At 44.0% G+C, this 72089-nt stretch overlaps 1 protein-coding gene across 2 annotated transcripts; it reads right to left on the bottom strand.

Moving 5' to 3' along the window:
- Positions 1–13857: 13857 nt before the first annotated feature.
- Positions 13858–61324, bottom strand: LONRF2 (LON peptidase N-terminal domain and ring finger 2). Of its 2 annotated transcripts, XM_037898272.2 has the most exons (13): positions 60506–61324; positions 37022–37140; positions 35861–35983; positions 31628–31771; positions 30620–30842; positions 26643–26742; positions 26143–26257; positions 25228–25389; positions 24381–24502; positions 23110–23268; positions 20164–20326; positions 18443–18592; positions 13858–18087 (listed from the first exon to the last, which is right to left on the bottom strand). In XM_037898272.2, exons 1-13 carry the CDS (start codon positions 61173–61175, stop codon positions 17929–17931), a joined length of 2409 nt encoding a protein of 802 aa, XP_037754200.1. In that variant the 5' UTR covers positions 61176–61324; the 3' UTR covers positions 13858–17928. The 2 variants fall into 2 exon arrangements, with proteins under 2 accessions (XP_037754200.1, XP_027686929.2); XM_027831128.3 differs by lacking the exon at positions 25228–25389 and having other exon boundaries at positions 60506–61320.
- Between the last annotated feature and the right edge of the window lie 10765 nt (positions 61325–72089).

Raw genomic sequence — 72089 nt, 5'->3', positions numbered from 1 at the left:
CTGTGCGGCCACCTGAGCAGCTGGCTTCAGAATGGCTCCAGCAGCAGCCGGTTTGGCTGGTCCCAGGGCCACCTGAGCAGCTGGCCCTGGAGCCAGCTGCTTGGGCAGCCCTGGAGTCAGCCACACTGGCTGCTGCAGAAGTCACGGAGGTTGTGAAAAGTCACGGAATCTGTGACTTCCGCAACCTCCATGACAGACCCGGAGCCCTACTTATGGCTATTCCTGAATGGCAAATAAAAAGGAGCGTACCCTGGGCTGAACTAAACAGTCATTTGAATCTGTGTTCATGAGCACTCTTTTGGCAGTATTCCACCAACTCTAGTTAGTAGCTGGAGGTGAACAATGTGAGATCTGTACCACAATTCAACAACCTGTAGGGCTTGGACTAGTGCATATTAGACATAAGGAGCTGGAACTTGTGGCACTGTACTCTTCTTTTTGATATTCAGTTCTGTGCTTTTTCCATTAAGACTAATAATTTTACAAAATGAAGCAGAGTGATGCCACCCTCATTTAAAAAAACAAAGAGAAACAACTAATGCAATGTATTAACCCAGTGATGTTGACTATTTGCTGTGGCTTACTCCAATACTTCATGGAATTGAATTGACTGGTAATAGATTTTTTCACTGCTGAGTAACTTTACAGTGAGAACAGCATGTATATATAAATGCATATTCAGTAACAGCAGATAAACTGTTTCTGATCAAGAGAAACAGCATAATTAACCAACAGCTTGCTTGTACTTGTTTTTGTGCGCATTGTACTGCAGATTGTAGAATTGGAGCATTATACTACATGTAAGAGAGCATATTACATTACTGTTTCATGTGGCTAAACACTGTTCATTTTGCTTGGTTTTCCATCACAGTGATTACCTTTTTACATTCAACACTTAATATAATTTCAAAACCTTCAGGGGTTTCAAATCTCCCAGGTATCAAAGTACAGCATTATGGCATCAAGTGTCCTGGTAATGCCTCTTTTGCAGCTGGGGGTTTCAAGCATTGTCAGAGGTAATGTCTCTAGCTTCGCAGCCTCTGATTGTGTCTTCTTGGCACTCATGAAATACAAAATTATTAATAATAGTAAGGCCATTACTAATTTCCCTGAGCCATTCAAGCCCCTGGCCTTCAGATATTTAAATACTTTTTTTTAAAGAAAAGGTGATTGTGACATTGGCAAAGCAAGTACCAGCTCTTGTCAAGGCTTTAGACCTCAACCCAGGACTGACAAAGGAAACCAGTCCAGCTCACCTGTGTGGTAGTAGGGTTAAGATGGGTATTGGGCTTATCGCACTGTGTTTAGACTTTATGAAATGCTTGTAAGACACTACATGTATTAATCCTACTTATAAGATATGTATCCCATGCTATAAGGTAATACTAAGTTTTTGCTTTAAAATGGTGAAAAAATGTTCACCCTGTAACTGTCAACCTGTCAAAAGGGCTTGAATTCTGGAAGAAGGAAAAAGATAGTGAACAAGAAAATTTCTCATCTCTTTTGCTGTTTGGACTCTCAGAGGGCAGGAGCAATGAAACAGAAGAAGAGATTCCCCAGGGTCATAGAATGGAATCATAGGACTGGAAGGGACCTCGAGAGGTCATCTAGTCCAGTCTCCTGCAATCATGGCAGGACTATGTATTTGTGAGATCATCCCTGACAGGTGTTTGTCTAATCTGCTCCCAAAAATCTCCAATGATGGAGATTCCACAACCTTCCTAGGCAATTTATTCCAGTGCTTAACCACCCTGACAGTTAGGAAGTTTTTCCTAATGTCCAACCTAAACCATCCTTGCTGCAATTTAAGCCCATTGCTTCTTGTCCTATCCTCAGAGGTTAAGGAGAACAATTTTTCTCCCTCCTCCTTGTAACAATCTTTTATGTACTTGAAAACTGTTATGTCCCCTCTCAGTCTTCTCTTTTCCAGACTAAACAAACCCATTTTTTTCAATCTTCCCTCACAGGTCATGTTTTCTAGACCTTTAATAATTTCTGCTGCTCTTCTCTGGACCTTCTCCAATTTGTCCACATCTTCCCTGAAATGTGGCGCCCAGAACTGGACACAATACTCCAGTTGAGGCCTAATCAGCGCAGAGTAGAGAGGAAGAATTACTTCTCGTGTCTTGCTTAAAACACTCCTGCTAATACCCAGAGTAACGTTTGCCTTTTTTTGCAACAGAGTTACACTGTTCACTCTTATTTAGCTTGTGATCCACTACGGCCCCAGATTCCTTTTTGCCATACCCCTTCCTAGGAAGTCATTTCAGATTTTGTATGTGTGAAACTGATTGTTCCTTCCAAAGTGAAGTACTTCACATTTGTCCTTATTGAATTTCATCTTATTTACTTTAGACCATTTCTCCAGTTTGTCCAAATCATTTTGAATTTTAATCCTATCCTCCAAAGCTACTTGCAACCTCTCCCAGCTTGGTATTGTCCACAAACTTTATAAGTGTACTCTCTATGCCATTATCTAAATGATTGATGAAGATATTGAATAGAACCAGACCAAGGACTGATTCCTTCAGGACCCCACTCATTATGCCCTTGCAGCATGACTGTGAACCACTGATAACTACTCTCTAGGAATGGTTTTCCAACCATTTATGCACCCACCTTATAGTAGATCCAGCTAGGTTGTATTTCCCTAGTTTATTTAGGAGAAGGTCATGCGAGGCAGTATCAAAAGCCTTACTGAAGTCAAGATATACCACACCTACCACTTCCCCTCTATCCACAAGGCTTGTTACCCTGTCAAAGAAAGCTATTAGGTTGGTTTGACATGATTTGTTCTTGACAAATCCATGCTGCCTTTTACTTATTACCTTATTATCTTCTAGGTGTTTGCAAATTGATTGTTTAATTATTTGCTCCACTATCTTTCCAGGTACTGAAGTTAAGCTGATGGGTCTGCAATTCCCCAGGTTACCCTTACTTCCTTTTTTATAGATTGGCACTATATTTGCCCTTTTCCAGTCCTCTGGAATCTCTCCCATCTTCCGTGACTTCTCTAAGATAATCGTTAATGGCTCAGATATCTCCTCAGTCAGCTCCTTGAGTATTCTAGGATGTATTTCATCAGGCCCTGGTAACTTGAAGACACCTAAAATTTGTCTAAGTAATTTTTAACTTATTCTTTCCCTTTTTTAGCCTCTGATCCTACCTCATTTTCACTAGCATTCATGATGTTAGACACCAAATCACTACTAACCTTTTTGGTAAAAACCGAAACAAAAAAATCATTTAGCACTTCTGCTGTTTCCACATTTTCTGTTATTGTTTTTCCCCTCCTCATTGAATACTGGGCCTACCCTTACCTTGGTCTTCCTCTTGCTTCTAATGTATTTGTAGAATGTTTCCTTATTACCCTTTATGTTTCTAGTTAATTTAATCTCATTTTGTGCCTTGGCCTTCCTAATTTTGTCCCTACATACTTGTGGTATTTGTTTATATTCATCCTTTGTAATTTGACCTACTTTCCACTTTTTGTACGACTATTTTTTGAGTTTCAGGTCATTGAAGATCTCCTGGTTAAGACAGGGTGGTCTCTTACCATACTTCCTATCTTTCCTATCCAATGGGATAGTGTGATGTTATCTGTTTAAAATATGACCATGTAAATCCTTGTTGCAACCACTGTTATATATTTGAAACAAATCTTGCATAAAATCTGGCATGTAAGATGTCTAGGAAAAGGTTATAATTCGCTCATTGGTGGCGGGTATCATAGGAAAGGGGGAAGCTGCACCTCCCTAAACAGCCTACTGCGGACCTGCCCCCAGGCCAGCGTGCCTCCTGCAGGCCTCGGGGCTGCTGAGGCGGTTGGTCCTCAGTGAGATGTCCTTCCCTTGTGTGACTCACACAAGCTTATTTAAAAAAAAAAAAATGAAGAGCACTGTGCAGCCAACTCTACACCAGTTAACCCTTTGAAGAGTCTCCCATCATAGTTAATGCATGTCGAAGCACCAGCAGTGCTGACACAGAGTGCTAGCAGAGACCAGCATCCAGAGAATCATTTTACACACGGTGTAGATTAGAGCTGCTCTGAGCAGGGTTAGATGACCTGGTGCTAAGACCACTGGTGGACAATCTAGCCCTGGTCTTTACCTTCACTGCTAAAAAAAAAAAAAAAGGTGTGTTTAACATGCATTAGCGAAGCTGCTATAAAAGCCAAATGGAGACAAGATACTGTAGTTTTACTAAAAAGAAAAGGACGACTTGTGGCACCTTAGAGACTAACCAATTTATCTGAGCATAAGCTTTCGTGAGCTACAGCTCACTTCATCGGATGCATACAGTAGTTTTACTGCAAGGAAAACTAGGTGAGGTCAGCCATGTTGACCTCACGTAGGTACCTCAAGGTAAAAATTATAGTGCCCCATCTGTATTATGATTTTGCACTCAGATAACTATAATTTATTATCTTGCTATGCCCCCCTCCCTCCGAACCTTTGGCAGTGAAGACAGAGCAGTACAACTCACTCTTGCTAGCACTGCTCAGCTAACCAGTAGTCACAATGGTTAGAATCCGATAGACATTGAGAGGAATACATTGTTTCACAGGCTGATGTCTCAAACCTATTATATTTTCTCCGCAGGCAAGGTATCCTATCCAACCAAAAAATAAGGCACAGGAATAAGTTTAACTGAGTGTGGCTAGCTAGAAGTACTCACAGACCACACTTCTATTTGCTGCAAAGTGTTTGGATATGGGTTGATGCACACTGCAGTTTTCAGTCAAATTCTAAAGAATTCACTTTAGGTGACACAGAACTAAAATCCCTGAGGATCAGAGAAGAATGTGTACAAAAAACAAAACAAAAGCCCCTCTAAATTGATGTAGGTGTTATTTACAGACAGTAAAGAGAATCCTCTAAATAAACCAGTGTAGGATAGACACTGGCTTCCTTTCTACCTACAGGCTTTTGCTCACAAAGTTATTTGGGTATTTTAAACACTATTTAAAATGCTTGGTTTGTATTAAATATACTTTTTTTTGTCTACAAAGCAATTGTGTGGTTCATTTTGACAATGATTGGGAGCCTTTTAAACCTAAATCCAGAGTTAGGCCTGGGTTTGGCTTGGTGTAGTGCTTTCTCAGATGATTGAAACCTGGCCAGCACTTTAGTTAAAAGCTGAGGTGAAGGAAGGGGAGTGTATTAGCAGATTGTCCTGATCTTCTGGTTAGACAGGCACATTGATGTGTTAAATAACATTCAGCAAGAGGTGATAGGTGACCCACAGTAACCCAAACAAAGGCTTAGTAGAGTGAATAAATGTTAGTACTCCTGTTTATATACAAATGAATGACTGATGTACAGAATCTTGACATTACCTACAAGATAGCAAAACCGGAGTTTTGGCTCTGGAGTGAATTACTAAGGTGGTTTTGTACATAACCCTTCTGCCCGGTGGAATCAGCAGAAACAAGGGCAGAGTTCAATATCTAGGGGTTCTTCTTAACACCACAAAACAGAACCAGCTCAAGACCCAACCAGTACTCTGGGAAAATTAACCACGACCCCAGACACCTCTAAGAGGCAATTCTTCCTCTTTTCCAAGCACTGAGTCTGTGTATAGCAAAGGAAAGATTTAACAAAAAGGGTGAAGGACCCCAGAATTGGGGAAAACACCACAGCCAAAAATCAAAAGCATATGACCGTGAGCAAAACACCCACCCCATAGTATGCTAGGCAGCGACCTTTGCCTCACTCTTTCAGTTTGTGGTGTGTAAAGCAACAAATGTTCCTCTAACACGCCACTCCCCCTCTCCCTCCACTGCAGCCCACTCCCAGTTGCTGTTCTTGGTCAGTGAAGACCCAGAGTTCAGAGGTGTGTTCATGTGAATTCACCTCCTACGCGGGGGTGGAGGGGGACAAAGGGAGTGTTGAGCAACACCTCAGCTACTGCACCATCGCAACTGGCTCACACGTGCTGTGTTCACTCTGCTACCACCGGTGCCACTGGCTGCGGCTGCTGCCCCCATCCCCCACTGTCTCTCTGCTGCGACCTCAGGTTCTGAGGTTCCACCACTTAACCAGCTCTCAGTGATTTCAGCAAGTAGTGGGGAATCTCGCTTGTTAATACAGGTTGTGCAGCATCTTTCACTGCAACACTGTCCCACACCATGTCTAAGGCTCAGCACCTGGTTATCAGTGATTTCAGCTTCAACAAGAACTCTCACTTGAGTCTAATCAGCTCTGTCTTTAAACAGTGGAGGGAGGGTCAAATGGTGTTTAGGATTTCTTAGGCAGAGTCCGCACCATCCGAGAGGAACATCTCTCCCCAGTCTCTCTCTCCTTCACTGGGATTTGGTATCCCCACTCCTGCTTAGTGAGTGCAGTTCAGTTTAGGGTGACCCCTTCAGTAAGGGCAAGCTAAAGGGCAGCAGAACTGTGCTTACTCATATAATAAGGAGAACGTTTCATTACCCCTGCATTCAATTTTATTAAAGCTAATGTTAAAAGATTATATAATACAAAGGTTAAGAAGAGAGTTGTCTGTACATCTGGGTATAGTATTTAGATTATTTACAAATACAAAGTTTGTTTTAAAAAAGTCATAAGATACATATCATGCATAATCAGCAATAATTTAGATAAATTTAACGATATACAGTTTAGATATTAGAATCCGGATACTTAGGTACATCACTCATGCAAAGTTACACAGAGTTGGTAGTAGAAAGCAAATATAGGAATGAGTGTAGATTTCCCCTCAGTATTTGAGAAATTAGGGTAGGTTGTCCTTTAGAAAATACAATCCATCAGGGAACAGAGTAGCAGCTGCATTACTCTGTATTCACAAAAAGAAAAGGAGTACTTGTGGCACCTTAGAGACTAACAAATTTATTTGAGGGTAAGCTTTCGTGAGCTACAGCTCACTTCATTCCACTGAATGCATCTGATGAAGTGAGCTGTAGCTCACAAAAGCTTACGCTCAAATAAATTTGTTAGTCTCTAGGGTGCCACAAGTACTCTTTCTTTTTGCGAATCCATCAGGGAAGTATTTCAGTTACTTTCCTGACTGCGCTTCACATCGACACTCCAGCTCATCTCTCCTGGTATTGCCGATGTCCTCTAGATAGTGATTTGTAACCCAAAACCAGCCAAAAGTGATCATTTCGGAAAAACAACTCCATCACACTATCCATCTAGGCAGAGTAGCATGTCTGTGCAAACATGGTCTATTCCTGAGGTCTTCTCCCACAGCTCATCACTAGATGTCAGGGGAGAGCTCATTCAGACACTGCTTACATGTATAAGGTGGTTAAGTTTGAATAAAATTAGATGCATGTCACTGAGACAATACAGAAGCTTCACTGATTCCCCTCAAAACACTTCACACCACTGTGAATCCAAAGATTTTAATTCTTTCATCTCTGCCCCTTCCTTCTCTTGAAAGGAGTGAAAGTGACCCCATTCCAGCAGAGCAGCTGTTAATTATGTTTTGAGCTGGTAGGAAAAAATTTTTTGCTAAAACATTTGGGGAAAAAATTGTTTCCCTCCCCCGTCTCTCCTTTTCCATCTTTTACCTACAGAAGAGAAGGGGGGGGGGGGAGGTGGGAGAGAAGGATAAAGGAGAACCCCAAAAACCCACCCACAATATTTTCATGAAAAATTTTCTGTGGAAATTCTCATTTCCATAAAACATTATTCTTCTCTGAAAAATGTTATCCAACAGAATAGTGTGATCAGCTGTAGTTATGACAAGCTTTCTATCTAGGTTTTTCTAGTGCACTCATGACTGTGGTATCAGAATGGACTCCAAAAAAGTCAGACAAATACTAAGTGTCTCTGTTAGTTCTCTCTCCCATGTCCACAAACATTTTTCTCACTGGCACACACCAACAGTACAGTATCTGTAGGACCAGTAGGGAATTTGACTCCAAGAAGGAGGTAATTGGCAAGAATCTGGAGCTGGCAGCAGTAAAGATTTTGAAGCCATGGGGAAAGAGAGCTGAAGGAGTGGGTACGTGGGAATGGGCATGGAGCCAAGCTTGAACTAGGGAGGTTGTGATGAAGGGGATTGGGTGTGTCTGAGACACCTTTCCAAAGTTTCTTTGGACAAAATGGCACATAATGCTTATGCATCACTGTAGTGACTGAGGGAAAGGCTGCTATTGGTCACTACAGTAAATAGTTCTCTACTGGTGTAAATGCATTTCCTACCTCCAGAGGTTGAGAGCTGATAATTCTCAGCTACCGCCTTTCCATTATGATCTAAAAGAGTAAAGGAACAGCTATAATGAGTCAGACCAAATGTCCATCTAGCCCAGTATCCTGTCTTCCAACAGTGGCCAATGCTAGGTGCCCCAGAAGGAATGACCAGAACAGGTAATGATCAAGTGACCCATCCCCCCTCGCTCATTCCCATCTTCTGGCAAACAGAGGCTAGGGACACCATCCCTGCCCATCCTGGCTATTAGCCATTGATGGAGCTATCCTCCATGAATTTATCTAGTTCTTTTTTGAACCCTGTTATAGAGTTGGCCTTCACAACATCCTCTGGCAAGGAGTTCCACAGGTTGACTGTGCATTGTGTGAAAAAATACTTCCTTTTGTTTTAAACCTGCTGCCTATTAACTCAGGGTTTGATCTGAGCAGTGTCTGTACTGCAGGCACCTCCCTAGTAGGGACTAGAGATAGATCATTTCCCACCACTTATTCTGCTCTATTCCCCATATGGTTCTCTTTTTAAAGACACCTCATAGTTCACATGGGGAAATCAAACAAGGACAAATGTAAAACCTTGCACATTGACTTATATAGGGACTGCCTGCTCCTCCTCCTCTCTCCTTTTCTATATTGACAAACAATATAGTACCTAAGCATACCTGACCTTTAACACTAATAGGTACAATGTACCTAGAACTTCACCTCCACCCTCCAAAAAAGTGCAAGGGAACAAGCTGTCCTGAGATAATCCTGAATGAGTAAGCCTGTGTCCCTGTTTCTTTTTTGCAAGCAAAGGGCCCCTACGTCTTTTTATTTGCAGTAGCTGTTTCTTCATTTCTCCCTGAGCTGTGCATGTCAGACGTGAGCAGGGAGCTCCTATTCCAGGAACCACTCCAATCTAATACGTGAGGGCAAGCAGACTGACTCCCAAAGCAGGGACAAATGATTCATGCTAGAATTAAGAAATATTTAACTCCTTGGCACCAGTAGTCAGGCTTTCCAACACTAAGCAGAGTGTCAGAAACAGGATAGTAGACTAGACAGACCTCCATGGCAATTCATATGGATATTGTTCAGAATCACGCCTCATCACAGACGACTCATGTCTCCTGATACTGCGGATGGGGAGGAGGAGGAAACGTGACCACCCCACAACTCTTCTGCCCAGTGAACCCTCCACACCCATCCCAGGGCCACCACACTCTCTCCACCCCATCAGAACTACATGTGAGGGGGAGGGGCTCTGTCCTTCTCCTGCTGCGTCCCCTGACACGGTGGGCCCCTGTCCCTGGCAGGCGGGCGTGGGCAGGACCAGGAGAAAGCTGCTTCTCACACCAGCTGAAGCTGCCTGCTCCAGGTCACTGCTCTGTGCAGTGCAAGAGCTGCCCAAGAGACAGAGCCCGGCCAGGGAGATAGGCCATTCCCCTGCTTGGGCCCGGCTGCCAGGGACAGAGGCCCAGTGAACCAGAAATATGGAGAGTGGACTCTGGCTCGCTCGGCCCCTGGCCCCAGCAACCGGGCCCAGGCTGGGAGCAGCCTCCCAGCGTCACCTCCTCAGGTGGGCTCTCTCTCAAGCAGACGCCACGCTGCACAGAACAGCAAGCTGGCGGGGCCTGTGAGAGAAGTGGCTGGTCCCTCCCCGTCCGCTCTCTGCCCAGGCCTGGCTGCCAGGGGGCAGGTGTAGCAGCACAATGGAGACCCTCCCCTCCCCTCCCCCTAGCAGGCCAAGCAGAAATCTGGAGGTCATGTGACCTCACATATCCCCCATGCGTCATCTATATACCTCACTGCCTGGTCTTGTATATGCTTAATGTGAACTTTAATATTAAGCTTTTAAAAAAAATGTTTAGGTGTCCTTAACAGTAGTGTAACAAAAACAAAAACACAAAAGCTCTGGCAGCCAGTTGGCAATTTTTTTTTTTTTTTTTTTTTTGTAAATTGCACTCCCCCATATGCCTGTTCCTTGAACTATTCCACCTCACGGATTGCATGAAGAGACACTCCTACAGTTCACTGACATGGTATAAACCAATGGCTTGCCTGCTTGTGGCAGTTCTTAAAGCACCATTAATCTGCAAATGTGGACTAATGCTAAATACTAAAAAGCCGGAGTAGAATTTAGATGAAAAGCTGGGTACTTTGTGTGCGTGCTAGCCACTTTTAGCTAGTTTAGACTTTTCAGAAACCTCAGATGCATCAGGTAAATAGTAAATGGCATTTCTTCCCCTGGAAATAGGCTGCATAGTCCCATGGAAAACTCCCAGAGAGAAGGTAGTCTGAGATTCTCTTGCCTTTATTGGTTTTTGGCAACTCATTCTACGGTGGTGATACGTTGCTCCTCTCTGGAACGAAGACACAGTTTGCCTCCAAAACCCAAAGCGCTCTCAGGACACATCTCCACTGCATTGGATCTTGGGCCCCAGCCTCTCATCGGGGGCTCAGCCATCATAGCTCTAATAGGAAGATGTTGCTATGCATCTGAACAAATGAAGAATGAGTCACATTTAAATGTGACGTCATTTCCCTTCTACAATGTATTCAAGTTTTATCAAGCTCATTCAGAGAGCAAAATGCCAGACCACGCTGTCAGAGAGTGAATTTTGATTTAGAGGTAACACAATCCACAGCACACAGAATAGATCTAATAAAAAAGCCACACCCAAGCTGTTAATACTGTACGAAGAAATTGTTCCATGAATGTAAAAGCGCTGCCATTGAGAGAAGTCATTCACAACTAATCTACTCAAATTGCTTTTTACTGTGCATAGATTATAATCTTCTCACATTTGTTATTCTAGTTTACTCACTTGTTTTTTTACTCCATGGGTTCATAGCGAGCAGCAGTGAGTATTCAGCACTCCTGTTCAAAAGCGTAAGCTGTGCTGGAAAGACGCAATTGCCCACTGGTAAGACGGCATCATTGCTGTTCCTGACTGAGTGATGGCAACAAGCCACCACTGTGGTTTTCAGTCCAAGGGAGGTATCGTGGAAGATTGACAGAATTGGAGAAAACTCTTAGCTTTTCCTTTCTAGGCCACACAACAGCGTCAGCAGAGAAAAGACTGCAAGAAAAACCTCTTGCTACGGTGAGAGATTTACTGGTTGTGTAGAGCTTTTTTCCCCACTGCCATTATACTCGCACAAAGTAATTTTGTGTACGGTCTTAGCTGTGAAAGGTGCAGTCACAGATCCTTGTCTGGCTCATTTATTTGCCTCTGTGCCGGGACAGTAGAGAGATTTTGGAAATCTTCTTTAGTGTGTTAAAGTAGCATTGTTTTAATATACTTACATATAGATGGAATTACTTGAATAAGTGATCTTTACTTTCACTCTACACGAGCACTACCACAACTGAAGCTCAATTGCTCAAGTACTCACAGAAAACCTATATAAAGGGAGCACAAACCAGGCTGAAATCAGCCCATTTTATTAAAAAAAAAATATATTATTTTCAGAATACATATTTCCATTATTAGGTCAACTATCATGCCAGACATTACCCTCCATGGCAAGAGCTACAGATATATTCTACAATCAATATCCTCCTTTAAGCCTCAAAATTGCATTTATATAATTTAACATAGCTCCTAGGCAGAAAAACAAAAGCCAGTCTGAGTAGAGAATACATTTTTGTAAGTTACATCTACTGATTATTTCAAACCAAAGAATAGGTGTGGGTAGCTATGAATGTTAAGAGCCAATAAACCAGTTCAATATTTGAGGGGGGAAAACTAGTTCGGAAATGTATTTAATTATAAACCAGTCAGGTTAGGTTTGAAAATCAGTAATCCAAGCTCCCAGTGCTGGAACTTCTGAAAAAGAGACGGTAACTATGTAGCCTCCTTCCTTATACCTACTCCATTGCTTCCCACTTTTTATTTTATGTATTCATCTCTAACTCCCCCTTTCCTTCTGGTCTCATGTTCTTTACTATCCTCCCACCTCATCAGCGCAGCCTCTTCCCATTCACAAATCTCTCACTGCTAATTCCTTCCCCATAGCTGGCTACATATCTGAAACTCGTCCTCTCCCAGATGCTACAGCTCTTGCCCTCTCCCTGAGGCTCTGTATCAGTTATCTTTTGGCTCAATCCCATTGTAGTAAACAGCAAAACCCATTGACTTCATGGCACAGGATCTTGCCTTCTGTTCCCATTCACTACCTGCTCTCTGCAGTGAGCTCCCCCTTGCTCTCTGCAGTGAGCTCCCCACACACTGGCAACACAGTTAAAGATGGGTGGGCTGGCAGCAGAAGGCCCGAGTTTATTCTCGGCTCTGCCACGAACCTGCTGAGACCCCTTGCCACCGGACTCCTCGTTTTTGTGGATGCAGACTAACGCGGCTCCCCTCTGATACTTAGTAGATAGTCCTGCATCTTAGAAAGCTTCTGGGTTAGCCTCTCTTTAGAAAAGAGACAGCTTCACAGTGGGCATAGCTAAGGATGCGAGTCTGTCACGGAGGTCACGGATTACGTGACTTTCCGGGACCTCCGTGATTTCTGCAGCAGCTGGTGTGGCTGGCCTGACCAGCTCGGGCAGCCCCTGGGCCAGCTACTACTGGGGCAGTCTTGGGCCACCATGCCCCCCAAGCAGCAGCAGGAGTGAGTGTGGGAAGGGGCTCCAGGCTGAGAAAGGGGGTTGGGGTGCAGGAGGGGGTGAGGGCTCCAGACAGTGCTTGCCTTGGGGGGGAGGGGAGCTCCCTGGAAGCAGCAACATGTTCCTTGGCTCCTAGGTGGATGCGTGGTCAGGTGGCTCTGCACACTACCTCCGCCTGCAAGTGCCGCCCCCGCAGCTCCTATTGGCCACGGTTCCCGGCCAATGGGAGCTGCGGAGCCAGCACTTGGGGTGTGGGAAGCACGCGGAGCGGCCTGGCCATACCTCCGCCTAGGAGCAGAGGGACATGTTGCTTCTTCCAGGGAGCCATGCTGGGAGCCTGTCAGCCCCCCTCACCAACAGAAGCAGGGGTCCCCCACCTCTCCTTCCCCACAATCCGTGGGACCCCTGAGCCATCCCCTTCCCCAGACCACCCAACTTTTAGTTAGGGCTATATAGTACAAGTCATGCACAGGTCACAGGTCGTGAGTTTTTGTTTACTGACTGTGACTTTTACTAAAAATACCCATGACTAAAACGTAGCCTTAGTCATAGCTACTGAAGAGTGTGATAGACTCCTACAGCTGTAAAGCAGATCTCATGAGGGATCAACTGGGAAAAGAGGTGCTTAAGTGCCAGAAAAGACTGCAAAGAGGAAGAGAAAAAGGAAACCCGAGTGTGCCTTTTGATACAGGAAGTGTAATACATTCTCCCACAATCCTCTCACTTGTGATCTGTAATCACCAGGACCTCTTATAAAGAGCTTCAGCCTTTAACAGTAGAGTCTGTTGACCCCAATTAAATAAAAATTCCAACCCCTACTCCACATCATGTTAAAGCAGCATTCTTGGGAAAACACACGTATGTTGTCTGAGTGGTCTGCCCCAAAACAGATTTACAGAAATTAAGGCATTTAAAATTACAAGACGTGCTAACAGAAACGAATTACAAGGGCCTACAGCCCTAAATCCAAACTAACAGCAACAGATACACACATGCACACTTAAATTTAAGTTCTAATTAAGAAAACTTCCAAGTAACCTTAACATTTCACATGATGGGTTTTTGTTAAGAGACAGACACTGCTAAATGTGATCTGTTTATTCAAAATGTCGCATAAATTAAGTACATTTCCCATGAATATTGCAAATATACATGAAATGAACATTGCTATTTTTAAAAAAGTTTGGCTTTGCTTATGCAACAAGTACCAAATGTGGCTAGAACATGGACTTGTCCTGAATTTACTAAATACAAAATGGCGCAGTTTAATTTATATTTATACATATGTACATACAGTTTCATAACTAGCTTTAAAACAGTAAAAAATTGTTTCAAGTTTATCTACATTACACATACTTGTTTTAATCTGGTCACAAGCCCCAGATGAGATTTTGTTATTGATACAATCATTTCACAACTGTAAATGTAAGGCGCTACCAAATACCAATTCCACCAGTGTGAAAGGTAATATGAATCAAGTGTATAGCTTTTTGAACAATAGCTTTATATTTCAGTTTCAAAATGGACTGGAACATAAGAAAGGGAAGCAGTAAGAAACTGATCATCAGCATGTTAGAAGTCCAAAGCAATCGATGAAATGAAACACAGACTGGACATGTTAAAATACAGTCGATAACAAAGGCTTTGATGGCAAACAATTTACAGGCTTCTTGAAAGGTGAAGTTAAAAAATATTTTTTTTTAAGTCTTACAGGTGACCCATAAGGGGAAAAAAAAAAATTCGATCTGGACATTTTTGTTTCTTTATGACGTATAAAGGATCTCACCAAAGCGGAGACTTTCCTATCACATTGCCCAGGCTAGGAAGCAACTACGAAAAATGTAATGTGTTAAAGGGCAGCAAAACACCTGTCTTTTCCAGCTGCTTAGCTCATGGTTTCAATACCGTACCATGGGGACAAGAATGAAGTAAAGATGTAAGATAGCTGCAATATGGACATTTGCCTCTAATCCAGAGAAGAGGCAACTGGTTTCTCCATCTATTTACTATTTGCTGCTGTACAAACCAGGACAGGAGAACTTGGTAGGAAAAAAGTCTCTACCCCTAGAGACTCTGTACGTGCCCATGAAGAGCGTTTCTCTTTAGCTTTGCTGTATGATCCAGTATTTCATGTTTTGGAAGAAACAGTGAGTTTGGGTTGTTAGTTTAACATTTGCATACAGATACTGATTATTTCATATTATGTATCCAAAATGTCAGTCACTTAAGTGTTTAAAAACAAATATTAATTATTTGTATTAATGTAACACCCAGGAGCCCCAGTCATGGACCAGGACCCCATTGTGCTAGAAACAGTTTAAAAATTTACCAAAAATTCTGTCACTCAACTTTCACTCAAGCGAGGACATTTCATTAGTTATCCTGGCATCCTTAGACAGTAATGTAATTTAATGCAAAAAAGCTAATTAAAAAAAAAAAAAAAGACACTCTTACATCTTCATTATTGCTTTTCTATGATGTATTACAGGGAATACTTTGTTTTGTAGTGTCACTTTTAAAAGTACTTAAAGGACAGACATCTTAAATCACTGGCTTTTGCAAACAGGAGAAATTCACATTGTCGTCAGTAATTAGAATCAAGGAGACAGCAACTAACATTTCAATTCTAAAAGGATATATATCTGTGTAAGGTTAAGCACATATGTAACACTCTGCAGGTGCAAGGCCTAGGACTGTATGATTCTGTCAATGTCCCTTTGCCGCCAAAACATTAAAACTCAATGCATGGACATGGAAAGAGTCATGGAAGAGGGGAAGGGTAAAACAAAGAGAGCAAGGACAATGATGGCAAGAGTGGCATACAGAACAAAAAACAAACAAACAATGTGAAAGTTCACAAAGAGAATTCACAAAAAGAAAAGGCGTACTTGTGGCACCTTAGAGACTAACCAATTTATTTTAGTCTCTAAGGTGCCACAAGTACTCCTTTTCTTTTTGCGAATACAGACTAACACGGCTGCTACTCTGAAAAGAGAATTCATTTTCCCAACTGAAAATGAGTTGGGTTGCCAAACTGAAGCTGAACTACCTAAAGTGCTGGTAGTCTAAAATGGATTAACTGGAAAAAACACTGGGATGAAGTATGAGAGTTACTAATGCATGGTTGGAGGGGGAAGTGCTCCAAAAGACTTCAAGCGGTTTTGTTTGCAGCTTTGGGGCTCTGATGCCTTCTCCACCCTCTCAGAATCTCATATAGCTTTTACTTTTAGTACTCTTATGACAGTAGCAGAACTTGCAGCAAGGCTATTGTGGAGATTACAAAATCATTGGTTGTACGTTATGCACTTCACAATTCAAAGGATAAATTACAAATCACTATTTAACTAGAAAAGGCGCGTTCAAGGTAGAGGCAATTACAGTACATTCAGAGCAGGTTACAGAAACCACTTCTGGTAACGATTTGCTGAAAGAAAAGTTAACTAGATCACGGGTTTTCAACCTGTGGTACGTGGACCCCTGCAGGTCCACAGACTATGTCTAAGATTTCCAAAGGGGTCCGCACCTCCATCTGAAGTTTTATAAATGAAAAAAGAAAAAGTTTGAAAACCACTGCACTAGATACTTTAGCTTCCCAGACCACAAAGGTTGTAATTACAGTATCCAAGAAAGCAGTCAATATGTGTTAATTCATTTGTTTATGCAGTTTTCTTCCAGGACTCATGTGCAAATTTTTAATATATATCTTCATGGACACAAAAAAAATAATAATTCAAAGCAAACTAAAAACTAGGCACTTTAAACATTTAGATAAGACACCATTTTCATCATGCCAGAGTGTTGCACATGAACAAGTGTCTCTAAAAGCATCTCGCTATACTCTGAGAGCACAGATTCTGGCTAACTTTTCAAGTTGGTAAAATTACTTCTTTTAGGAAGCTACACAATTAAATTAATTTTCTAAATAGCCACTAAAATAGTTTGACTAACCAGCAACATATTCAATAGCTATCAAAGTAAGATATTAACAAAACCAATATATTAAAAACCAAGACAAACAAATGAAGAGGACACTTGCCTTAAGCTTGCATTGAGACTTGCCTTGTTAGTGTTCAGTTTGGACCTCCTTTCATGATGTCATCACAGACCAAGTTCCAACCACGTGCAGCACTTATAATATAAAACATAACGCTAACTTTTAAACCCAAAGTTCTAACAAATATTGTTCCAATGTAACATCAGCTTGGCACATCATTTGAAGGTGAGAAGGGAAATGGAATCTTCCCCCATGCTTATCCTAGCCAAGTTTACTTTAAGCACACACATCGGCCGAGTAGCACAGCATGCTTTCCCGGAATTTGGAGCGAAATGGCTATTTCACAACAGCCTTTCATGTTTTAGGGAATACGTCTGATTTGTGTTTAGTGACATCTGACCAACTGGGATTACTTTGATTTTCTAAAAATAAATGCACACCTTTGACATTTGATATATTCATTCCACTACAACATGCAAATCACAACACAAGGGGTTACTTAAGGCTACCAAATTGCTGTTCAGTAGCTACTACTCTTCCCGACACACAGCCTTGACCATGTAAATACTACGCTCCTGGACAACCTCCAAAACCTTAATCTTGAAAATTGTTTTATAGACCAATATTTCTTGAACAAGTAGATGAAAGGGCAGAGAGACTCTACCAACTCATTAAGAAAGCATCCTGTCAGCTATGCACTTTGTGCATTCTTTATCTGCAGGATAGTTTGGTTTCCCTTCTGCTGACCATCTCAGGAAAATTCTAATAAATCCATCTGCTGTTTGTGATCCATTGCAGAGAACTCTTTTCCTTTCTAAGTGTAAATCCAAACTGCACATAGGCCAATTGTGGTGTTCTAATACTTTAAACTCAGTCTCTCACAGGCTAGAAACATCAACTCTTGATTATGAACAGTACTTCAAAGTAGTTATCCACAACTACCAACTACATTGTAATTGTAGCACAACTTCATAGAGGCTCAGATTTCACCAGGACAACAGGCACAGAGTGCTTATTAATTACAGAGTAGAGTGCAAAGTTTGGTGAACATCCAGAATAGCAAACGTCAGACAACCAGAAAGAACTGTTCATCTCTGCATGATGCTTTTAAAAAAGCATATCTAACATACAGTCAGTGCCTGTTCACAAGTAAGTCCATGTCATCTGGGTCTCTTGCGTGTTACAAATATTAATACACGTCTGATGGCAATAAGACGATCTTTAAAGGAAGTCATAGCAAGTATAGCCAGCTGAGCCCTGTTTTCTAATGGTAACACTGCCAATAGCCACCAGTACCAGGCTGGACCACTGGGGTTACTCTGCAAGAGAAATAAAAGGATACATGCTTACAGGTTAGTGTTAGCAATCTTCCCTCCCACTTTCCCTCTATTTTAGGAGTAATACAACTAATGCCCATCTATATATTGGGGGTTTCTTGAGCTCTACACCAACTTCAAATGTTTCCTTTTTGTGCAATTAAGTAGCAATGACATCTTCAGGAGTCAAAACCACAGGGAATAGTTGGCAATGTTTTTCCAACCTTGATTCTAGTGAACCAGAACTGGGTAATCATTAATAAGCTTGATATGTATGAGACAACAGATCTTTCTATCAGAGGTTTGTCTAGGAGATCCATAGATCTAGGATGGTAGTGCATGTTTAGGAAATATTTACCTGTGGCTCCGATTCCTTTCCTGGCATTGATCCAAAATGATTGAGAATTTGTGCTTTCATGTTGTCTTTAAGGGAAGTAAACCAGGCAACAGCTTGATCATAAACTGAATCATGAAGACGGACAAGTTCTTCATACTCTGCTCCCTCCACCTTATCAAGAAAAAGGAGGATACAAAAATCAGATTTATTCCATATTCTATACTATTTAAATGCCTCACAGATAGCCAATTTCAACCCAATTATGCTTAACAGCAATGACTACTCCTTACTAAGGGATGGTTATGCCACTTAATGTGGATGTCTCCAGCTAACGAAGTGGTGCATAAGTCTGATACATCCCAAACTCGTGCCAGTTCCATTTTTTGGTCTCTCCTGCAGAAGTTTTAGGTCCTTTCAGCAACCAAGTCAGCAGTATTGCTATTGGAGTCTTCAGTTGATTAGGATTTCCTCTTAACAAGGACGAGGAGCCCTCCAGCCAGGGCTTCTGCATTAAGGGAATTCTACAAAGTAGTGCTGTTTTCAAATACAGTAGAAGTGGTACTCAGGTCAAGGGAGTAGTGGAAAGATGACAGGGAGAAACAGAACAAGTAGATAAGTGAGACTGACTTCCCAGTACCAGGGATGGTATTATCAAGGTTTCTGCCAATATACACAAATGTTTGATCTGACGATATACTTCACCTTCACACAGTGGGGACCCTGAGCCATAACATGGGATATTAGACCACTTTAACCTTGAAGAGACATTTTATCCCCAGTGTCTCCTTTTCTGTGTGTTTGTTGGTAATTGACCTGCACAGCACAAATGGGGAGAATCCTCCTAGTTAACTGCAGTTAACTGTGAAAGTCTGTTTGAGAACCATGTGACCTGTCTGGACTTTTCTAATGCTATCCACTGGCCTGAACTCTGCAATGAGTGCACTGTGAAGTGGTATCAGAGTTTTACTAAAAAGAAAAGGAGGACTTGTGGCACCTTAGAGACTAACCAATTTATTTGAGCATGAGCTTTCGTGAGCTACAGCTCACTCTGGCACTCATTTGAGATATCCAGCATAACACTAGACCATTATGCAGGCCATTCTTGTTTTGGCCAGTAAATTCCACCACAAATTCACTAAATGAGGTGTTCGCCAGATTTTAGAAAAGAAAGTTATTTTAATTGGTAGATTTCCTTAGATGCCATGCATACACAAGCATTTGAGTGACAAAATGTATTAGTACCAAGTTCTCCTCTTTAAAATGAGTTCTACCTTTTTAAAAACAAAAACAAAACAAACAGCTTTTCTATTCAGTGTGTGGTGAGGTCAGAGATCACCTGTGGGAGCTAGGAACAGATACTGTATATCAATGCAAAGCATGGAATCCTAAGCACTTGAATAAAACTTAGACGTGTGTCTTTAGAAGGGTCTTGAACTAGTGTCATTTTCACCTGCTACTTTAGCCCCGATCTAAACATGACATGGTAGGTTGTATCTTTTCAAGTATCAAAGGTCTGAAAGCTACCCTGAGATTTGATGACGACAGAAGTACCACTGGCAGAGAGGATTAAACTGCAGAGAGAGCTAGTGAGGTAGTCAGAAGGGCAAAATCATTTATTCCATGGTTTCAGAAGTAAAGAAAATGTGCATTATGACCCTGTAAATAAATAACTTCAACTTGAGATGTGACAAGGACAGAACATTTAAGCGAACCCAAAGAAACATGAATGCCCAGGAGATCACCTTTTTATCTTCAAGATATTCAATGTTCGCGGTGTTATACCCATCTCGTTGACCATGGTTCAAGACCTTAAATCGACGAACACCAACCGTATCAACAACTGAACGCCCATCAGGAAAAAATTTTACATCCCTGATCTCTAGCATGCAGCCGTAATCGGCAAACCTGAAATGATAAAAGGGCACAGAAAACTAGGAAGTCACTAACAGGTATTTATAGAAGTTCAGACATTTATAAACTTACTGGACCTGATTCACCACTGCGTTACATTGGTGAAAAACGAAAGTAACTCCATAATTTTCCAGCACAACGATGCGTCTGGTAACAGTCACACACACACTTCATGATTAAAGCAACAGCTTTTTAAAATTAGAATTGTGTGTGGGGAAGGAGGGAGGGGCAGGTTTTTAAATAAATTGAGCAGATTTCATGCTCCGGGTCATCAACACCAGTTCCTGAGTGCTGGTGGCAACTTATGCAGGGTTTTGCAACTATTTATAAAGAGATAGCTCTGTTACACTGCTGAGGAAGGCAGAGAAGTACCTAGAGCAGTGGTTCCCAAACTTGTTCTGCCGCTTGTGTAGGGAAAGCCCCTGGCGGGCCAGGCCGAGCCGGTTTGTTTACCTGCTGCGTCCGCAGGTTCAGCCAATCGCGGCTCCCAGTGGCTGCGGTTCGCTGCTCCAGGCCAATGGGAGCTGCTGAAAGTGGCGTGGGCCAAGGGACGTACTGGCCGCCGCTTCCAGCAGCTCCCATTGGCCAGGAGCAGTGAACCGCGGCCACTGGGAGCCGCGATTGGCTGAACCTGCAGATGCGGCAGGTAAACAAACCGGCTCGGCCCGGCCCGCCAGGGGCTTTCCCTACACAAGCGGCGGAACAAGTTTGGGAAACACTGGCCTAGAGAATATGCTGAAGCTGTGCAAGTGAAGTGAATGTCTTTTATTGCTTTTACTCCACTTGGGCCTCTGATACATTTTCCCGTTGCTGCTACCACTGGTTCAGCTCCAATAGTGAAGACAATGGTGGGACATTTCAGCAAAAACAACCTTGGCACAAGACGAAGTTAATTAACACACCACTGTAAGCAAGTTCTGATGCACTCTAAAATGATTAATAGTAAGTTATCAACCACCATGTAGATAGTACGTGATGCACTCCGAGGGGATTACTACTCCTCTCCCTCTCTCCTTATTTCTGATTGGGTGGGGAGGAGGAGGAGAGGGGAAAGAAGTTGCCACCAGTACTTACAGGGGAAAGCAGGGAGAGAACAGGGGAGAGGAATCCTTAGCTGCTGATATTACTACAGCTGGTCTCTGCTATGAGACAGACACCAACCAGAGACTCCCCACCCACCAACTGCCAGGGCCACCTGCAACTGGAAGAGCAACCAGGAAGAGGTATTTTGTCAGGAAAGTCCTCTCCTATTCTAAAGAAACTCCATGTAACTGGGTTACACACTGCACCCTTTTAGAAGAAGGCAACTGGAGCTAAAATCCTGCATTAAAATTCAGGGTAATTACTGCTGAGTCATGATGGAAGGTGGGTCCAGTAGCTCCAGTGTGAATACATTATTTGTAGTACCGAGGGACACTGACCAAGGTCAGGACCATGTTGTGCCAGGCACTGTACAAGGAAGGAGGTAAGCGCTTCAGAGCAGGAACTGTCTCCTAATATCAAGGTGATGGGAGTGTCTGTGCCAGAAAGAATTAAGCCAGAGGTGGTCTTACAGAGAAACCTTAAGAACAGCTACACTTGAGAAGCAGCTTAAGTTGAGGTTTACACTGTTATTTCCGAATTACCAATAAAGCCAAGCCCCCAAAAGGTGGAGGGTTTTGGAAACTAACTCTGTTTTGCATGCTCTAAGGGCAAAGCAGAGAATCCAGTTATTCTCCACTTCCTCCCTCTTTCAAAGGAATCAGCACTTCACTGTAAGATTCCACTGTACATGCTCGCAGCTACACCATGCCCTCAAGGGAATTAGGACATCCATGACCTCTTTAGGATTCTTCAATTCCTACAAATGAAAGCTCAGATCCAGCATCCTCATCCACCAAGCATGTAATTCTCATTCAAAAAGCCTAATTTTCCACTTCAAACACCTACTGTATGGTCCAGCTTTATTAACCCAGGGTATTCATAAAAGTCCGATCTGAACCCAAAGCTTAGGAGACAGGAAGATGTTTCAGGGTAAATCTACACAGGGATAAAAGACCGATGGCACGGCTGTGGTTGGTCTAGGTCAGCTGACTCAGGCTCATGGGCTAAAAATTGCTGTTTAGACTTCAGGCTGGGGCTGGAGCCTGAGCTCTGGGACCCCACTCTCTGAGGGTCCCAATCCTGAACATCTACAGAGCGATTTTTCAGCCCCAGAGCCCACTCCCCACAGCCTGAGTCAGCTGACCCAGGCCAGCCATGGGTTTATCATCCCTGTGTAGACATACCCTTACAGAGCAGACAGACAGAAGAGCAACCCTCACCTTGACTTAGTCAACAGCCTATACTGGGAACCAAACCGTGGATCAGAAACTGTCATAATAGGCTCTCTGTGGTACGACTGACCCCAAACCGTTCATACATAACGTAATAGGAAATAGATGCCATATGCACTCCAGTCTTTTGACATGTTACTATTTTCTAGTTAAATGTAACAGAACTATTCCAAAGCATATCCACAATGAAACACTTTCCAGGAATACGTAAAGGAGGTTGGATGGATAACTAGAGCATAAGTCAACTTTCTGGGTCTAACATTGAGATATCAGAAACTTCAGCAAAAAGGGGATGTTTACAGATTATATAAAAACCTGGCAACAAAACACTTAGTAACATTTGTATCTGCTAGCATGAAACTTAAAAAGGATCCAACTCGTTGTGGAAGACCAAGAGTACTATGGTTCTCCACTGGCTTCCAAAAGTCTTACGACAGGGATGTTCTCAGCAAGATTCCATACCCTTTTAGTTCATCAGCTAAGCACATGCCGAATTGTTTGGTACCAGTTTCCATGCATCTTCTTATCATTAGCCGATACCGAGGTTCAAAGACATGAAGTGGGCAAGGGATGGTAGGGAAGGCCATGGTACACACAAAGATGGGAACATCTTCATTCAAACTGCAAAAATACAAATATGAGAACAGTCAGTCTCCTCACGCATACTGTATTTATTCAGCACAAAACCTCATAGTTGAGGTTTGACTAGAATGGTTTCTCAGACTTGTTTCTCGTAAAATAAGGTCTTGGCCAACAAAAATTTGTTGCTTTCACAGGCACCAGAGCACCAAGGGCTGTCCCTGCTATTAATGCACTCTAGGTACCAATACCTCCATTCTTTGGTTTTACTAGAAAAAGTATGGAAAATGCAATCGCATTCTCAAGCATGTGCATGGAAAAAAACATCTAATTTGCACATCACTGAGTCTTTTACAGCTTTTATCTGTAATTTTCAAAAAGATATATTACTGCATACTACATATACTTTAAACATGACTGGAAAGCAATCTTTATATTCCAAAGTGATGTGGAGTGTTTGTAGGAATTCAGTGGAAATGGGGACTCAAGGACAGAGTTAACTTTCAGCCTCTAGTTTTGTAACACACTTTCATTTTTCTGTTGTGATTTTTTAAATTCAGCAATATGGCAAGTACAAGTAATCATGGATAAAGCAGCCAATACATCTACTTATAAGGATGTGTAGAAGCATACCTGCTTACATTTTATGCTTCTTTTACTCCCAATCCCCCACTTCCTACTTTGGGGGAAGATGTTTTAATTAGTTTTAAATTATGGGTTTTTTATTCACAGAAATAAATCCGCTAAATTTATTGCCAAATAAAATTAATATTTTCCTCTGATGTTGTGCACCTCTCACATCCAAGCCTACTTTTCCTTGATTACTATCGACTACAAACATGCCAACACTGGAATGGAGGGAGGGATAGCTCAGTGGTTTGAGCATTGGCCTGCTAAACCCAGGGTTGTGAGTTCAATCCCTGAGGGGGCCATTTAGGGATCTGGGGCCAAAATTGTGGATTGGTCCTGGTTTGAGCAGGGGGTTGGACTAGATGACCTCCTGAGGTCCCTTCCAACCCTGATATTCTATGATTCTATGAATAGATTAAGTGAGCCTTTGAAACCTACTTTCATAAATAAATTAAAGGTTTCTTCAGTAATCTAGATCAAAATAAAAATTTACAACATTTAGATACAACAGAAAAACAACTTACTTTGATAATTCCTTCATTTCTTCTTCATAAATTTTCTTTCTTTCTGATAACTCTTCTGGCAAGTAATGAACTATTAGTTCTTCTGTAAGGACTGTCTTTTTATAAGTTCTGCTTGCCAAAAACTATAGAGAAGAGAGTTAAAGCTTAAGTACTAATATTTAATCAGTTATGTCCAGCCTCCATTCCAAGAGCAAGATAGATCAAGATGGTTCGCAAACAGTGACAAAACAATTAATGCACCAGCTTCCTGATGTAAAGTTGTTCTAACCCCCCTTCTTTTCTCACTCTTTCAAAAAATTGAGATTATCTCTGTGATACAAGAGTGGACACACTATCCACTTCAGCGCCCATAAACTTCCAGAAGGACAAATTTATCATAGGCTCTACAACATAACAATAAAAAAAAAAAAAAAGGGTACTCTTCAGAGCTGTGAGAATAACTGACTTGCAATTCGCTGGCAGTTCCAAAGTGTTGAAAACAATTCAGTTTGACTCGAAAATTCCAGAATATTTCAGGTTTGGTTCAGCATATCAAAAGAGTTGGGAAAAACTTGTATCAGGTCATCTAAAGAAAAAACATTTTGTATAGTGATAGTCCCTTATTACCTAGCTGTTAAAGAAAGCACTGTGGAAAACCCAGGTTCAAATCCCCACTCTAGAACAGGGACTTGAAGCCGGGGTCTCCACCACTCTCAGGCGAGTGTCCCAACCACCAGGGTTAGAGAGTATTCTCAGTCTCTCCTGTTGAAGCTATTCCACTCTGTGTAAAGTGTTTAAGTATTCACCGGACCAGAGAGAGAGAGTGAGCGAACGAGAATGACTATTGCCTGGTGGTTAAGGCACTCACCTGGGAGGGCAGGCAACATTCAGGTTCCAGTCCCTGCTCCAATGAATATTTAATCATGTATCCAAAGTGTAACAGCTTCAGCAGGAGAGAAAGGGGAGGGGTGTGTGCTTTAACTGGGCTAAAGGGTGTAAGTGGTTCACCACCACCTCCAGTTTTGTGAATCTAACAAACAAAAACAAAATGTTTAGGTTTCAGAAGTGGTGAAACAAAGCTGATTTGACATTTCTGAATTTCTTTTGACCCTTAACCCTCCTGCCCTCCCCAATTTTGACTGAAACAACTAACTGAAACACACAGGAGTTTGTGAAATGTTTTGATCTATGCAAATCAGCATTTTTCTGCAAACTATTTTCTGTCCCCGTTCCCACACCCCCCCGCCCGCATCAAAAAAACAAAAACAAACACTTTTGCCCGCCTCTAGTCCTCCTTACTTAGTGTAAAGGAGATAATACCTTTTGACTCAAGCTACTGCCACCTGGGGAGTCTAAATATTTGGGAATCAGATTTCCCGCAGCTGAGCATACATTCTCTACACCAGAATGGCCAGAAGCGTGCTTTGTTCACCAACCCAGTATCAGTAGAGATACTGCAATGACAGTACGGCCTCTTCAGCATTTTCACAGTCTTTGTTAGAGACTGTTCACGCAAAAACTAAAACGCCTCATTTCAATGTGAGAAAGTAATACTGTACGAACAATTTTGGTCAGTACTTCCCTTCCCTCCGGCCTGCTCCAGATTATTAATACAGCTTAATAAATACTAGCGTTAGTATTCAGACTATGTCTGTGCAGAGCACAACAAGACTACTATGTTGGCCCTATATTGTTCAGCTGTATGTATGCAAAGAGATTTTGCACAATATGCTAAGATCTTAATAAAAGCTTCTAAAAAACCCCCTCACAAATACAAACTTACTTCAGAGAGCTTTTCTTTGCAGAGCGGGCAATATGGGTTATGGTCAAGGCAACGCTCAAGGCATTTGAGACAAAATGTATGTCCACAGGGAGTGGTAACAGGCTCATAGAATAACCTAAACCAGACAGTTGGGACAAAATAAAATTGGTTCTTTAGAATTTCCATCTCACACACAAACAATACAGATAGCAATGTGTCACTAAGCCTACCATTTTAAAAGCTATTTCCTGCCCTGCATGTAAATCTTGTGAGACATTTTTATTATTTAGTCTCTATCCTAGGACGTAAAAGGGATTTCATTTTTAAAGTAAATCCATTATATTGACATGTTGCAAAAATAATTTCAGCATCTCCACTGATGTTAACATTTATTACATTTTTGCAAAGATGAAACAAAACCTTTAGTTCATGTTAGAATAGCTTCCAGTACAACCCTTTCCTCAAAACCAAATATATTTGGTCTAAAGTTTAGGAAGACTCTCAGCTCTACGCAGTCATACCTCATGCAGAGGGAACACTCGAAGTCAGATGCATCCACAAGGACTGCTGATATCTCACGTAATGCAGGGGTGGCTGAGTTTTCAAGTACAGTATCTCCATCTAAGGGAGAAGGACAGCTCTATGTCAAACATTCAGGTAAAGCAGGCACTATGTATGTACACATATTATGGAATCAGAGTAGTGACCCCATGCTAATTTTCTACGATGAACCCAGTTTTGTATCTGTTCTCTATGAACACAAACTCCCCCCCCAAAAAAACTCCTCTCCACCTAAAATATTACACATGGACCTCCTGCCAGAGGGTAACTTTTCTGAGAGGGTAAATGTTTTTTCTGTTGGAGAGCCAAAGTTTGAGACAAGACATAAAACCCTTCACAGTTTGAAATAGATTTTAATTTTTCAAGAGTTTTGCATGTTTCAAACAAACAAAAAACCCACCACAAAAAAGCCACAAAAACCCAACCCAAACCCCCCTACCCCCAAAACAAGCTAAATTTAAGAACTCCAGGTTTGTTTTTTAACACCCCCTTCTCCCTCTGAAATCAGGACTATTGCATTTAAAGTTTTTTTTTGGGAAGGCTGGAGATTAATTTGCTAACACATTTGAATCTGAGAACTTTGCTGTTGCAGTAATGTTTAGCGTTCTCAAGGGCAGGCACTGTTTATAAAAGAGTGAAGAGCGTTAACGAACTTCTAGCATAGCCTGCTTTGTTGGCAAGTTCTGTATAGCTGAATTCCTGATTTTCAAGAATTTTAAACTTAAAGCACAGCCCAGAGCATTAAGCTCTGACTAAACCAAGCAGGCTGAGCCTTTAAGTGCTGAAGCCAGAACAGCTGGACTAAGAGACCTTACTAAATTCACAGGTTCAGCCTAAGTCCCCCAAATCTGCAGACTCCTAAATTCTTGGGTCTTGAGAAACTTACAAATAACTCAAGACTTGTCCACGCAGTTTTGTCTTCCTGTAGACAAGATTTCTACCAGTTTGGACCTAGAAGCTCTGTAGCAGTATAAGTTCCATAATGGTTACTGGCGCTTACAAGGTCTGACCCTGCAATAAGATCTCTGCAGGCAGATTCCTTCATCTGTGCACAACTCACTGCAGGATCAGCATCTTTGTCCGATGATTTTAACACTGTAGTTCAAAAAGCCTAAGCAGCAGAAAGTCTAGAAATACTAAGCAAAAGTTCTCATACCATTGGTATCTCTGCCTCCTAACCCTCTGGTGGAGGAGTCTAACTAGATGTCACATGAAAAATTAAGTTTTTCCCCTTGCATGCAAGTTACAACACTACAATTTGTTATAGGACAACCTGTACACAACCTTCTGGCGTGTATCAAGCACAGGGGAAGGGGGGAGGGCATTGACATCTTGTGGATGATACATTAGTGGTTTTCATGGAAAATGTTTATCTTTAACCTATATCTTGAGGGTGGGGTCCCTGACCAATAGCAGGACCCTAAACGGGCTATTCAGCAGACAATAACATGGCATCACATCTTGTGTAAACCTTAAATTGATAGTTAAAGTGTGAAATGGCTCTAAATCCCTTACTGTGAAGATAGGGGAAGGTTAGATTTCCCACCCCAGTGATTGGGTGGGTTTGCAGTTCACAGGCCACTCTGCAGGAGTTTTCCTATCACAGCAGGGAGGTGGACCATTTCTATTACGTGGAAGAAATGGGTTTTGAGTGGAGAGGTGGAAAACAGACAGTGGTACGTTGTGTGTAAATTTCAAGGCAGAAGTCAGATTTCTAACCTTCAAAATTTGGTGAAACAATGAATGGTAATACAGTGGAGATTTAAAAAAACATTAATTATTTCATTATACAGTACATTACTGCCTTCTAGCATTCCTTCACACTGCTAAACCCGAGATCTTTGTTAAAAATGTTTGAAATATCTATGTAAGCAGATGTATTAAAAGGCAGAATGGATAGGGGTACTTCTCTTTTAAATGGATTCTTTGTTTTCTGGGAAAAATAGATATTAACATATGACTGATTTTGATGCAAATTAGCTTCCTCCGTTGGGCTTACTGTTCCTCTATTTCATGCAAAGAGACACTGAAGTTTAGCTATACCTCAGAGGCCTAACTACTACAGCACTCCTTTCACCAGCAGTACAATAGATAAGCTATTAACGGATGAAGCATCAGAAAGGCAGAATTTGGAGAAGAGAAGTATGTATTCCTTAGAAGAATCAGAGTAACAGCCGTGTTAGTCTGTATTCGCAAAAAGAAAAGGAGTACTTGTGGCACCTTAGAGACTAACCAATTTATTTGAGCATAAGCTTTCATGAGCTACAGCTCACTTCATTGGATGCCTACTGTGGAAAATACAGAAGATGTTTTTATATACACAAACCATGAAAAAATGGGTGTTTATCACTACAGAAGGTTTTCTCTCCCCCCACCCCACTGTCCTGCTGGTAATAGCTTATGTAAAGTGATCACTCTCCTTACAATGTGTATGATAATCAAGGTGGGCCATTTCCAGCACAAATCCAGGTTTTCTCCCCCCCCCAACAAACCCACTCTCCTGTTGGTAATAGCTTATGTAAAGAGAGTGATCACGTTAGCTTATGCTCAAATAAATTGGTTAGTCTCTAAGGTGCCACAAGTACTCCTTTTCTTTTCAGATGAATCAAGACTTCTCTGGAACAATATTACTGATGTTTAGACAAGGGTTTCAACTCTGCTCATCACAACAAACAAGAATGACGAGTTGTCTGAAATCGTGTTGTAGCCATGTAGCCCTCTGACCACACATGCCTACTTGTCACTTACCACCCCACACTAGAACCCATATGGGGTATCAAACAATTGCAAACCATAGCCAATGAGAACCACATCCTGAAAGAAATCTTTCCTGAACTCCCCCACCTCACCACGCTCACCACCAGAAGCAAGCTCTCCACTATGATCGTGAATGAACTCTCACAAAAAAAGACAAAAGGAAAAAAACAACCCAAAAACCCCCACCATATCACCTCTGGGTGAACACTTTTCACAAAGCAATCACTCTATATCTGACCTATCAGTACTCATCCTCAAAAGAAACCTGCACAACACCCTCCAAAGATGAACCTGGGAGCTTAAATTCATAACTTTGCTAGGCACTAAAAATTATGGTCTTAATAAAGAGACAGGATTTCTCGTTTATTACAATGATTTGTAACCCACTATCTCCTCATTTTTGTCCTATGACTGCAGGGGTGTTAATGGGCCACTTCAAATTGAATGGTCTCTTAGAATGTGTGTTAGCTACTTGTACTAAGGTCTGGTCTACACTACAGACCTATAATCAGTAAAACTACGTTGCTCAGGGGTGTGAAAAATCCATCGCCCTGAATGACCAAGTTATACTGACTTAACTCCCTGTGTAGACAACGCTATATCAGCGGGAGCGCTTCTCCTGCCGACATAGCTATGGCCTCTCGAGAAGGTGGATTACGCAGATGAGAGAGCTGTGCTGATGCAGCGTTTTAAGTGAAGACTTGCCCTAAACCATCTATTCTAGCTCGTATTTAGCTGTGACACTGAGGGTATGTCTACACTTAAAATGCAACAGCAACACAGCTGCACCGCTTCAGTGTAGACCCTACCTACATTGATGGGAGGGATTCTTCTGTCCGCATAGGTAATCCACCTGCCTGAGAGGCGGTGGCTAGGTTGATGGAAGAATTCTTCCATCAACCTAGCACAGTCTACGCTGGGGGCTAGGTCATTATTGCTATGTCTCTCAGGGTGTGGATTTTTCACACCCCAAGAGACATAGCTATACTGAAGTAAATTCCTAGTGTAGACCAGACCTGAGTACCCCCTTTCCCCCTCTGAGTTTTACCTACGAACAGTAACAAAGAAGTGTTATTTTCCCATCTATTTTAAAATATAGTGCCATAACCCAACCCAACCCCCCCCCCACCCCCCCCGGCACCTCCCCAAACAAACAAAAAAACCCCACAACAGGACAGACCTTTTTTAGGAATCTTATTTGGGACATCCAAGCTTTGTAAATCCCTCGAGTCACTGGATAGCTTTCTTTTCAAACGTGCAACAGGTAAGCTGGAGAGGATTGTTCCCAATGACTTATGGTCTTCAAAATGCAAATCCAGTACATTGTGAGAGAGAGAAGAATTAGTGCTTCGAAGAACATCAGACTCTTGGGACAGGGCTTTTGTTAATTTGAACACAGTATCCTGAAAAGAGAAAAACCGCATGAAAGTCAGGCAGATTCTGTTTCCTCATTTTCTGCACTAATTCTATCCATAGAAATGATAAGATAGTAATGTCATGGGGGCAACCTGGTAACTGATCTGAGCCAATACTAATAAGAGATACTTGCTCCAATTGCTTCAGAAATAGAGGGCTATTTCTCTCATTACAATTCTCATTCTTTTCTAACCACCTCTCCTGACATATTGTAATTGTGCATTCTCAAAGCGCACACAGACTAACAAAAATAAAATGTTATTTAAAACATCACACCATACAAAAACCGCTATTTGGCTCTCTTAGAAAGTGGTACCCCAATCTAATTATATTAGGTAGTCTCAGGGTATGTCTACATAGACAAGAAAAACCCACGGCTGGCCCGTGCCATTCGACTCAGGCTCGGACTGTAGGACTATTCCCAGGTTTGGGCCAGAGCTCGGAAGTCTACACAGCAATGAAACAGCCCCACAGCCCAAGTCCCGCAAGCCTGAGTCAGCTGGCCTGGGCCAGCCACGGGTTTTTCTTTATTGTGTAGACATACCCTCAGAAATGAGAGATCTAAATACAATTTATACTTCCTTCCACCTTTTTATAATATTGCACTAAAGCTAGATTCCCTCCCTACAATCTGAGAGGGGAAAAGATGCATTAGTAATAACTAAGCTTGTATAGAAACATATGCAACAATTCAAGTCAGGTAGATCAGATATTACAAGATGCTTCAAAATTACTTTTGGTGTTAATATATTTTGAATATTTTATTCTTTACCTCAGAGCACCCAGCAGCAGAACCATCTTCAACAGCATTTAAGTTGCTTAAAAATGCAGGTTTCAACCTTGTCCGACTAGAGAAAGGTGCAGTGAGGCTGTCATGCACGTTTTCGAAGGCTGGGAAAAACATCTCACACATTATCTAGTAAATGAGAAAAAAAAAAAGAATTTTTTGAGCTGGCGTTACAGAAACAAACATATGTGTAGTCTAAATGAAGGTTACTTACATGTAACCAGGGTTCTTCAAGATGCACTCTGCATAGTCACAGATGTAGCCTGCACGGTTAGAACTCTAGCTAGCAGTAGCTCTTGGAGCACTCACATGCCTTCCCCAAACCGCCCCTCAGTGAGCACTGAATGTTCCAGGGAGAGGGTGAAAAAGGGACATGGCAATCCAGCTGCCTCAGTTCCTTCCCCATGTGCCAAGCCCTTTGTAAGGCGGACTCCGAGGCAGTGGGGAAAAACAGGCAGGGAGTGTGACTATGCTGGTTACAGGTAAATAACCTTCATTTCTTGTTCAAGTGCCCTCAGCATATTCCCACACACAAGACGGTAGTACTCTGATGAAGGAGGGTGGGACCATGGAATCCTAATTGAATAAGGACTGCAGAACAGCCATACCAAATTTGCATCCAATCTAGATTCTACTTATGCATTTGAGTGGTTGACCTGCTTAGGTGATCTACATGGGTATTTTGTTGCCCCCGATACATGAATTGTTATTGGGTGATCATCTTGTTCTAGATCAATCCCAGACACCTTGCCTGTATGCACAATTGTAGGGAATGAGCCTCCCTTCATTTCTTCAGATAATACAAACACTGTCCTATTGTCTGTCATGATCTGGCATACCCGGTGTTTGACCTGAGACAGAAATGACTTGAAAGCCAACCTGACTGCTCTCAGTTTTAAGATACTGATATGTAGATTCTTTTCCATTGGTGACCAGTGAGCTCTGAACAGTAGATTTTTGTTTAAATGGGCACCACCCAACCCACCATAGATGCATCAGAGGTAGGTATTACTGATGGCAAGACAGACTGAAAGGTATAACCATTACATTTAGAACACATCCACCACATTAGTAATTCTACCATAGAAGTTAACGCTGATGTGCAATAAACGTTGTGTAAGACAAGTTTGTAATTTTTCCTAGCCAGTGCTGCAGGTCTCATCTGAAGACGAGCGTGTGGGTCACTGACATGATTGATGCTAAGAGACCCAGTAACTGGGGGAAGAGAATAGCATTGACCATTGTGGGGACTGCAGAAGATGTATAGACAACATTATTTTAATAAACCTTTCTTCTGGAAGAAACACTTTGTTACACTTGAGTCTAATATGGCCCCTATGAAAGGGATCTTTTGGGTTGTTGGATTTAGGGATAGCTTTTCCCAATTTATGCATAATCCCAGATTTACTTTTTGCCAAACATTTGATCCGCATGTAACAGGATTTGTTCCCTCAATGGACACTAACTATCCAGCTGTCTAGGTAAGGATATACATAAATCCCATTTTCTCAGTTATGCTGCCATTACCGATAGGCATTTCATTAACAGCCTTGGACCTCTAGATGAGCCAAAGATGATGACTATGTACTGAAACATAGTAGGTCCTCTCCTACCATGAAATGAAGAAATTTCCAGTGATATGGTCTTACTGAAATATGAAAATGTGTCTTAAATTCAGAGCTTTAAATCAATCCTGAAGGGAAAGAGGAGGAATTATAGAACTTAGAGATAACATACAGAAACTAAAACTTTTTGATGTCTCACATGCAATCCACCAATTCACAGAGCACCACCTCGCCCTCTGATGGTGATGATGCTGAAGTGTCTGAAAGGATATCTTCTCCAGAGGAGAATGTCAGAGTCTAGATCCTATTCTTGTATCTCCACTAATTCTTCCTCTTCTGGTAACAAATCTCTTACCTCTGTAGGACACCTATCAGGACTTAGACCCACCCTCGGATCTGTTCTTTTCGGATCTGATAATTGAATGTTTCCTTGGTACCAAACTGGCAAAGGTCTATTTTTATACATAGAAACATCCTGATAAGGTTAAGAAGATGGCCAGTAAGAGCACAGAACCCCAGGAGGAATCTGCCAGTCAGGCCAAAGGCCCACATTCGGTTCTGGTGGGAAAAACCTGTCTCTAGATCGGCCCTCCAATTCATATCTTCTCTTAGCCAAGCCCTTTCTCATTTCAGATGCAACTGAAGACAGCACTCTCCTTGGCTGAATAAAGGAGCGCATGAGAGGATGGGGGAGCGCACATGCACGCACACAAACCAACCAACCCTTTCTTAGAGGCCTAGAAGAGGGTCTTAAACGGTGGGAGCAGAGGAGAGATCTGGTCTTCAACTCTTCCCCAGGCAAGTATTTAATTGTATCTGTTACAACAAAGTGTCTGATAACTCAATTAAGCAGGTAATGGAACCAGAGCAGGATTTCATAGATGAATCTGTGCCATAACTACTATTTGTTGAGGTGCCATGTCAGTACAGGTTATTGCATCATCCTAGTCTACCCCCCTCATCGGTTCCTGAGCTCTTGTACCCAGGATCGGTTCCTGGAAGACCCTCTGGCCAAACGGTCTCTCTCTCGAGGATCGGCTCTTTGCAAAGAGACTGACAACAGTGAGAACCCAGAGCTCATGCTCACCATGACAGCTGTGTTCTTTTGTCATGGATTGGCTCTAGAAACAGAGGCCAACACCACAGTAGTTTTAACTCGTTGGCTCCTTTAGTACCAGGTACAGAGGTGGAGGTTTTGTCCTTTCCCCCAGACTTGCTTAGAGTGGACACTAGTCTAGGAGACTTGTTCAAATCTTGTTCTCTCTTAGTTCTGGGTGGTTAGGCTTCCTTATCCATAAATTGTCTTAAGTCTGTTCTGTCTCTCCTTTTCAGCTCATTTGTAAAATTCAAGCAAATCAAGCATTCTGAAGGTGAATGTGCCTCACCTAAGCATGCCAGGCATGTGCATTGAATGCTAGATACACTGCCGGGCATGACATCTTTTAAAACTTGGCTTTTTATTTTTCTGTTTGGCAAAGAATCCTGCAACCAAAAGCTTTACAACATAAACTAATGCTAAAATTAACTAATTCTAACTATAAAATTATTAACTAGCTAGCAAGGTGCAAATCCAGGAGCACTTCCTGATCCATTCAGCCGGCCACAGTTGGAAAGAACTGAGATGGCTGGAGTGCCACACCCCTTTTATATCTGCACCCCAATTCCATGTTCACGGAGGTTTGAGGGACAGCAGGAGAGGCAAATGAGTGCTCCAATCTGCTAGTTAGAGTTCTGCCATTCAGGAGACACCAGCTGGGGCTTCCCACGAGTGGGAAATGCAGAGGACACTTGAAGAGCTGGGGTGGTGGGCGGGAGGGGGGGTCACACAATCTGCAGATGAACTCACTGAACACACCAGGGCCGTTGCATCCACTCATTCTCCCTGGCTCTGCCACCCACACAATGCCCTCTCTTTTAGGAACTCCCTGAAACACCCCCACCTCTCCTTCATGGCAGAGGCTATGTCCCTCTGTCCCACACAGGTCCCTCCATATGATTATCCCCATTCCCCCATGCCAGGGTCTGTGCCCCTCCTCCTCACTCAACTCAACTCCCACCCCCTCAGGTTCCTGCTACCCCCTACAATATACTGTATAAAACTCTCTTATAAGAGTCCAGGCTACAGACTCTCTCCCCAAACAGCAAGTTATGCTGCCGCTTCTGATTTCTCTGCCTGCGGCATGGGTGAGTCTGGGAGCCCTGATTTTCCTGTGTATCATGCTTTTCCAGTGTTCTGATTTGCACCAACAAAAATTAGGCCTGTGCCCACTGATAACCTAGACTGTTTCCTGAAATTCTGGAAGTAATTATTCTATTAGACGGACACCATTAAGTTGAGGTTAGACCTCACTTCACTCAGCCTATGAGGTTAGACCTCACTTCACTCAGCCTCACTTCTGTAGCTTGCTTCCACAGGACAGTGGTAAGGCACACAGTTTAGTAAAACTCACCTACAAGCAAGACAAGGAGGTGATCAAGGAGGCAGAATTCTCTCCCATGGCAGATGCACTAAGGTTTTATTTGATATTGTGCCAAAATGTGTGGGGTTTTTTTTTATTAACATGGAATGTATTTGAATCCAAAGATTTTCCTTAGCTGTAGGACACAACAGACCCGCATACAAAAAAAGAGTGCCATGATGTAGTTACTGTACCTTTTGGGCTTCTTTCTTCATTAAGCTCCATTCAGGATTTAAGGCAACACAATAAAGAAACTCCTTCAGTGCTTCCTCAGTCCTTCCCAATCCAGAAAGAACTTGTGCTTTCACATAATGACCCTGCATGCAAACAAAAGGTATGTGAAACTGACATTTCCAAAGTGACTGACTGTAACACAAGACCAATGAACACTGCTTTTATTTTCTCAAGAAACCACTGCATTCTTTCAAATGGAGCAGAAGTTAGAAATAGGATGGGGAGTGGGTTGCAATGCTCTGATCTAAAAGTACAAAATGGATGCTTCCATTCCTGTTGTGGTCTTTCCATGGGTTGTAGAGACCAGGAATGGAACACAGCTGTTCCTGAAATTCTTGCACAGCTCCACAGACCCTCTGGATAATGTCAAGTGATCTCATTTGAGCAAACCAATAGGTAACCCTTTTACTTCTGGACTGAGAGAGTCTGGCACCAGTCAGGGGGTTCAACTCCAGAAAGGGATAGTTGGGAGACCTGCAGATAGATCTGAGCCAAGAGTGGGTGGCTTCTGATGCTGCACTTGTTCTACCTATCACTTGCAAAGAGGCCTTAGTTTTTCCCCTGTTGTACTTCATGGACTGCTTCAAATTTACCATATAACTTGTATTTCTTTCCACAGTGTGTAACCGCCTTCTCCCTCCCCCCCAAAAAGTGCAGCCCTGGGTCACGTCTGAGAATTAGATACACACATTGTTGAACCAAATTTTAGTTTAAAAAATTTGAAATAAACCCAGCATTTTCCTCAGAAAAGCACTGCAGCGTGGAGGGCTGGTTGAGCCACTGGAGGGAATTTCAGGAGGTGGAGCATTCCCCTACTGCCAGTGACTGACAGGTCTGGTTCTGTCCCCAAGCATGCCAATGTACCCATTTTAACAGATCACTGGACCTTAGCATGAAGGACCAATGGACGTACATGCCAAAGCAATTTCATGCACTAGCACAGATTTAAGGTTCCACCACAGACCTCGTTGTTTTATGTAGAATTTAAGCTTTCATTCAAGTTTCTAGCCCTGTTGGTTGCCAAAAATAGCCTTCCAAAAGCGACCTGAAAAAGTTCTGTCCTCACCACAAAGAGAGATCCTGATACATATTTCTGTCTTTGAAGCATGAGTGTACCGTACCTTGGGCCAGAGGGGTTTGTTTTGGCAGAGTGCCTCTGCATCATGGAGAGCTTGTTGATAGTTTTTCATGGTTATCCACAGTTCTGCTCGTTGTGCTATTAACGAACATTTGCAGGGAGCTGGAAAACAAAAAGAGAGAAGGTTAAGAACTCCACGAAGTGTAGAATAATCACGTGCAAAACATAATATCCTAGCCTGAACTTGAGTTATCCCAAAAAAATGCTATTGCAATGAAGCACTTTATTTGTATGCTTACCTACTAGAAACAGAAAATTCCTTCTTTTCTTCCTGTAAGCTATGTATATTCCTTTCTCAGCGTGTCACTGATCAATTATTCTCACATATATAAAGTTCAGGGCCAGACTCTTAAGAGAGTTTATGAATAGGGCTGGCAGAATTTGATTTTTTTTTTCTCTAATTATGACAATCAATACTGATTCTTATTTAAGATTTTTTTCTCCTATTTTTAATTATTTCTATTTTTCACAGATGCTGGGGGGATCAGGTTGGGGCTGTGGGGGGTTCCCAGCACCAACAATGGGGCCCATTGACATCAGGGAGGCTGAGGTCTTGGCCCAGAGGAGCAGAGACCTTCTCTTTCCCCCCACCCAGGATGAGTCCTGGCCCTGGAGGCCACCACCCCGCTGCCAAATGGCTCTGTTCCTAGCCAACAGTCATTCTGCAGTGGGGTGGCCTCCTCCAGGGCCTGGGACGACTCCTCCTTGCAGTCCTGGCTGGGGAAGGTAAGGGGTTGTGATGCCAGGCCAGGACTGCAAGTCTTCCCTGCATCTTGTGCCTACAGGGATCCGGTGTTACCACCCTGCGGCAGCAGAGGGAGCCCTCTGCAACCCCACTGTCATGAACCTGCTTGCTCCTGTGACAGCAGAGCTGGAGAGGGCTCCCTGTGCTGCCCCAGGGCTGGTGCCACCCGAACCCCACAGGCTGTTACCCACTGATTCCGCCGCCCCCCCCAATCAATTTCAGTGGCTCAGCTGAAATACACGTTTACCAACATTTATTGACTGAAAGTGAATCCTGCCAAGCCGAATTATGAATACGTAGCAAACATCATCCTCTGACTTTTCACAATTCTGTTGTATGCTTTGATTACCAGTTCCTTGGGGAAAGAGACCTAACGTCAGAAGTGCCAAGCACACTTCTGGGGCAATATGTGGAAAAACTTAAATCTAAATAAACACTGCACACATTCACTGAAAAGTACAAAATGCATAGAGTAAAGGCACCCCAAACTTTATGATCCTGTTTACCACCAGGCTATGTCCCTCCCATCCTCTGTAACCTCCATGTAAAGTAGATACGAGTCTATGATAAAAGTCTTTTAGCTCGCTGACATCTTAAGCCTTGTATACTTTGCTGGCAATTCATTCATGAACCTGATGCACTATAGATGGTAAGCCACTTAAACATCATCATGGCTTCCCCTCCCCCGCCCCCAAGTTCCCTAAAGACTTGGGTATATAGGGTTTAAGATGCTTAGCCCTACAGCTCTGAGCTAGCACATACCTGTATCTTCCACAGAATGTTTGAACTCTTCACCCCCATACTAAAGCTCTGCACAGCACTTTCCTTACTCCATTGTGTGCCATACGCTCTTTCTCCCAGTTACTTTTCCTTTCATGCCTTTTTAAACACCTTCCCTTTATACCTAGAATGACCTCCATTGTCTCCTCAATATGGACTTTTTCTCTCCTTGCATTTTCACTGCAGAGTTCCCTTCTTGTGTTCTCCCCAGTTACCCAATCTCAAATTTTAAAAACCACTCCATTTCATAGCCATTCACAATATGGCTTGTATTTGTTTTAGCCCTTATCCCACTTCCTTACCCTTTTTTTAATCTTATCTTTATTTTATGCATGTTTCCTGGCTCCCCATTTAAAGTTCCATAGCCATTTAAGACTGTAGGTAATTGGCCAGGCACATTTCAATTTCTGTGATCATCTAAACACACAGATTGTAAGGAGGTTCGTGTCCATGGCTACCCAACTTCAAATGCCCTGTAGAAAGATGGGGTGTGAAGAAACAGGGAAGACAACTTATGTAGCTCCTATACTCTGCAGTGCACTTGAACCCAAGCATGGAGACCGTTCAGTGCTCATGTTTCATTTCTTTGAGAGCATCCTTAATGCATAGTTACGTAGAAATTATCTAAGTTTAGCAAAAACAAAGGGCATGTTCTTGATAGAGATATTGCCCTGTACAACAAAAGTAGCATATAGGTGTGCAGTTGATAAACTTTTACAACTCACATAATATACCAGATATGAACTTTCAAAATGCCTGTACACCTCCTTCCATGACAAACTGGACTTAAGTTCTATAGTAAATTTCTACAATTCTGTCACACGCTATACCAGTACACTAGAAACTGAGGATTAAGTATAAAAATACAATCGGAACAGCTGCTGTCTTATTCTGATATTAAATCAGTGCTCATATGCAGCAGATTTCCATATTAGCAGTGTAATCATGCGGCAGAAGCGGTCAGGGGTGAAGCTAGAGGTTCTGGTGGGGTTTGGGGAAGTGTGGAAAGCAGTTTGGGATTGTGGGTTAGGCAAGTTGGCTTGATGTTTCTGCTAATGTCATAAATTATCTCTAAGTTTCCGTATCGGTCAAGAATTCAGAGCTATTGTTTCAAACCCTCTATAGGTTCAGGTAGACTACACTGCATCACAGTTCAGTTATAAGCTTGTCTGCAGAATCACTAGAGCATTTTTCCCTTTTAATTAAAGTAAAGCAGTAATTTTGGAACACAGCAGTTCAGGGAAGGTTGAATTCAACAGCAAATTCCCAAATAGCCAAGAACACGAGGACATGAAAATATATGAAAGGAGAAAGGGCTGGTCTTTTTCCTCCAGAAGTAGTACAAAAGTCGAGAGTTAGATCAAGGAAGACAGTGACAAGTATGACAAGCTACTTCAGGATTCCTCCCTCTGTTACTCTGAAACGGGAGGCATGGCCAATCTTATGAATAATGGTCTATAAATGTTAGGTCGATCAGAAATAAGACTTTCCAGAACTGCTAAAGCAAAATTTACCAAGAATATAGATTGAAGAAAAACAATTTTCTCCAGAAAGATTAGTCAAGCGGCAAGACCCAAAACTAAGCAATTGGAGTTGTGTATGCACAACTCCAAATGAGCTCACCTGTGCACAAATCTTAGACTGAACTACTTAAATTTGTAATCTGTTATCATTCTCGCACAGCATACTGCATTGAGAGTTTAAATTTACTAACTATACAATTCAAGAATAATAGACAGGTTAAAGTAATTCATGCTGGATCATATCCAGAGCTAACTGTCACAGGAAGATATATTATCATAGAATCATAGAATATCAGGGTTGGAAGGGACCTCAGGAGGTCATCTAGTCCAACCCCCTGCTCAAAGCAGGGCCAATCCCCAACTAAATCATCCTTAAAAGCTTCAAAGGAAGGAGATTCCACCACCTCCCTAGGTAATGCATTCCAGTGCTTCACCACCCTCCTAGCGAAAAAGTTTTTCCTAATATCCAACCTAAACCTCCCCCACTGCAACTTGAGATCATTACTCCTCGTTCTGTCATCTGCTACCACCGAGAACAGTCTAGATCCATCCTCTTTGGAACCCCCTTTCAGGTAGTTGAAAGCAGCTATCAAATCCCCCCTCATTCTTCTCTTCCGCAGACTAAACAATCCCAGTTCCCTCAGCCTCTCCTCATAAGTCATGTGTTCCAGTCCCCTAATCATTTTTGTTGCCCTCCGCTGGACTCTTTCCAATTTTTCCACATCCTTCTTGTGGTATGGGGCCCAAAACTGGACACAGTACTCCAGATGAGGCCTCACCAATGTCGAATAGAGGGGAATGATCACGTCCCTCGATCTGCTGGCAATGCCCCTACTTATACATCCCAAAACGCCATTGGCCTTCTTGGCAACAAGGGCACACTGTTGACTCATATCCAGCTTCTCGTCCACTGTAACCTCTAGGTCCTTTTCTGCAGAACTGCTGCCGAGCTATTCGGTCCCTAGTCTGTAGTGGTGCATGGGATTCTTCCATCCTAAGTGCAGGACTCTGCACTTGTCCTTGTTGAACCTCATCAGATTTCTTTTGGCCCAATCCTCCAATTTGTCCAGGTCCCTCTGTATCCTATCCCTACCCTCCAGTGCATCTACCTCTCCTCCCAGTTTAGTGTCATTACGGTATACGCTGCTACTGAACTCACTTTATCAGCTTTAATTTAGTGTTGTAGAATAACAGTTTTGGGTAGGGGAGGGAGGAGGGAAACAAAAACAAAAGAGTCACTCCTCAGAGCTAGAGTTTAAACTCAAATTTAGAGAATCCAGGTGGATTATTACATATATATAAAGTACCTTAACTCCAAGTGATTGCAACCTCCTCATACACTCATTTATAAGGGAAAATTAGACACAAAGTTACACACTCGGCTCAACAAATGTGGAATTAATGGGTTCCAAGATGCTGAACAGTAAATGACTCAATCTAAGTTTAAAAAAAAAACAAAACAAAAAACCACACCACATTTTAACACAAGCAAACATAAGGGTCTTTCTTTCAAAGCTCTCAACTATCCAGCCCCTCTTTCTACAGTTGGCCAAATGGCCATATTTAAACTTAAACATTTGATACTTCTCTGGTTAATTTTTAACCTGACTTCTACACCGTTTCTGAGATCATAAAATTGCTACCCCAAGGGTCTGATGGCATCCTGTTCACGCTTGAACAATAGTATCAAGTTGTTCAGTTGAAGTATTCCATAAGAGCGCCCACCTGAGTTTATTAATGAATTAGCTTCAGCTCTGCTCACATCCCCTTTGAGTTCAATTTGCAGGCATTCATCAGAATGATTTTCACACACATAAAAAGTGAGTAAAAAGCAAGTTTTGAGTACACGTGTGCCAGCATTCACACCAAAAAGTGTTACACTGTACGTGGGTTAGAACATTGACACAGCATGCAGAATTCCTCAGACTGCCCTGGCATACAGACAACTGACTGCAAATACTAAAGATAGGACCCGTACACACATTGTGTACATTCAGGATGATTAAAGTTATTCTGCCAATAATGATTGTAGTAAATAGTTTTTCCAGGTATGTCAAATATAAAGGGAAGGATAAACCCCTTTAAAATCTCTCCTGGCCAGAGGAAAAATCCTCTCACCTGTAAAGGGATAAGAAGCTAAAGGTAACCTCGCTGGCACCTGACCAAAATGACCAATGAGGAGACAAGATACTTTCAAAAGCTGGGAGGAGGGAGAAAAACAACGGGTCTGTGTCTGTCTGTGTGATGCTTTTGCTGGAGACAGAACAGGAATGGAGTCTTAGAACTTAGTAAGTAATCTAGCTAGGTATGTGTTAGATTATGATTTCTTTAAATGGCTGAGAAAATAGCTGTACTGAATAGAATGAATATTCCTGTCTGTGTCTCTCTTTTTGTAACTTAAGGTTTTGCCTAGAGGGATTCTCTATGTTTTGAATCTAATTACCCTGTAAGGTATTCACCATCCTGATTTTACAGAGGTGATTCTTTTCTTTTTACTTCTATTAAAAGTCTTCTTGTAAGGAAACTGAATACTTTTTCATTGTTCTAAGATCCAAGGGTTTGGGTCTGTGGTCACCTATGCAAATTGGTGAGGATTTTTACCAAACCTTCCCCAGGAAGTGGGGTGCAAGGGTAGGGAGGATTTTGGGGGGGGGGGGAAAAGACGTGTCCAAACTCCGTTTTTTCAGGAACCCAGATAAAGTTTGGTGGTGGCAGTGGAAATCCAAGGGCAATGGGTAAAATTAATTTGTACCTTGGGGAAGTTTTAACCTAAGCTGGTAAAAGTAAGCTTAGGAGTTTTTCATGCAGGTCCCCACATCTGTACTCTAGAGTTCAGAGTGGGGAAGGAACCTTGACATGTATTAGGTGTCAGCCAAGCCATGTGTTGGTCGGAAAGGAAAAATATTTAAAGTTTCTAAAATTCTCAGTCCTGCTTAGCTACCATTTCTCCCTGATATATTAGAAGCAGTTTCTTCAAGCCCTCCTCCCAATGCTAAATGGAGTTACACATCCAAACAAAACAATATAATTAACCCACATGTTCAAAATTTCAGCTTAGGAAACAGGTCTATTTCAAAGTCTCCATAATTGCCTACTGTTTGCCTGAGGACTCCAAGCTGTCAAAGACAACCTGGAACTGTATAAGAATGTCTGGGGTCCTGATCCTTTTTATCTCAGATCTGCCTGACACTTCATGCAGGCTTGACGGCACAAATGAACAGATCTGGCACAAAGAATACTACTGATCAAAAGATTGTGATCTCTAGTGCATGGGACACACACACACTAGAATTGGAACACAGACACAGACTCGAAGAAGAACTGATACATTACACATACCTGGTTCAGCATACTTAGCAGTTGGTTGGCAAAAGGCAACAATATACAAAACATTTTACCCATGAGCCAGTGGAGTGGTTTTTATTTTAAAAATCTCTCCCCAAAAGATAAATGCATGTTGCATCACCATTCTCGTCACAGTTTAGAATTCCAACTAGAACTCCACAGAAAAGTAAGTAAAACAATACAAACTCAGACTCCATACAACCTACGTTAAAAATATCTCCTAATCAATATAATTTGGACACTCAGCATGCTTTTTCTACGTCAATTAATAGGTCTTCCAGGTAGCAGATGATGTATATTTAAAACTGCACTGCCATCACCACTAAATCTTGCTAATCACTGAGATAATTAGCCAAGAAACAGTATAAGAGATTCTAAATTCTGCCCAGAAGAAAATCTGACATATCAAGAGGGACTGACTAGTTTCCTACCCTTACTTTGAGATTACACCTATAAATCTAATGAGGAAGGAAGCAGTCCTGCCTCAGCTCAGCTACATAGTTTACATATAATGTCTGCAGTCTTACCCTCAAAGATTCTAGAATGAATTTTGAACAGTGTTTCTCCCCGCCTCCCTTTAAATAAAAAGAAAGCCAGCATCAGAGAGATTCAAAAGCATTCTGGGGTAGACTTAGATTTCCCCCTCCCCTATCAAGTTCCTAATCACCCAGCACTTCTATTGGAAGTATATTGCTCAGTCTAGGAATAGTTTCCCCCTATGTTTTCAGTTCTCAATTTACACTTCTGGACAGGGAGTGCTTCGGAGCTATTCAAATAATAGCCATGTCCTCTTCTCTATCACATAGGGAAACGAGGGCAACCTGACCTCCTTCCCTTATTACCTCCAAAAGGGAGAAGACTACCATAACCCTTGTGAACAGCTCAGGAAGTCCAACTTATTAGAGTCCCTCCTCGTTCTTCTGGGCTACAGAAGGTTGTTGAAATGCATGGCCTTTCAGAAAGGTGGGCAGAAGGGGCAGCCATTATTATTTGCTATTATGTAAGTCAGTACTTAGACTGGAAGCTCTTCATGACAGGAATAATCTTTTCTGCCTTTGTACAGCCCCTAGCCCAAGGGGGTCCTGATATGTGTGTGTTGCTATAAAACACTTATGTCATAGTCTTCCCTTACTAGTAATGAGTTCCGGTAAATTATGTAGAAGCCCCCACTTTTGAACCTGAATTCAGTTGTTTCTTCACTTTTTAGAACCGGCTTTCTGGCTTTAGCAAACATGGATCCTTTCTCTAACCCCCTGCAGCCCTCTACTGCAGGGTGGGATGCAGACAGCTTCAAAACAGATAACTGTAGTGCCTCATATTCAGAGTTTACGTACACTTTTTCTGAAGCAGGGAGGGGAGCAGACTCCAAGGAAGAAAGATGAGAGTGCAATTATGATGTGAAACTTTGGACATGGCATACAATACTGCTAACATAACTGTCAGTGGAAGTAGGATTGCTCAATTCTAGGACTGCTCTGCTGAACAATTTACCTTTGTCATACTCATCTAGAGTCAGTTTCCCAACCTGGAACTCCCATGGTAAAATCCAGGACTACATTAGCTGTGAATGCGTTCCCCTGTTCATACTCCATCTCTATAAAAGTTGCTTCAAATTTGAGGAGAAAGATATGTGAACTCAAAGAAAAAGCACCTAAGTATCTCACAAATAGAACCATAACTTCTCGTTTGTAAAAAACCCTGCAACTTTTATGACTTCAAGTCTCAGCCTTTCCAGTTAATTGTTTCTGATATGAAACTTGCTGGTTCTGTTCTAGGTCAGGTTTTGACAGTGAGCTATAAAACCTGGTTGAGTCCAGACCAGCTCCAATAACTGAACTCCACTGTAAAAGTTTAAAGAAAAGGAGTACTTGTGGCACCTTAGAGACTAACCAGTTTATTTGAGCATGAGCTTTCGTGAGCTACAGCTCACTTCATCGGATGAATCCGATGAAGTGAGCTGTAGCTCACGAAAGCTCATGCTCAAATAAACTGGTTAGTCTCTAAGGTGCCACAAGTACTCCTTTTCTTTTTATGAATACAGACTAACACGGCTGTTACTCTGAAACCTGTAAAAGTTTACTTTGAAGTTAATGGGAACTCTCAAGTGCTCCACTCCTGACTCCACTCTGTGGAGGGTTCTCTGGGAAGGGGATTTGTGGTTCTTAACCTGTGGCCCAAAATGATAAATAGGTTGAGAACCACTGCTATAGCTCATATGAGCCCTCATCATAGGCCAGGACCCCAGCGTGGTAGGCACTGTACAAACACTTTACAAAGAAACATGCCCACCCCAAAGACCTCAAGTAGATTATAAGTTGCAGGTCCCCTGCTTCACACTTTAGTTGAATGCATCCAAAGAAGTGAGCTGTAGCTCACGAAAGCTTATGCTCTAATAAATTTGTTAGTCTCTAAGGTGCCACAAGTACTCCTTTTCTTTTTACTTTAGTTGAGAAAAATTCTTATGCAGGGCTCCCACCAATACCATTCCACCAAACAGATGGCTCGAGAGTGACCACCCCTCCTGCTACTCCCAGACAACTAGGGGCACCGCATCACCCTCCTGCAAATTCCACACCTGGAGTCAGAGCAGAGCAGATCGCTGCCACCATCCTTGGAGTAGTCCGAGCGGACTTTCCCCTCCTGCCCCCAAGCTCTGTGAACACTCCCTCATCAATTCAAAAATTTTAGGGAATGTTGCCAGCATCAACGGGCACAAGCCTAGTGAATTTGGTGCAGATTGGAATACTAGAAAAGCTTGAGTTAGTGGAAAAATGGGGGCAGATGGCTCTAGACTTCCTAGTGCTGCATGCCCAGTAATCTCTCTGGGGGCCCACTGCTGCTCCCTAATCATATCACAAACAGCAGTTTAATTTGATGCATGGGGCAACTGTCTGTAGCCTGGACTCTTACAGAAATGGGAGCCTTCCAGGAGGGTTTTATCAGGGGAGAAGCAGGGACCCAGAGGGCAGTGGAAGGGTGGAGCAGGAAGGCACGAGGGAATGAAGGGACAACATGGTGGAGATGAGGAAGACAAAAGCTGGGGGTGGGAGAAGAGATGGTGAGGGGAAAGCAAGGACCTGGGTGGGGAGAGGAGAAAGCAAAGGCCCTGCTGTGCGGAAAGGAGGGAGAATGAGGGCAGAGACCCTGGCATAGGAGACCAAGGGTATAATGGAGAGGAACAGAGAATCTGACTTGAGGGAGAGGCATGCAATTTGCAGGGAGTGTCTGCAATAGAGAAGGATGGGAAGGTGGTGCACAGGGAGCTTGTGGGGGTAATGGAGGGATGCAAAGAGCTCCTGGTATGTGCAGGGAGCTCAGTCTACACAAGCTATAGTGTGTGCAACCCCCTAGAAGTATCATCCAATTTGGGATAACAGGAATGGTTCCTGTGAATGCTCACCTCACTGAAAAGGACAGGTGCACTGCATCTTTTACAAACATACCCTTTATTTAAAAGGTCAGCCGGTCAAGTGTATTAAACAGGGTATTTAAATCAAAATCACTAGTCAGGAAGACTCAATTTAATCATGGATTTCTACATAAAAGTGTACTTTTGTTGGTTATAACCTTAATACATATTCTTCAAAATTCAGAGTTAGATGTAGGTTTCATTTTTAGAAGGTACACGCTATACATTTTTAAACAGTGATTTATTTTGAAAACTTTTCAGATTAGTTTTACAGCTATATCAGAAAGTGAACGATTGCTTGGTTATTTCATTTACCAAAGGTAATCTACGCAGGTATTTATGGAGTCACTGAGAGGTGAATTATCTCCAATTCAACAGGTTAATCATTAATATTTGGAGGATTTTCTTGCCATGCTGTATTAGGAGATCACCAGACAGCCAGACACTTAAATTGTTTTATTTAACTAAAACAACCTTAAGTATTCTCGATTTTTTCTTCTGCAGCAATATTTTAACAAAACAAGCATATGTCCCTTGCTTCTCACATTTATCTCCAGACTTCTTCTCCTTGTCCAGATCTATTCCACCCCAACAATCTTCTATTCATTGAACTTCTTGAAACTTTGCACTTTTAGAGAGAGGTAAGGGATTGACTCGGTGTACACAAAGTTGCAGAGGGACAATAGAGCTGAGGTCTGTTATTTCTCACCTCTATAGATTTATTTAAAAACATTTTTGCTGTTAACAAGCATGTTACTTCTGGAGACACAAATCCAGTTTGAGAACTGAAAAACTAAGCATCTCAGATAGTATCTTCTAGACTGAGCACTGTGTCCTATTGGGTAGACAGAAAGATTAATCTAAATAATCTATACGGAAGCCCCTGGAATCCCATCAGATTGGGTCCCTAATCCATGAACTATTGGAACTCATTTACAAAACTTTTCTGAAACATTACATGAATATATTGTCTCATATTACAGAATTATAATCCCTATTCCATGATGAGATAGCTTTGAGCTATAATGTATCTTAATTAAAATTAATCTTTAGATAGGTTTTATTTTTTTTTTTTAATAATTGGTTATCCACCCTGGTATTGAAAATGTGAACAGGGACTACATTTCCTTTTTTCTTTGGCAAGTCTCCTTTTAAAATTAGAGACCATTCAATACAAAAAATTTTTTTATTGTTTTCTGCTTCCACATGGTGCTGTACAATGAAGAGTCAGAAGGCTGGGGAAAACAAGAGGATGGAAGAAATAAGAAAAACATTAGCAGTATGCAGCCACATCTGAGATAACGTGACAATTCATAAGCTACAACATCTATTACAGACAATTTGTAGCATTAAGGGCTAGCAGGTAGGAAAGCACCAGACAATCTACAGAATCGCTTTTGGCCAGCTTTGTCACCTGCAACTGTGGAAGTGAGAGAAATGTCGCGTACACTACCCTGACAGTGTTTAACAGGGTCCACAAACAAGATTTTAAAATTGGTTTTCCTTTTGAGAGAAAAATGCTGCCTAATTAAGTTTAAGTGTCTTTTATTGTTAAAGCTCTTACTAGAAATGGTTGCTATTACATCCTCAAGTCACTGCACTTTAGATGCAGATAGCATCTAGCTCTGTTGGCCTCATGTTAGGTAAGGTCATGCTTATGTTCAGATATGAAGCAAATGTACAGTCTGGGTTCCAGAATGTCAATTATTGTACAAAGTCTAAGGGCCATATGCTGTCTCCAGGTAAACAAAAAGGTCTCATTAACTTCAACAGGAGCTTTGCCACACTTACCTGTGAGCAGAATTTTGCAGTGTTATTTTACAAGACGGGCAATCTGTTCAGAGTTGTATGTGCAACAGGATGAATATGCTGACAATCCTAGTGAGAGGAGGTCCGAACAGCAGTATTGTACACAAGCTCCATCCTGGGAGACCATTAAAAAAACTGCAGTTGCCCAGTTGAGCATGGAGAAGGAGATCATATGACTACTGCCACAAAAACTACTGCTGTCTTGTTACCTTTGAGAAGAGTCTATTAGCCTTACTTAGGAGGTGCTCAGAGGCATGATAATTTGTTCTTTTGGCTTGATAGCTCAATGTTTGCTATCAAAAAAGGTTCAGAGGAACTTCTGGCAGCTGAAGGCACCAATTCCCTTTACAGTTTCCCTCCCCTGCCCTCTCCCCAGCCAGTGACTAGTCTGCTCTCACCCTAGAGTTGATCACAGCCCAGATTCCATTAGCTACAAACGAAACTTAAAGCCAACAGTGTGGTGTGGAACATAAAGTACATTCTCTCTCAGCCCCCACAAGAACAATGACAATATGAAACAAGACATAACCAAGACAAGGTTATAATCTCTAAAACAGAGCATATTCCAGATACATACATGCAACTCAAACATTTCTAGTTTGTTAGCCATCATATATAAATTTAAGAAGGCTACACATATACCTGGAAAACAAACAAAACATTTAACTGCTGGACTATATTGCCAGTAATCTTTTAATGTAGCTGCATACAAAGAAAGCTTATATGCCATATTTAATTCCTTTTTATTCTCTGCAAGGAAGTTGGATGCAATCTAAGATCACAACTGGGTTTTGTAGCTTTCAGTTGCACACCCCTTATTCAGTCAACTTCCTTGCTGAGTAACTGCCACCTACTTCATCCAGTAATTGCTCAGTTTCTTAAAAATACACAGCAGCTCAGCTTCAAAATAAATTTTTATTTCATTACATGAGAAGAGTTTCCTGTGTTCAGAGGACACTCCCAAGTCTCTGGAAGATATACAGAAATACTGCATTATTCCTAAATCTAGTCTATCAACAGAGCACTCTGGGTAAGAGGAGGATGGATTTGTATGGATGCCATGGCAGGGGCCTTGGGCATTGCTGCACCTTGGTCTCTCTCACTCTCTGCCTGTGACACATAATAGTGGAGCTAGTGGAAAAGCTGATATCCCAGACCACATTTTCTTCTTAACTTGTAGTAGTCCATGCTAACATTTGACAGTTTTCTGGTCATGTTACTCAATACGTCTGCCATTCCATTCCTCTATTCTTTGTTTATGCTATCGTCTCACTATTGCTTCAAATGAAAGAAGTCAGAATGAAGTAGCAGATCAGTATGAGGCAAAGTTCAATTGAACATCGGCTCTTCAATCAGCTTGAATTCTGAGAAACACAAATCAGACAAACATCAACAGGGTTATTTGCCACTTCAGCCACTAGAGTTTAGATCTGCTGCTGTGAAACTCACTGAAGATCCATAACATTCCAGCCTATGGTTCTATAGTTCAAATAGTAGAATACATGCAACTAAAAACTCTTAACAGTTTGGGTATACATCACTTTTTGAAAAATAGTTAGGAAAGTCCAAGATAACTATTAAGTAATCCAGCTACACTCGTGCAGTGAGGCAACTGCCTCCAAATCACAACACATCAGTTACAATACTGATTGTTTTAACAGGGATAGCAACCTTATTTAAGTCCCAACATATATACACACCACCTGATTAATTTTGGTAGGTAATAGGTCCCAAGAGTGGTCTAAATATTTATTAATGATGGAATTAGTGGATCAAAGCAAGACTTCACAACAGAGGATCCAAGTTTTTCTACACATAAAAATCCACTTCTGATACTACCCTACATCAAGTCTGTTATTTGTCCTGCTCCACTCCAGCTGTCTGGTTCTTCCCTCCTCTACATTACCATAGATTTTGTTGAGCTGTATGTTTGCTTTAAGATGAGACTTTAAAGCGGGAAGAACGGCCTGTCACTTCTCCACAGTTAAGAGGGGGAAGGAGACTAAGAGCCAGCTTCTCTGGCCCAATCCATATTGGCCGCTAACAGCATCACCTGGAAGAAGTACAAATAGTGACCTCCTCTGTCTTAATGCTTTGTCCACCACTTTGAAAAGAGGAGAAGAAAGGGAACATGTTTTCCATAGACAAGTGTCCTCCCTAGATCAAAGACACAGTGTAGGGGGAAGCAATCTTACTCAAGATAGATCAGATTCTCCATTGGTGATGAAGTATCACTGTTTTACTTTATTTTTTTTGTACAGTAGGAGATGCACCACCCCAACTGACAGTATGCCAGTGAATGTAACAGGTTTAATTTACCTTCCTTTTGCCTGCTAATCGAGATTGTGTTTGGTACCATCCCTTCTCCTCCCCACCCTTATGCCTCATCTAAACATTTTTGCATCTCCAGCTCCACTCCCTTTGAGTTTTTGGTCCTCATTTCACTAACTCATTTTAAAAGAAATTATACTATGTTGCCACAACAAAGTGAGCAGAGTCCACATACCGCCCATTAGAGAGATTGAAATCAATTATTTTGTTCTGAGAGACAATTCAAGATTGTCCTACAAAGTGACTGTAAAGGTGGAGCAGAAAGAAAAATGCACGATACCCACAATTTTTGTTTAATTTCCCTGTGGAAGATGTTCCACAGAGAATGCCTTGCATGTATACTTTTTGCCTAAATAAAATTATGCACCTGTTTGGATGGAATGGTATGCAGACTCAGATAATCAGCAATAGATACATAGCTCCTCTTTGTGGGTCAAAACCTGGTTTCATATTTAACAGTGCAAGACATGGAGCTCTTTGCTTTATTTACAGCCACGTCAACTTTTCCTAAGATAATAATGTAAACATTAAGTTATTTCTAGCAATTAATTCTTGCTGAAAGTGTAACTGTGTATGGCCAAAGGCTCACAGATCTGACCACAAACAAGTTTCTCCCATGCAACTATGACAGAGTGAAGCAGGAGTTCCAGTATATACTTTACATGATGGACCTTTTCACCACCAGTCTGAAAGGATTTTCTAGAAATACTGCATAATGAGTCATCAACCACAGGCAGATAAGCGTTTCATTTTGAAGTCTGATGCACTGGGTACAAAATCAATAGTGGGACTAAAAATAAGAACTATTAATTTTTATTGCATTTACCAGCATTCATTCTCAAGCTTTCACACTGTGAATCATAACAGTCACTCTCAAAACACTTTTCATACTATTAGGAATCAAAGACTGCCCCTTCTATTTGCATGAGCCCTCTATAGTAACTACAGCAATTGTAATGGGCTTCAGTGCAATAAGTCATGGATGCAGAACTGAGCACATATCAGGATTTACTCCCACACTAGCAGCCGAACACAAAAAATACCCACAAATGTTCCAAAGAGATCCTCTCAGAAGATACTATCATGGCAGGGACAGCCCTGACTAACAAGCTTCTAGAAGAAAGGCAACAGAAATGGAAAGAATTGACTGAAGGAATAGACATGACCCACAGTAACAGGAAAGCATCATTGACCTTTCACAAGCTGAATAATAACCCGGAGAAAGTAGAGCACCACCACAAAAATCACAGTTAATTAGGTGGCACACCAGCTTCTGCTCAACCGGAAAGCTCTGAACAAGCAGCTTACAGTACTAATTGTAGTATTTGTACTAACTGCAAACTAATCTGGAAGAAAATCATTTCAGCCAGCTGTACACAATAAATGAACTCAATGCCGGAACAAGTCACTTGAAGAATGGAAAAGCAGCTGGACTTGACGACATATGCATGGAACAAATTAAGCACTTTGGCCCTGCAACCATGTTATGGGTATTATGCCTTTTTAACAATTGCTCATCAACCTTTAGATTACCCAAATTATGGCGACAAGCCTGTGTAATAGCTCTATTGAAGCCAGGAAAGAATGCCTCTGACCCAAAGAATTTCAGGCCAATACCACTTCTATGCCACCTTTATAATTGCCTCTCACTTCATATCTAACAGGATCTAATACTGCCAAATTTCCGTAAGTCCTGCACTGGCCAAATACTAAACATCCCCCAGCATGTAGAAGAGGGAATCAAGAGAGGGATTATGACAGATGTTGTGTTTTTAGACCTTTCAGTTGCATATGATACAGTCAGCCAACAAAACCTGCTTGCCAAAGTCTACGATATGATGCATGACCACCACCTAGTGCAGCTCATCTGATCTCTTCCGGAGAAGAGACATTTTTACATAGAACTTTGTAAGAAGTGGAGCCGCTTGAGACAACAAAATTGTCTCCCACAGGACAGTGTGCTAGCATCAACCCTCTTCAACATTTTATTTTTATATATATATTTTGTGACAAAGCTCCTCCTCTGCCTTGGTGGGTCCTGCGCTTATTGGCAGATTTGCTTGCCTCAGAGATTCATGGCAGCCCTCAGTCTGGCCACTTTTGCTAGTGGCTCAAAGCTGCCGTTCACTCAGCTAACTGCATCACTGGCCAGCATGGGGAAAGGGAGGAGAACAATCCCAGCAGTCTCTGCTGACCAACCTAGTGGGTCAGGAGATAGGCCAGGGACCTTCCCCTCTGGTGGAACCCACAACCCACGTCAACTCCTCCGATATCAAATAGGGAGTTGAGGGGTATGGGGGGGAACCTGGGCCCGCCCTCTACTCTGGGTTCCAGCCCACGACCCTGTAGATTGCAACGGTCTGCAGTGTCTCTTGTAACAGCGCGACAGCTACAACTCCCTGGGCTACTTCCCCATGGCCTCCTCCCAACACCTTCTTTACCCTCACCACAGGATCTTCCTCCTGAAGCCTGATCATGCTTGTACTCTTAAGTCCTCCAGCGGCATGCTTTCTTACTCCCTGCTCCTTGCACACCCTCCCCTAACTTATGGGAGGTCCTTTTTTTATGATGAAGTAGGGGCTGGGTCCCTGGGTTTTCCCTTCCATGGGGACCCCACCTCCTTCCTAATGTTGTTGTACCTTGGATCTTCGGCTTGGTCCCGTTCAAAATTTTCCCTCACAGGGGTGGTCTGCCCGAGTTCTAGAGGACAAGTCTCTATTGCTTCTGCTGGTTCAGAGGCATTAGGGTTGGGGTCTGGCTCAGGTGCTTCTCCCTCCTGGGCGGCCTCCTTTCCAGCTGCCCAGGTCCACCTACCTACAAGAGAGACCCTCTGGCTTTGGGTCAGTATTCAGGTTCCCAAGGCCTTAGCTGCCCTTCTTTCCTTTTTTGTTTTTCTGCCCCGCCTGGGAGTGGAGAAAATGTCTGAGGAAATTTCAGAGAAAATTGGGGGTTGACAGTTTACCATGGATGCCTCACTAGCTTCAGGGTCCTCCCCTTTCTCCAGTCCCCCTACTGGGAGTAAGTCATCAAATCCTGGGAAGTCGCTCCCTATGAGCACCGGGTAAGGAAGTTTAGGCACTATACCTGCTGCTTCCTTTGTAGCATTCCCCTGGATTTCAATTTTTACCGGGATGGTGGGGTAATAGCTAACCGTCCCATGGTTGCATGTCACCCCTGTGCGTTTTGCCTGTAGATAACTGACTATGTTTCACGAGCTTTCCTGAGATGAGCGTGATGGCGCTCCCCGAATCTATCAGTGCTGTGGTCTCTACTCCATTTAACCTCAGTGGCCTGGTATATTTGTGTGGGGTTAGTGCAACCCCCACAATGTGAATTAGGGAGTTTTCCCAGTTGCCTAGGCTACGTTGCATAGACTCCTCGGCATTGGGACACTGTGCAACTATGTTTCCTCACTCCCCGCAGGCGTAACATCTGTATGGGGCCCTAGGCATTCCCCAGTCTCTTGGTTTAGGCAGTCTGACATCACAATCCTCTTCACCCTCAGTGCTCTGACTTTTAATGGCCTCTGGTGGGCCTTCAGCCCCCCTTTTTCCACTGGGCCTTCTTGGGGGCTCAGATGCCTGAGCTCTGGGGGTTGGTGCCACTAGTTTAACTCAGGGCGCCTCTTCCTTAGCCTGTCGGGTCAGTTCCCTTGCCCTCCTACGCCTCTCTACTAGGGCAACAACCTCGTTGTAGGTGGAGGGGTCGTTCTGGCTTACCCAGGCGTGAAGGTCTGGCGGATGTCCTCACAATGTCAATGACCAGAACCTCTAGTATCTCTTCTGGATTCCAAGACTCTGTTCGTAACCACTTTTGTGCAAGATGGAGGAGGTCACATAATTGGGACAGCGGGCTTTTGTTTTCCTGGTACCTCCACTCGCAATACCGCTGGGCCCACACTGCGATCGTTACCCCAGATCTGGCCAGGATCTCTGCTTTCAGCCGGGGGTAGTCTGCTGCAGCCTCTTCAGACAGATCATAATATGCCTTCTGGACACAGGAATGGAGTGAGGATGCCAGACCAGCGTTCTTGAGGCCAAGCCTCCCGTAGGGCTGTCCTCTCAAAGGCCAGGAGGTATGCCTCTATGTCATCCTCCCGCGTCATTTTCCGCAGACAATTGCTGGCCCGTATGATCCGCGTCCCATCATGGCTGCGATTCAGCTCTGTAAGGGCCTTCACCTGGTTTACCAGTTCCCGCAACGTAGCATAGTCTTGAGCGGCCTGGTCTATCAACGGGTGATTGGTCTCTTGCTGCAGCAGCACTGCCTCCTGTTGGGCAGCTGCCTGAACACAGATAGCCTCCTGCTGGGCAGCTGTGGCTTGTATAAGTGCCCACACTACATCCTCCATTGTGGTGCCGGGGCGGGGGGGGGGGGGAAAAACACACCCCTCTCCCTCTTTTTTTTTTTTTTAAAAACACCCTCCTTCTGCTGTGCTGTGTGCCTGATCCCACTCCTGACACCAGTGTGACAAAGTTCCTCCTCTGCCTTGGTGGGTCCTGCGCTTATTGGTGGATTTGCTTGCCTCAGAGATTCACGGCAGCCCTCAGTTTGGCCACTTTTGGTAGTGGCTCAAACTTGCCATTCACTCAGTTAGCCTCATCACTGGCCAGCATAGGGAAAGGAAGAAGAACAATCCCTGAAGTCTCTGCTGATCCACCTAGTGGATCGGGGAACAGGCCAGAGACCTTCCCCTCTGGTGGAACCCACAGTCCAGGTCAACTCCTCCAATATCAAGCAGGGAGTTGAGGGGTATGGGGGGAACCCGGGCCCACCCTCTATTCCGGGTTCCAGCCCAGGGCCCTGTGGAATGCAACTGTCTGCAGAGTCTCTTGTAACAGCTGCATGACAGCTATAACTCCCTGGGCTACTTCCCCATGGCCTCCTCCCAACACCTTCTTTACCCTCACCGCAGGATCTTCCTCCTGAAGCCTGATCATGCTTGTACTCCTCAGTCCTCCAGCAGCACATCCTCTCACTCCCTGCTCCTTGCACATCTGCCCCAACTGATGGGAGGTCCTTTTTAAACCAGGTGTCCTGATTAGTCTGCCTGCCATAATTGATTCTAGAATGTTCTTAATTGGCTCCAGGTGTCTTAATTAGCTTGCCCGTCTTAATTGGTTCTAGCAGGTTCTTGATTGCTCTAGTGCAGCCCCTGCTCTGGGAACTCAGGGAACAGAAAACTGTTCATCCAGTGCGAGTATATCCGCTTTCTACCAGACTCCTGTACCCATAGGCAGATGATCTATGCATCGCATCACAGGAGAAGGACTTTGCAACCGTCTAGAACAGACTATGAGCAACATCTCAACTTACTACAACAAGAACCAGCTTCACACCAACACAAACCAAGATACAGGTGATGGCTTTTCACTTATGCCATCGAGAATCAAAGTGGAAACCAATCACCAACTAGAATGGAATACCACTGACTAATCACCTGAACGCGGCCTACCTGGAGATGACCTTGGACCAAATGCTTTCCTTCAAAGCACATGTAGAGAAGGTGAAAGGGAAAGTTAGCGTCTGCAACAACATTCTTCGAAAGTTGGTCACCTCAGAGCGGGGAGATAATCCAGCTACTTTACAAACCACTGCTATTGCTGTGTGCTACTCCACAGCAGAGTATGTATGTCCAGTGTGGGAACGATCCATCCACGCTAAAAAACTAAATCCTGTCCTAAATGACGGCTGTCACGTAAAAACAGGATGTCTAAAGCCAAGACCAAAGAATAGCCTGGACTTACTGGCTGGCGTTGTACCACGTGATATCAAGAGGAAGGTAGCAAGCCAAAGAGAAAGATCACAGCAGATGGCATATATTATATGGTCACTCAGGAGTAACCAAATGCCTTAAATCACAAAAGTTTTATGACCAGTGTTTTGCCTTTGGATACGACAGCTGGCAAGGCACTACTGAGGTTATGGAATGAAAGACTGCATGCAGTCGGATGCACTGAAATAGATTTGAAACCCAGGAGGACCTTCCTGGAGGGGCTAAAGTCTGTTTAATGTGGAGAGGTCTGAACCGCCCACGTACACCAACTGGTAGATCAAAAACTAACATGATCAAATGGGGCTACTCTAAACACTAATACATGCAAGTGTGGTGAAGTGCAGACCAGGGATCACCTGCTTGTTTGCAGACTCCTTGGGGAGACCTGTACAAAGGAGGACCTCGCTGCAGTGATGGAAACAGCCATTGCTTGTGCACAGTTCTGGAAAAACATCTAGTCTGTGACAAGGATACAAGAAGCAGTATTTTGTCCTTTAAAAAAGGGGGGGGGAGGGGTCATTCTATTTTTGTTTTTCATTTTATCTCTACCTCCCACCTATTCGCCTCTTCTCTCCATTGCACATTACTACTCTACTGCTTGGTCCTCCATTCCCCTGGTCCTTTTCTCCTACCTCCACATGCTACCCTACCAATTGATTCCCTTCTCCCCTAGACATTTCTCTACCACTGGCAGCTCCAGCCACAGAAGATAAGAACCTAAGAATGGTCCTACTGGGTCATACCAAGGATCCATCTAGCCCAGTAGCCTGTCTTCCCACAGTGGCCAGTGCCAGGTGCCCCAAAGGGTATGAACAGAACAGTTAATCATCAAGTGATCCATCCCGTCGCTCATTCCCAGCTTCTGGCAAACAGAGGCCAGGGATACCATTCCTGCCCATCCTGGTTAATAGCCATTGATGGATCATTCTTTGTAGGATCTGAGGAACTGTCCCAAATTGAGGTATCATTAGAGGTGGTTTTGGAACAAATTGATAAGTTAAACAGCAATACATCACCAGGACCATATGGTATTCACCCAAGAGTTCTGAAGAAACTCAAATGTGAACCTGCAGAACTAACTGTAGTCATTTAAATCAGCTTTTGTACCAGATGACTAGAGGATAGCTAACGTGATGCCAATTTTTAAAAAGGGCTCCAGACGTGGTCCCAGCAATTACAGGCCTGTAAGCATGACTTCAGTACCGGGCAAACTGGTTGAAATTATAATAAAGAACAATATTGTCAGACATATAGATGAACATAATTTGTTGAAGAGTCAACATGGTTTTAGTAAAGGGAAATCATGCCTCACCAATCTACTAGAATTCTTTGAGGGGGTCAACAAGCATGTGGACCAAGGGGATCCAGTGGATATAGTGTACTTAGATTTGACAACCCTTTGACAAGATCCCTCACCAAAGGCTCTTATGCAAAGTAAGCTGCCACGGGATAAGAGGGAAGGTGCGCTCATGGATTTGTAACTGGTTAAAAGATAGGAAACAAAGGGTAGGTATAAACGGTCAGTTTTCAGAACTGACAGAGAGGTAAATAGTGGAGTCCCTTAGGGGTCTGTTCTGGGACCAGTTTTATTCAACATACTAATAAATGATCTGGAAATAGGAGTAAACAGTGAGGTGGCAAAATTTGCAGATACTACAAAATTACTAAAGATAGTTAAGACCCAGGCAGACTGCGAAGAGCTACAAAAGGATCTCTCAAAACTGGGTGACTGGGCAACAAAATGGCAGATGAAATTTAATGTTGATAAATGCAAAGTAATGCACATTGGAAAGCATAATCCCAACTACACATATAAAATGATGGGGTGTAAATTAGCTGTTACCACTCAAGAAAGATCAAGATGGCTCCTGTTTCCTTTCCTCTTCCTGCGAAACACTGGCTCTTTCAAAGGCAGTTTTTGGTTTGTTTTTTAAAAGCACATGCATCTATAAAAAAAGTGCTCTTAGGACAGTGTGACCTGCCAACTCTCCACAAATCATCAAGGAGTGGTCTGCAGTAAGTAAGCTATTTGCACAATTTTACAAGGCCAGAGTTAATCCTTCATTTGAAATTTGTCATACTAGTGACAGTGTTACCTGGCAGTGCATTTCCAAATACAGTGCCAGATTTGTGTTTATATCCCTGCAAATTCCAAATACCAGCCCCTTCTTTGAACAAAAACAAATTTTAAGATATTGGGTATATTTTACTATAACTTTTGAGGCATAAAGGCTCACAAAACCATTTCAGAGAGAGAATGAAGAAGTACTCTAGGGGCTTGTCTACACAAACTTGCACCAAAATAATTAAACTGGTAATTCACACTTTTTGATATTTCAGTGCAAGTCTGTGTGTGGACACTTATTTTGATTCAAGAGTGCCCTGTTTCAATTTTGCTTATCCAAGTTTAACTACTTAAGCTATATCAAATAGGGCATTTTTCTGACACAGGTTTTCAAAATAAAGTTTTCACAGGTCAAGGCCAGCAGAAATATTCCATTACTACTACATTTCAATAACAGGACAGTACTGGATATATTTCCATCTCTGTTTTGCTATTCCACTATTTACCCCAAAGAACAAAACAGTCCCCATCTATGTTTACAAGTCAATCAACTGCAGTGTTAAGTAAGCAATGAGAACCAGGGTTAACTGGACACAAATTGCAAAACTGACTACTCTGTCTCTATTGTCCCACGTAAAAAAATGTAACAAATAGTACAAATACCCAATGAATTATATTACTTCACTTTCGCTATTAGTTACTACAAAGGGGTGAGAGTCCCCTCCCCCCCCCCCACGCTATTAAGGAACACAATCAATTTTAAGAGGTGAATAATCACAATATTAAAGTAGACTAGACTGTATCTAGACTAAAAAGAAGTTAGTCTCTTATTTCACTTCATTTGACAGCACCTTGAGTTTCCCCATATATACTGTTTGCATGGATCTTTTACACACCAACAGGAGAAAGTTTTTTGTTGTTTTATTTTTAAAGAAAAATGTGATGGTAAAGCCATAGAAACTTGCAGGACAACTCAAGGCCAGATGTAACATCAAAAATTGTGTAACTCATTTACTATGACTAGGATTTCAGATTGGTTTCCTTTATATATTTAGAGTGTGGCAAATTTGGCAAAGCAGAAAGCACCCACACCCTTCTTTGGCTGCTGTCTAGGTACCCCCCAAAATATACTGTGACAACAGCACCATGTGGTACTACAAGGGTGCTAAATAATTTAACAGTCAAAGAACCATTCTAGCCCCTTAACACATACACCTTGTGTCCACATAAAGAACCTGTTTCAACAGGTTTACGTGCATGCGGGTCTATAATGGGTCATTGCAACCCCTTTTATTGACAGAGTGCACCTAGGCTAGCTAAAGCGGCTCAGCCACGCCTCTCCCTGGAGTACACGGGTGGTCTTCACTAATCTCCCAGAATCCACGGCTTCGTGCCCGGCCGGTGGAAAGGGAGCCAGAGGGCACTACAAGGGAAATGGTTTAGGACAGCGGCAGTACGAACTAGGGGCTAAACTGAGAACCAGTCAGCAGCACGCGGCGCTTGAACACACTGACCCACGTGGACTCAGCCCAGTGCAGTGCGGGAGGCAGCGCACAGAGACAAAGGACGCTGGGGAGGCCGGGCCGGGGGCGGCGGCTGCTGCAGCCTGGCCGAGAGCAGGGAGCGGGGCAGGGCTCGGCCGCAGGGCCCAGCGCAGGGAGCCCGGGGCTGGGCGGACACTCACCGGTCTCCAGGGCCTGGTTGTATTTCTCCAGCGCGGCCGGCAGCTCCTGCCTGTCCCGCAGCTCGTCCCCCTCGGCGCGGAGCCGCCGCGCCCGGCTCTCCCCCGCCAGCCACTTCTCCAGCAGGTTGCCCAGCACCACGTTGACCCGGGCGCTGGCGGGGCCGTCGGCGGCGCGGCGGGGCCGGTGGCAGCAGTCGCCGGGCTCGGCGCAGCGCCGGCAGCGGGTGTGGCCGCAGTGCAGGGTCACCGGCTCGCAGAGCAGCCGCCGGCACAGGGGGCAGCCGAGCAGCTCGGGCGGGCGGCAGCAGGCGGGGTCGCCCAGCGCCTCGCCCGCCCCCTCGGGGCCGCCGCCGGGCCAGGGCGGCAGGCGCAGCGCCTTCTCGCGGAGGCTGAGGGCCAGGCTCTCCGCCAGCTCCCGCAGCTCCTCGGGCCGCAGGCGGCCCAGCCGGGCGGCGGCGCTGTAGGCCTCCAGGGCCTCGGCCATGCGGCCGGCGCGGGCCAGCGCGTCGCCCCGGCGCAGGCAGAGGCCCCGCTCGGGCTGCGGCAGCTCGGCCAGCTGCGAGCCGTAGATCTCGGCCGCCAGCTCGAAGTTGCCGCCGCGAAAGGCCTCCTCGGCCACCTGCAGCATCTCGGCGCAGGGCCCCGGGCTCGGCCCCGGGCTCGGCTCCATGCCGCCCGCTCCGCTCGCCGGCGCCTACTCCATGCCGCCGGCCCGCGCCTCCTTCCCGGCAGGCTCCGGCCCGGGGGGCGGCCCTGCCTGCCTGCCTCGCTCGCTCGCTTCCTCCCCCGCCCCTCCACCGGCTAATTTATTATGTAATGGCTGTGTAACGCGCCGCCGCCTCCCGCCCAGCCGCCGCGGTGGGGAGCGGTGGCCCGGAGATCGCACCGCCCCCGCCCCCTCCACCGGCCGGTTGAGCGAGGGGAGCCCCCTGCGGGCTGGGAGCCTGCTCGGTGCCGGGGAAAGGACCGTGCTCAGCACGGGGTGGGGGGCGCTGCCCTGCAGAGAGCGCCCCGCCGCTGCAAGCCCCTCTGCGTGGATGGAAAGGGCTCCGTCCTGCCTCCTCCACGCCTTCGTAACTGGAGGGACATCAGCCCCCTGACTTGCTCTGGTGCCTAAGGAGGCAGGCGCTAGTACACTCTTACACACGCAGTTTGTGAAAGGAGCAGCTTGAAGTTCCTGGGCTGTTGCTTTTCACTCATTCCTCTTCACATTCGCTCAGCTTATATGTAAAACGATGCGTTTTCTTTACTTGCCAGCCCCTGCCAGCTCAGTTTGGGATCTGAAAGTCATGCTGCTGGGTTCTTCATGGGTGGTGCAGCAGCAGCAGTAAAAGATAATGCACTCGGAGCTTAGTTAAAAGCAGTTGATGCGTGAGTCTGAATGGAAACCAGCTATTTCTGCAGGGCTAACAGGAGTAAAAAGGTTTCAGAGTAGCAGCGGTGTTAGTCTGTATTCGCAAAAAGAAAAGGAGGACTTGTGGCACCTTAGAGACTAACCAAAAGGAGATAAGATTTATTTTAGTCTATTGTGCATGCAGAAATTATTCTAAGGAACAAGATCAGATAAATAAGAAAGTGCCATTTTTCATAGTGACTTTTCCAAGTACAACTGCACAATAGCAGGTGTATTTGCCAATTTCCCTAACACAAATTCCCAACCAACAGCCTTTTTGCTTCTGGCCCCACCTCTTTACTAGCCAGTAGTTATAGGTCTGAGCTGTCTTCAGCTCTGTCAATTTCCTACATTCCTGCAACTCTTTCACCATTAACATTGTCAGCAAAGTCATCCTGACCTGCTAGCACTGCTCATTATCCACACCCTCACTGGCTCTAGGCTACTAGTGTCTAAAAGCTTATCTTGGTATCCTTTGAAAGTTTCATCAATCCCTTTCCTGGGATCTTTATTTGCTCTACTGTGATATGGTGTTACTTTACTTGCCCTACTGTGATAGGATGTTAATACAGGATTGAACACCATTGCTCCCATTTTGTTGAAGAGAGCAGGCTGGGCACACTCTAGTCACATTCTCCACTTCCTACATCTTCTAGGCAGAAGGTGATGGAGCATTTTGTTCCACTATGTTGTGGTGCATCTTGGCAAGGACCAGTCAGGACATCTTGGGAGGCTGATGACGATGGGATCAACTACAAGCATCACAGCTGAGCCGTTTCTCAGAGTTATCCTCTGGCTCCTGGGATTCTGAGCTGGAGTGGCAGCACTTTTGCTGATTCTGCCTCCTGCTCCCATCCTTGGTTCCTAACAAAGGGACCCTTTCTGGCAACTCTTCTTTACTGTTCTGGAAAGGGGGAGGCAGGCACATCACTGATTTATCTAAATGTCTTCTAATTGCTCTGGGATGGCTATACACCTCAGCTGCAAGGCTGGTCTGTCTTGATACAAGGTTTTTGCTACCAATACTGACCCACGTGACAGTAGTGAACAATTACTATTTTACTAATTTAGATGGAAAGGTGTTAACATGACCCTGTCACTCCAATTTTAAACAAGGTTCGGTATACAGAGACCTCAGCCTGCTTAGAACCATGGCAAACACATCATTACAATGTTTGACCTTTTATTAAAGATACAAACAAGAAGGGAACAGTTAAAGTATTTGAAATGTTAATTATTTAAATAAGGCTTTCATTTTAACAGTATACCTTGTTCTCTTTCCCTTTACCTGGAGAGAGATTTTAGAAGACACTCCCTCTTCCCCCATCTGAAAGAGTTTTAGATGGTAATTAATAACTGTCTTTTGGGGGGAAAGAGATCAAGTTATTTGATGTGGACTGGAGCTCTTGTTGTTGAAGTCTTGTTGTTGTTGTCTTTCCTAAAAGACAACCTAAGAGAGAAATGAACAGCAGGGACAGCTATTGCAGCTTCTGTGTCTGGTGTTGAACTCTCATTTGCAACTTAACTGCTGGAGAAACACAGGCACAGTTTATGTTCTAATCCAGTGGTTCTCAAACTTTTTTTTTCGTGGACCACTTGAAAATTGCTGAGGGTCTTGGCGGACCACTTAATGATCTTTCCAAATGTTGTTTGTTCTGTTAGCTAACTATTGTAAATCGCTTTGGATAAAAGCACTATATTAAAAAAAACTATAATAATAATTAACGTTTTGGGGTTCTACAAATAAAGGCACACACCTCATATTTTAATATCAGTAGTCTTACCTTTCTAATGCGATGGACGTGCCCTCCCTCCCTTACCACGGCAGCCCCTGAGCTGGGGCTGGGAAGGAGGAGGGTCTCTCTCTCTCTTCCCCAACTGCAGCAGGCACAGAGCTGAGGCTGGGACAAGGGCCATCTCTCCCCGGCAGCCACAGCCCTGGAACTGGGGAAAGTCGCCTCTTTCTCTGGCCACCACAGCCCTGCACATCCCAAATTCCCCCCACCCCCTCTTCTCACCCCACTGCCTCCTCCCACCTACCCCTTATTCCTCCCAAAGCCAGCACCTCACCTTACATGTGCATCTTCTCCAGGGTCCAGGCACCTAATTAGTGAAGTCCCGCCTACACGGCTCCACTAATTAGGTGGGTTGCTCTTCATTCTCTTGTGTGCCGCCACCTGGCGTGCACCTTAGAGGGAACAGTCCATGGACCACTTGAATGGAGCTCGCGGACCACTGGTGGTCAGCGGACCACAGTTTGAGAACTTCTGCTCTAATCAGCTACTCTGAGACCGGGCAAAGTTGTACCTGTGTCAGGCTGTTAAGGGCATTGCTTTTAGCTGCCTGTCTAGTCACTGGCTTACAACAGTGTTGCAAAATATACAGTCTTGGCTGGTTAAGATAGACTCTTATTAGACAGAAGGAGGAAAAAGAAGAGAGATAGGAAAGAGAAGAAATAAGGTGGGGAAGAAAAAGGACACACAAGGGGTGTGTGTATGAGAAAGAAAGTCTCACATCCCAAGAGGTAGTTGGGATTTAGCCAGCACAGATGGAGGTGGCATCTGGGTCCCTTGGTCTGGTCAGAGTAGCATGATCAACGATGAAGGCCTAATGGTGTTAACGGTAGATCCCAGAGTCTTAGAAGACTGTGTGGGTGGCAGTCATGATGCTAAAGCTTACTGCTGCAATTTTTGGTGGACAGCTTCTTCTGCTACTTTCCCCCCAAAAGCATTTTCTTTTTAAGAACCCCAAAACGAGTGATGAGTGGAATAATCTATTCCTTCATTATTTTGGCCACCAATAGGTTTAATTTCCAAACACGCCAATTTTGGTTCATTGATTTCAAGTCCCACACTTCTCTTGTTTACCAGACATGATCTTAACACATTCCTTGAGTTATATCAGTATGCTTTTTTGTTTGGACTGTTCAGTATTTCTGTCTCCCTTTTGTACCTTTTCCCATCAACATTTATTGTTATATGTTATTGGAATATTTTGTAACTTTTTATCCACTCTCCCACGTTTAGGCTCACAAGTGGGGTAAATTCCAGTCATTGAATTTGCTGCTGTTTTATGTGATGACTAACTGGAATGGCTGCAATTCTTTTGTCATCCTTACTTGCTGAGTACTCTCCAGGAGTGCCTTTCACTAAGTCCATCTTCCAAAGTTCTTTAATTAGTAACATAATCAACATTCTCCTAATTTATTCTCCTGGGATGTAACGTCTATTTTATTAAGACAGCCTCTTGCTACTTGTCAGAGAACAAAATTGTTTTTCTATGATCTAAGTGACTGCCTTATATTCCTCCCTGTTTTTCCTGTACCGAGCTGAACCATTATTAACGTCTGAACACACTTGCCTTTTTCTCTCACTTTTGGTACTCTGTTCTTCTCTGTTGTGGGGAAGAAATATCTTATTCTTAAATATATCTTGATGTCTAGATTCACAAACGGGATTAACGCCAGTCTTAGGTGCCTTGCCATCCAGTGGCATTCACAGATGAGAGCTAGGTCCTTAGGCCCCTCCCACCTCCCATTCATTGCATGGGGAGAGTTAGGCACCCAAGAAAGGGATCAGCAGTGACATGCTGAAGAGAGGGGCAGGGCTTAGGGCTCAGATCCACAGACAGCTAAACGCTTAAGTGACAGACAGTTTCCTTCTAGAGGCTTGTCTCCAATCAGGATTCACAGCCATAAACCCTCTCCTGGAGATGGGTGTCTAAGCCAGGGCAGCCTTTGTGAAAAAACAGAGGGAGAGAGATCTCCATCCACACACCCATTTATAGCTCAGTGGTTAGGGCACCCACTTGGGTTATGGGAGACCTGCTTTCAAATCCTTACTCTACCTGGTTTAAAACAGGGACTTGAACTGAGGTCTCCCACTTCCCACCAAGGTGCTTTGGCATGGGTCTTACTTTTTCCCATTGAAGCTGTTCCACTTTGTATAAACAACTAAATATTCATTGAGAAGGAAAGAGAAAATGAGAGCTTGACTCTATAGCCCGGGAGATTCCGGTTCAAACCCCTATTCCAGCAAATGCTGAATTATTTATACAAAGGAGAACAGCTTCAACAGGAGAGGTTGAGAAAGACCTCCCACCCCTCACTCACCTGGGATATATGAGATCAGGGTTCAAGTGTCTCTGCCAAATCAGGCAGGGTAAGGATCCCAGCTGAGTGCCCTAATCACTCTGGGTCCAATAACACACTAGCCAGCCCCCCAAATTCTCACCCCCAGATGTCAATTGTGTGGGTTATTAGCCATGCGCACAGCATGCCTACTGGATCAGGCTCTGCATTTCAGAGAGGGAGGGAAATGCCTTGTTTGTGAATCCTGCAGCAACTTAGGTGTGAGGGCGCTGAGCGGCTTGGCGGCATCAGGACTTAAGTGGTTTTGCCCATGCCCACCAGTGAAAACTTGGCATTTAGGCACCTTACAAGGTTAGGTGGCAGCTGAGCAGGGGGGCCGAGAATGATATTGGCACCTAATTTTCATATTTAGGCACCTAAAGAGACAGTTAAGTGCCCAAGTCCCTTTGTGAATCAAGTCCTGTGGACCTAGTGATGGCAGAGGCTATTTTCCTGCATTGTGTTCTACTCCTCAACTGCTGTTTCCCAGTTGCCACGCATGTCTTTGACTGTGCTATGCCAGTAAGAATTAGCTCGCCCCAAGAGCTCAGCTTAAAGGGGCATATGTAAACCCTGTATACTGGGTGTTCTTTGAACACTTCTCACTTCTGTTTCAGCTTTTGAGTAAAATCCTTTCCCTGAAAAATCTTCCTGGAGAGCAGGTCATAGCAGACAGGAGTAGTGTGAATAAAAAGTGTGTCAGAGAGGAAAGCTGATGGTCTGATGGGAATGTGGTGAACTGGAGGAGGGGTAACAGCAGAAGGAAGGGAGAAGAGAGCTGCCACGAGTGCAGGAGCTAACCAGGAGATAGATCTGGAGACGATGGTGCTAGAACAGGGGTGGGCAAACTACGACCCGCGGGCTGGATCCGGCCCCTCAGGGCTTTGGGTCTGGCCCGTGGGATTGCCCCCCATGGTGCCATGGGCCCCATGCCGCTCTCAGAAGCGGCTGACACCACGTCCCTGGGGCCCCGGGGGGGGGAAGGGCAGAGGGCTCCATGCGTTGCCATTGCCTCCAGGCACCGCCCCCCGCAGCTCCCATTGGCTGGGAACGGGGAGCGCGGCCAATGGGTGCTTCAGGGGAGGTACCTGGAGGCGTGGCAATGGCAGCACATGGAGCCCTGTGCTCTCCCCTCCCCCAGGGGCCACGCAGGGACGTGGTGAGCGGCGCGGTGTGTGACCAGGGCAGGCATGCAGGGAGCCTGCCCTGGCCCCGGTGCGTGCCGCTGCCACCCCAGAGGCCGAACCCCTCCTGCAGCCCAACCCCCTGCCCTAAGCCCCCTGCCACACCCCCCCTGCACCCCAACCCCTTGCCCTGAGCCCCCTGCCGCACACACCTGGAGGAGTCCCGAGCACCCCACCACCACACCTGTCTGGAGGAGCCTTAGGCCAGCTGAAGCCCTGAGCCTCCCACCATCTATAATTTACAGGGTCTGCCATCTTTACTCATCAGAGATGCATGCTACAATAAAAATGCCCTGAGCCTCCCCCGACCCCATCTGCCTGGAGCAGCCCTGAGCCTCCCCCTACCAGAGGAGCCCAGGGCCAGACGCAGCCACACTGCGCCTCCCCTCCCCAGACCCCAAGCCACTGCAGGGGAAATCCTCTCACAGAAGCCTTTCATATGCCCCATGCAGGTTCTGGGGTGGCTGAGGAGGCAGTATTTGCAACTCAGCTTCCTGGGTTCATCAGTAATCTCCCTGGAGTCCGGGGAGATTACTGATGAACACAGGAAGCTGAATAGCACATACTGCCTCCTCAGCCACCCCAGAACCTGCATGGGGCATAATAAATCAAAAACTTCCCCCCAAAACCCCCCAACTGGGGGTCAGGCAGCAGCAGCAGCACCAGGGGAAGGCAGAGCCTCCACTGGCCTATCATACCCACCTCCCATGATAGAGAGGTAGATTTATGAGCCATCAGCATCAAGATGGTAATCAAAGCCAGGTTTGTGATAAGGTCACCCAAAGGAGAGAAAGAAAAAAAAAAAGAAAGGTTGTAGTGGGAGGCTAAGAACAGAGCCCTGAAGGACCCCTGCCAAAAGTGGGAGTGGGGAAGAAGAAGACCCAGTGAAGGAGTGATCTGAAAGGAGGAGGAGAAGCATTTAAGACTCCACAGCCAGTATGAGTTTGGAGATGAAGGGGGACAGGGAGCTAGGGCAATAATTGAAGGGACAGGTAAGGTCAAGGCTGAAACCAATGCCATTTGAAGAGGGAGAGGCTGAGATGAAGAATGAGAGCAGGAGTGAGAAAGAGGTCAGGAGATGAGAGTATGGAGTGATTGAGGGCAGTGGAATGGTTAGACGTGGAAGCAGCCTTACATATCTGTGACAGGAGAACATCATGGAGGAAAGGAGTGTGGAGGTGGAGAGATGTCACCTCGGACTGTCCGTTTTTTTCTTTGAAGAAATTGCCAAGATTCTGTGGGGTTGGGAGGGTCTTAAGAAGGAGTAAAAAATAGTGAAGACGCAGGTGCGATTGCAAGAACAGGAAGCAGAGAGCGTAGGTAGTTACAACTGCTTGACCAGAAAGATGGCAGAGCTGAAGGGTGTTTTAAAATCTTGTTCCACTACAAGCACACATTTGTAAATAAAAGGAAAATCACCACAAGAAATTGGCAGCTATATGCAGCCAATTGCATGTGTCTAGGTTAGCTCAAATACAAAGAAGATTATCTTTTATGCCCTTTTATTCAGTGTTTTCAACCAGATTAAGTTATTACCTATCCAAGAATTGGTAAATTCTAGGCCTGAGCCTGCTCATAAAAGGGCCAAAATTAGTTCCAGTCATGAAATAACTAGCAGCAGGAGCCCTGCTTATTCTTGCCTTTCTACAAAATTCAGGTATCAGCTCCTTCACAGAGCATTCAATGAAATTTTTCATGCACACTAGTCATTGGTTAGAAGTAGGGGAAGGATACATAAGGGAATGCATTAGCATGAGATCTGTTTCCCCTCAGCTGAAGATCTATTTGCAGTTATTGAGCCAACACGCAGTGCTGAGCCCAGGCAGACGAGGCACCCCCTTCGAACTTGAGGTAACGGTGGTTGACCACGTGGCCTTGTGGAGGCTGTGGCAGCAAGCTACATCTTGAAAGGAGCCCATAGGGTACTGGTCGCAATCCCTGCGAGGCTCGGCTGAGTGTTATACATCCCTTGAACAGCAGCTGCTTGCAGTAGTGTGGGCCCTGCAGCAAACTGAGCCCATAACGGGCGCAGAGCCTGTAAAGGTGCATACCCTGCTTCCGATTATGGGTTGGGTCCGGGACGAAAGCCCACTCACACGGAGTGGGGTAGCCCAGACTCAGACCATATGGAAGTGGAAACACTACCTGTAGCTGCGTATACAAATGACCCAGGCAAGCATTACCGATGTGCACTCATGGCTTTTGGGTGCTGTCACCTTTGAGGAACTGCCCTCTGAGTGTCCTCCTTTCATTGGTATCTCTCCCCCCAGCCCTTGCGGGCACACGCCCAGGGGTGGGCAAACTTTTTGGCCTGAGGCGAGGGCCACATTGGGGTTCCAAAACTGTATGGATGGCTGGATACTGAAGGCTGTGCCTCTGCAAACAGCCTGGCTCCCATCCCCATTCACCTCCTCCCACTTCCTGCCCGCTGACCACTGTTCCCTCAAAGGTCATGTCTACCTACGCTACCCGCTGGATCGGCGGGTAGTGATCGATCTATCGGGGATCGATTTATCGTGTCTAGTGTAGACCGATAAATCGATCCCCGATTGCTCTGCCGTCAACTCCGGAACTCCACCATGGTGAGAGGCAGAAGCGGAGTCCCCGGGTGAGCGGTGGCCGTCGATCCCGCGCCGCGAGGACGTGATTCTAAGTCAATCTAAGATACGTCGACTTCAGCTACACTATTCCCATAGCTGAAGTTGCGTATCTTAGATCGACCCCCACCCCGGAGTGTAGACCAGGCCTAAGCTGTGCGCATGTGTTCTCGCACACAGATCCTAAACCCTGCGCACACGGCGAAACACTGTGTGCACAAAAATTTGCCCAGAAGAAATGTTTTGCGCACACTGCCTGTCAAAAATTAGAGGGAACATTGCCCCTGACTGCCCCACTCAGAGCCTCCGACCCATCCTACCCCTCCCGCCTTCTCGCCTCTTTCTGGTTACTGCCTCCCAGCCTATTCCTGGTTCCTATCTTTCTTATTCAAGACTCCCCTCTATTCCTGGTTCTTGCTTTCTTGTCTTGTTCCAAGTCCCTGTTTCTATACCTTACCCCAGATGCTGACCTCCAGCATCAACCCCTGGCTTGACTCCTGTCAGGGTTCCCTCCCCACTCTGAATTCTAGGGTACAGATGTGGGGACCCGCATGAAAGACCCCCTAAGCTTATTTTTACCAGCTTAAGGTTAAAAACTTCCCCAAGGTACAAACTTTGCCTTCTCCCTTGAACAGTATGCTGCCACCACCAAGTGATTTAGACAAAGAACAAAGAAAGGACCACTTGGAGTCCTATTCCCCCAAAATATTCCCCCAAGCCCGACACCCCCTTTCCTGGGGAAGGCTTGATAATAATATCCTCACCAATTGGTACAGGTGAACACAGACCCAAACCCTTGGATCTTACGAACAATGAAAAATCAATCAGGTTCTTAAAAGAAGAATTTTATTTAAAGAAAAGGTACAAGAATAACTTCTGTAAAATCAGGATGGTAAATACTTTACAGGGTAATCAGATTCAAAACACAGAGAATCCCTCTAGGCAAAACCTTAAGTTACAAAAAGACACAAAAACAGGAATACACATTTCTTCCAGCACAGCAAATTTACAAGCCAAAACAAAGAAAACCTAATGCATTTTCTAGCTAGATTACTTCCTAACTTTACAGACATTGAAGGGCTTGCATCCTTGATCTGTTCCCGGCAAAGGTATCACACAGACAGACAAAAGCCTTCCCCCCACCCCCACCCCCAGATTTGAAAGTATCTTGTCCCCTCATTGGTCATTTTGGGTCAGGTGCCAGTGAGGTTACCTTAGCTTCTTAACCCTTTTACAGGTGAAAGGGTGTTGCCTCTGGCCAGGAGGGATTTCATAGCACTGTATACAGAAAGGTGGTTACCCTTCCCTTTATATTTATGACAACTCCTGACTGTGGCTCCAGCTCTGACCTTTGGCTTTGTACCTGACTCTGACCCTGGCTCCGGTCCCAGCCGCCTGACTCTAACCATTAGGCACGACTGTCTACGCAGTCCCTATACCCAGTAGGGAAGCTGGAAGGGAATCCCAGGGTGGTGGGATGAGACTATTGCCATGGGGGCAGCACTCCCCATTCTGTGGGAGATAGGGAGAGTTGCACAGGAGTAGAGCTCTTTCTGTGGTAAGCTGGCCTGTTTTGAAGAATAATACGAGTATGCAACGAATCTTTTTAAAAATCTTTGTTCATACTCTGTCCTCACCAGCTACGACGAGGTCTGTGACTTTATATGGCAGCATCCCATTTCCATTTTAGGCTGCAGACTTGCATTCTTGGATGAACAATGCGAAATGGCTGAAACCTAAAGAGGCATGTGGAACCTTAGTCTCTCTGGGCCTATAGCACATGGCCTCCCAGACACAATGCCTCAGAGATAAAAAGCTGTCAGTGAGTCAACAGAATGAGCTGATGCATCTGAGGAATTTCCTTGACAGGTGAAATTGCTGCTCATGTTCTGCCCAGTGTGTCACACCCAGATGACATGCTGCAAACGTTGAAAGCAGTGTGTGTGAGTGAGAGATCACGTTTTTAGGTTAAGGATTTGAAAGAAACTCTAGATGACAGGGTCATCCTAGCAAGGCACTCCTGTGTACTGTATTTACTCCCTCTTGAGCTAAATTGGGTCACACTTGAAGTAGGAAAAGGTAAATAGCTAAAACCTAATCTTGTCTACAGTGAAAAGAGGATAAAATGATTAACATGTATAGTTTAACAAGGTAGCGATATGTTTGTGTATGGAAGAGACAGAGGGGCAAATTCTGAGGTGATGGGTTAGTTTTATGCCTTGATTGCCTGGTGGAAGGAGGTCTAAGTGAATGTAAGAATTCCAGGTCGGTGTAACTTAAA

Source organism: Chelonia mydas, chromosome 1 (genome assembly GCF_015237465.2).
Source record: "Chelonia mydas isolate rCheMyd1 chromosome 1, rCheMyd1.pri.v2, whole genome shotgun sequence".
Taxonomy (NCBI): Eukaryota; Metazoa; Chordata; order Testudines; family Cheloniidae; genus Chelonia; species Chelonia mydas.
The sequence above is the reverse complement of the archived record's forward strand: the minus strand, read 5'-3'. Positions and strand labels throughout refer to the sequence as shown.

Bases quoted from the DNA above. Each gene is read 5' to 3' on its own strand.
- LONRF2 (XM_037898272.2), bottom strand. From the start codon at position 61,175: ATGGAGCCGAGCCCGGGGCCGAGCCCGGGGCCCTGCGCCGAGATGCTG. The intron at 37,141-60,505 runs GTGAGTGTCCGC...TTTGTTTTCCAG, and splicing joins CAACCAGGCCCTGGAGACCG to CTCCCTGCAAATGTTCGTTA. The intron at 24,503-25,227 runs GTGAGTGCCTTA...TCTTCTCTATAG, and splicing joins AATGTTGCCTGCCCTCCCAG to TTTTTGGCAAGCAGAACTTA.